This window comes from Vitis riparia, chromosome 7 (genome assembly GCF_004353265.1).
Source record: "Vitis riparia cultivar Riparia Gloire de Montpellier isolate 1030 chromosome 7, EGFV_Vit.rip_1.0, whole genome shotgun sequence".
In the NCBI taxonomy this organism is placed as follows: domain Eukaryota; kingdom Viridiplantae; phylum Streptophyta; class Magnoliopsida; order Vitales; family Vitaceae; genus Vitis; species Vitis riparia.
In genome coordinates this window covers 12711879-12783967 of record NC_048437.1, presented here as the reverse complement: position 1 = coordinate 12783967, position 72089 = coordinate 12711879, and the positions used below count along the sequence as shown (strand labels likewise).

At 32.7% G+C, this 72089-nt stretch overlaps 4 protein-coding genes across 5 annotated transcripts; 1 reads left to right on the top strand and 3 right to left on the bottom strand.

Annotated features, from left to right (window-relative positions):
- Positions 1-5081: 5081 nt before the first annotated feature.
- LOC117918652 (nuclear transport factor 2-like) lies at positions 5082-10541 on the bottom strand. 2 transcript variants are annotated; one of them, XM_034835451.1, is made up of 10 exons: positions 10410-10541; positions 10206-10276; positions 9969-10106; positions 9260-9548; positions 8952-9172; positions 8594-8756; positions 8360-8508; positions 8219-8281; positions 6580-6649; positions 5082-6035 (listed from the first exon to the last, which is right to left on the bottom strand). In XM_034835451.1, exons 2-10 carry the CDS (start codon positions 10248-10250, stop codon positions 5746-5748), a joined length of 1428 nt encoding a protein of 475 aa, XP_034691342.1. In that variant the 5' UTR covers positions 10251-10276; positions 10410-10541; the 3' UTR covers positions 5082-5745. The 2 variants fall into 2 exon arrangements, with proteins under 2 accessions (XP_034691342.1, XP_034691343.1); XM_034835452.1 differs by having other exon boundaries at positions 8360-8481; positions 10410-10540.
- A 27051-nt stretch (positions 10542-37592) lies between these two features.
- LOC117917568 (ER lumen protein-retaining receptor erd-2.2-like) lies at positions 37593-43446 on the top strand. Its single transcript, XM_034833883.1, has 6 exons — positions 37593-38075; positions 41025-41227; positions 41762-41902; positions 42007-42087; positions 42999-43126; positions 43224-43446. The coding sequence occupies exons 1-6, from the start codon at positions 37850-37852 to the stop codon at positions 43267-43269; spliced, it is 825 nt and encodes a 274-aa protein (XP_034689774.1). The 5' UTR covers positions 37593-37849; the 3' UTR covers positions 43270-43446.
- A 12233-nt stretch (positions 43447-55679) lies between these two features.
- LOC117917555 (ninja-family protein AFP1) lies at positions 55680-57344 on the bottom strand. The gene is made up of 2 exons (XM_034833870.1): positions 56679-57344; positions 55680-56343 (listed from the first exon to the last, which is right to left on the bottom strand). Exons 1-2 carry the CDS (start codon positions 57280-57282, stop codon positions 55814-55816), a joined length of 1134 nt encoding a protein of 377 aa, XP_034689761.1. The 5' UTR covers positions 57283-57344; the 3' UTR covers positions 55680-55813.
- A 5942-nt stretch (positions 57345-63286) lies between these two features.
- On the bottom strand, positions 63287-64211 carry LOC117918046 (arginine decarboxylase-like). Its single transcript, XM_034834577.1, has 2 exons — positions 64118-64211; positions 63287-63562 (listed from the first exon to the last, which is right to left on the bottom strand). The coding sequence occupies exons 1-2, from the start codon at positions 64121-64123 to the stop codon at positions 63287-63289; spliced, it is 282 nt and encodes a 93-aa protein (XP_034690468.1). The 5' UTR covers positions 64124-64211.
- Between the last annotated feature and the right edge of the window lie 7878 nt (positions 64212-72089).

Below are 72089 nucleotides of genomic sequence, written 5' to 3'. Positions count from 1 at the left end.
CTAGTCAAACCTCCAACTGAATTGATTAACTAACTGTTGATTATTTAGTGTAATTGCATATGATCATTAGGTCACAAACTAAACCAATTGAGTATCTGGTTCAACTTGTTGCTCGATTGATCGAGCTTTAAGCCTTAATCAATAAACACTTAAAATAGAAGAAAAAAAAAAAGGCCTAATTTCAACACTATGTCAACCAAATACACCATTCCTTGAACAATTCATGACTTTTGCAAGTTTTGGACCAATTTATGAATGGGGAACAATGGTTATGCTTCCAACACATTTACTAAACCTTTTTGAAATTAATTTTGGGAAGTTTTGAACTCGAGTTTCATTTAAAACCAAGTTTATCCATTTTCTAAAGAAGTGAATTCAATTTTAAGGATGAGTTTTGAAAATCTTTTACATGAATTAAATACAATGACCCAATTATACCACGAAACAATCTTACTTACAATTCCTAAGGGCTTTCAACTGAAACATTAAGCTTAAAACCATTACTACTTTAACCTTATTTTGTTATAATTAAATATGATTAAAGAAAAACTTGAGCTAACAATCTCCAGATATATATGTATAATCCAAAGTAAATATAAAGCATGTTTTTGATAGTATTGGTTCAAAAACATGATCAATATCAATAATCCAAAGTATAAAACATCCAAAATTTCCAAAGATAAATTTTGCAAAAACAACTAGAAATAACCATGAATAATTGGAAATGCAAAAATAGCTAAAGATAACCATAAATTACTAGAAATGAAAAAATCCAAGCTTTAAATGTCTACAAATATATCTCTCCTTTTTACAACATTAAGAGAAACTATAAGGCTCGAGGTTGAAAGGGTGAGCTCCTCATGCTAGGGTTGAAGGTATGTTGAGATGTCCTTCTAAATATCATGTTGCATATAGAGACATGTTGAAATATTTTCCTAAAATTGATCAAACCATGTTTCTAAGGAAGAGAAGATCTTATTAATGGTCAATGCAATGTCCTTAAGGTGAGTACCAAGGGAGCTAATTTGAGCATAAAAAGAGAGTCCTTATGTTGCTAATCTAATTCAAATGGAAAGGCATAATACTCAAGATACTCGATAGGAGTTGCCTCAAAATATGTCTCATATATCAAAGTAGTCTTCTCTAGATATTGAGAGGTAGGAATGGTCTTATTATGCTTAATGCTAGTTTTTATGTCGATATGAGCCTCAGTCTAGATGTGTTCCTAACTAAACTTGACTTCCATCATCTGAATCTGTTCTTCCTTTTCTACACTTTCTACATTAACTATGGGTCACTTTACTTTTCTACCCGAAGAACTGTCTACCTTTTGTTTGAATTCCATTCAATCCAAGGTCTTAAAATTATAAGTGTAAAAAATGGTTAGGGACTAAATATTTGTCTCCATCTGAATTAATCTTTCATCAACCAAGATGACATCAATTTTAAAACCCTCATAATATAAGACATCTCTATGACCACCCTAAGGGATTAATATGAAGCTAATCATGTGGTGGAGCAAAATTAAGGATAGTCAATGCATGAGCATTGGGCTTAGTAGTCACAGTGTCATATGGGAGATCATGCAACCTTTGAACTGCTCTCTTAAGCCAATCATAGAGTGTCATCTATTAGACTCAAAGAGTCCCAGACCTTGATGAGAACTCAAATTATACAATGGGATAACTCTAAAAAAGCCTATTTTAATGTATGTGAAGCACTTATTACAAGCCTAGCCTGAGTTTGATGTTAATCCCTTCGGAAAATTCATTTGAAGTGCTCTATGAGATTTTTGTAATATTAAGGTAGGTTGGGTGCACTTCTAACACTTCATGGAGAAAAGAGCACCCAAGTGGGGATACACTATCACTAATAGTACACTTCAACCTAAGTAGGGTCCCCAATAGCATACTAGGTAGAACCTAATATAAAGTATGCACCCTAGGAGCTAGGAACTTTAATCCAAATTATGCACTTAGAGAAGCGCACCCTAGGAGTTAGGAGCGTCAATCAAAATTGTGTACTTAAAGAAGCGTACTCAAGATTACGCATCTTTAAGTGGTAGTTTGGATTGCACACTAAGGGGCCTAATCTACATTGTGCACTTCATATTGCACACTAAAGGCACTCAGCTCAGATTACACAATTCCCTTATGTGCTTCAACAACTATGTGCTTTCTAAGTGCACTAAGAAAGAGGGGCTCCTCACCTCCTTACCCTACATAGTGCTCATAGAACCAACTCCATAAGTGCACTATTAAGCAATACGTCAAATGCACAACAACAACCCTCGATGCAACAATTTTGATAAATAAAACAATGTACCATCCTAGTCATAAAGTGGGCTCTCTCTTCTAATTATGAAGCACACCCTAAATAACTTTTGTCTCAGAGTATTGCCTTGATCACCTTGCACATATGCCATATCTTCCAATCTTTGCACACTCATCAGGGTTACACAGCAAATAACACCCTTGTAGATTGGATTGATCTATTTACACCACCATTTTGTCATGCTAAAATGATAAGCCAGCTACTCCACACTAACATTTTTTTTATTGATGGTTGTGTCGCTAGATCAATAACATGGATAGGAGGTGAAGTTAACTAGAGATAACTTCAAACTAGTAAGAAATGAGGGAGATTTTCAACCTATAAATACGAGAATTGTAAATAAATGAGAGAGAGAGAGAGAGGGAGAGAGAGAGAGAGAGAGAAGGGATAGTTTTTCCTTTATGTAATATTTTCTTTGTAGTTTTTAATGAATATTTCCTTCTTTTCAATTTTCTATTTTTGTGTTGTGTGTTTTTCTTTGTGTGTCTTTCTTTCTTATAGGGTATCTATATCTTAGTTTAGTTCATCATTAGTCTAATTATTGCTGCTTGAAAAGGACCTTCCTTGGGCTAGTGGTTATGAGGACCAAAAGGAGTTTCCACCGACCTAGGCCAGAGGCTATGAGGATCGAAAGGAATAATCCGTTGTGGACACATGACCACAAACATACAAGCTATAAAAAATGAGTGATTATCATCAATTATATTGAAAATTCTGAACCAAGAAAGTTATTCTATAAAAAGAAAATGACAAAGACTATATTAATAAGAAAATAAGAAAAAAAAAAAAAAAACAAATGCTTACCATGAAAGAAGTTGTATTTGGAGATGCACCACTTCAAAAATGGTAAAGGCTCAATGAAAAAATTTATGTAAGGAAGAGGGGTGAGGTATTTATATGCTCAATATCCTAATTGTACTCCTATTCGACTCCCTCAATTCCTATTTTGGATATGATTTCCAACTCATGTTGCCATGTTATACAAAATTTGTAACTTGGACCAATAAACAATTTGGAAATATACTTAAAAATATATACATATGAAGTACCCAAAAAAAAAAAAAAAAAAAAACCCAATCAAATTGATTGCTTTCAAATATTTGAGACACTAAAATTTTAAAAATATCTAACTAAATTTTTTGGTTTAAATTTTTTATCAATAAAATTTTATACTTCAAATTCTTTTGACATTAGGATTTCTAATTGCCAATTAAAATTCGAAATCAGTCTCAAAATAAAATAAAATAAAGTTTCTAAAATTTATTCATTGGCTTAAAATTTTGGCCTGTTAAACTTCTTATTTCAAATTATTTTGGTATTGGTATTTCTAATTGCCAATAAAAAAAAATCAAACCAAACAATAAAATAAAGTAAAGCAAAGATTCAAAAAATAGTTCACCCCTTAACACTCTTATATTGTGTATGTGAACAAATTTGAATCAAAACTCAAAATTTAAAATAAAATAAAAAACAAACAAACAAACAAAGGTGCAAAATCTTGTTCATCGGCTTAAAATTTTTAGCGGATAAAGTTCCTTATTTCAAATCCTTTTAGTATTAGGATTTCTAATTGTCAATAAAAAAAAAAAAATCAAAACAAAACAAATAAACCTCAACACTTTCAAATTCTCTACTCAAACAAATTTTGTAAGGAGACATTTTTAGAGAAACAAATTTTGTCCATTATGACGTGTTAATTGACTAATAATGTATTGACATGTGAGATAAAATAATAATCTCTAGAAAACTTAATTGTGATAATTATCCTAGACAATTAAATATAATAATTAAATTAAATTAAATTATTATTATTATCTTAATAAATAAAATAAAATCAAGACACTGATACCAAGAGATAAAATCAAAACAAGTTTTTCCAATCCATAAATGATTCTCATTTCAAAGCACCACAAGAAAGGCTCTTGAAAAAATTCTTTGAAGACTCCAGATTTTTTGAAGATTTCAAAAAAAATGGAAAATTTCTTAAAATTTTGAATTTGTTTGAAGATTTACTGAAAAATAAAACTTAAAAATTTCTTTTCATTAGAAGACTTCTTATTTGTTGATGAGACCCCCTTTCATAAAAGAATTAAGTATTAAATTGCTTTAAAAAGTGCTTATTCTTTGTAAGAAGAATCAGTGCTGAAGGTCATTCCCTTAAATTATCAAATTTACAATTCTTTTCTTTATTTTGAGAAATTTTGTTTATATACACATGAAAGTGAGTGACGGCGACAAGGAGAGTTGGAAGTCTTGGTGAAATGGGCCACCAATGACAACTGCTACAACCCCCCTCACACTCATTGTCATACCCGTCATTTTCTGAGACAAAAGAAAGATCTCAAATCCATATTTCCTTTCGCTTTATTTCTGACCACACAACTTATACAAAAAAAGGGATTGAAGAGACAAACCCAACTCAATTTAGCGGTGACTGCCCCTCTTCTTCATTCAACTATTCCAGACCCAGCATTTTCCCATGGCATCCATTTGCTGAGAAGGGCATAGATAGATGTTGACATTTAAATGGCTTTTGCTCAAGCAGGAGCATCTGCACCTGCATTCCATGCCATGCTTAGTTCAAACCAAACAAAGTATTATACAGACAATCTATTTTCTCCATCACAAGCCTCTCCACTTAAGGCCTTGTGCAAACCAAAGGCAATCACAGGATTAGACTAACAAAAACTCCTTTTAGCCTCCAACCTCCATATCCTACCACTCAAACACATTTGAATCCAATGGTGCATCCCATGTAAAATGCATCTCTATAAATTATTTACCAAATAAATATTCAAGACACCACTAATGGTGTCTCAACAACACAGGTTTCCACAATGTAAAATCAAACAAAAAACTCAACTTCCATCAGATGTTTCCAGAAAATAAAGACACCAAATGACCTACAGCTGCAACCAAAAGATGGGCTCAGACTTTCTCATTTTCTAGCAGCTTCCCAAGAAAAACAAAAAAGCTAAAAAAAAAAAATATTGAGGCAGAAGATGATTAAAACATCTATTAAGCTGTTTCTGCAAAACCAAGAACAAAAATGACCTATATCCAGAACCATATCGTCATTTCACAACGATCAACAGCCCTAAAAAAATTTAACTAACAAAGGCCCTCACAACAGGGCTAAGAATACAACCTAACCACAAATGACAAACGACAACCCCCTCCACCCCCACCCCCTCTGAGGGAACTACAGATGGCATTAGTATACTAGACAACAAACTAATTAAATTATCCAACATCCAACTATAACCACCCAAAATAGAGAGCAAAAATTGGACAAAAGGTTAGAGAAAATTGTAAAGAAACTTTCGAACGCCTCATCCACAAAAAGGATCAGCAGGTGCTGAAACCTAATTTCCTTTAAGAACTCACCAACCTCCTTTTCAACCAACTTCTTCAGGCAGAGGCAGATACCCTAGGTGCTGTAGTTTTGGCTGCAGCATTAACAGTCAAGCCACTAGCACGGTTCACACGGCCACCATTGCTCCCCACATGATCGGTCCTCTGATATCCATCACCTCCACGATTTGGAAATCCTCCCCGACTGCCCCTGTTTCCAAAATCGCTCCTGTTATTGAAATCACCTCGGTTATATCCTCTGTTAACTCCATAGTTTCCGCGTCCTCTACCTCCCTCATTCCTGAATACAACTCCCCTTCCGTTTGAAAAGCGTGTTCTGTTGTTCACTGCAAGACAAAAAAAATAGCTACTTCTTTATTTAAAAGCAATCAAGAAAGATTGGGTGAAGCCTAAATTTGGATCATGATGCGAAAAATGGGGGGAAAAAGAGCTATTTTTAAAAAATTTAAAAGCACAGTTGATAAATTGGATTATGCTGAATGTAAAATTTCCTTCCAATATGGAGCTGCAACCAAATTTTCACTGAATAAAACCAATTCCCATCCACCATTTGAAAATGTATGATCTGCATCAAGAAGACCAATTCTAGAGAGAATGTTTGAAATAGTTCCCTTTCCACAATTTGTTGCTTTGATAAAATAGGTTTCAAAGGCATCATTTTGACAAATACCCATGCTCCGGTGTTCCCCCACCCCTAACCCCCCGCTGCACCAAGCACAAGAAAAGATATCGTGTCTTTCCTTTATCTTGACAAGGACAGACCTCAATCCAGCAAAAGATGTTATCCATTCGCTATGCAACTCATAGACATTTCATTTTTAGAGACATTCCTTCTTTTAAATGAATAACTCAACATAAAATCCAACTTGCCTCTAGAACTGTTTGTAGACCTCTTTTCCTCAACAAAAGCTTGACGCCCACCAATTGTAATGGGTGAAGCCTGAAACATTGAAGAAACAGAGTTCTTACAAAAATCAGGAAAATATCAAATAATTAGACAGAGTAAGCCAATGACAACATGAAGCAAAAGAGAAACAGCTAATGAAACAATATCACACTAAAAACCTTGATGTAAAATAATTCAACCAAATCAGACTCAATAATGTGATTCAAAATGGTTTACAAAGAAAATAAATACTGCTTTATCATCAGAAATGTCAATAAGGAGGGTAACAAAATAAATAAATAAGCAACTATTGATCTCAAGGCATAAATGTATTTCCAATTCACAGTTCATTTAGTTAACAGAAAATTGGCAAGAGGGCAATTGAGCCTGAACCACTGGACTCCTTTTATGGGGAGAATTAGCATCCAATATGTTACAGACACTGAGACAACATTAGGCCTAATTAACAATTATTGAGGCCTTAACATTTCTAAGAATCCATACAAAATGAAACAAATATATATATATATTGAATGCATTTGGGGAAATTTATTTCTTTCTTTTTTCCTCTTCAAAGAATAAGCGAGTCATTGCAATTTATCTTCCTCTATTCCTATGTCTCACTACGGCCTTGGCTTGCAGCTCATTTTGGCATCTATTCATGTCACTCAACCTAATGCAACCAATAAATGGGTATAATCCATCTCTTTCCGGAAACATGCATATTTAATGCTACAAAGTCATAAAAATAAAAAAAAACACTGCTTTATAGCCAACAAATGAACAAAAAATTCCCATCTCTCATAGTCAAAATTTTTATTCTTGAACAAGAAATTGAGGAAAACAAAAGCATGATTCATGGATGTAATCATGCACACATACACTATCAGTTAACATTCTAGTTGATATTTATGCTGGCAGTAGGTGATTTTTTATAAAGGTATATAAAAACTTGTAGCTGCCTTTTTTACTATGCTTGGAAGAAGCGGAATAGAACTTTTTTAGCATGGTGTGCTTATTCCTGTGAATTTCATTTTTATATGTACAAATTCTGAATTTCAAGTAAGTAACTACTCTGCTTTTCTTTGGGATAGGATGGAATGCTATAGGGTTGGGCTTCTTCCTTTGCCTTTCCACAGATTCCCCAGCCTTTTTCCTTTCTTCTTTATTCTTTCTTTTTTCTTGCACAAAGCAATAAATTTTCCTTCACAAAAAAGGTTTCCCTTGCAATGTAAGTAAACATAAACCCCAAAACATGTGTCTGTATTTGCACACATCTGCATCAAGAGGGACTAACAATTGCAATCAAATTGATCAATGAAGAGAAAATCAATGGTATAGAGCATTTCCAACTGATATCTAGCAAGACCAAAATGAAAGAATAAACAATGGAAAATGCCACATATTCCATGAAAACACATAAGAAAATATAACCAGCAAGAACCAATTAACATTGGAATAATAGCATAAACCACATGAAGAAATATTCAGCATTCAAACCATTCAAGTGTCACTGGGTGACCAAATTGGAGCAATTTAAACAAATGAACTTGATAAATAGCCATTAAACAGACATGAAGTCGGACAAGAAAACAGTTTCTGCAGCAAAAAACTTAAGCATACCTCCATTGCACTTTGAACGGCACTTGCCACCTCGAACTCCACAAAGCCAAAGCAAAATCCTTGCTGCCAAATTATGAGGATTAGAATAATTAATGCTAGAAAATTCCAAAGAAAAAGACATGAACATAAAGTTAGTCATACCTTGTTGCTTCTAACTTGAACACCACCACTCTTAATAGGTCCAAACTTCTTGAATTCGTCCTCAAGTAAAGCAGGTGTGGCATTTGAAGGCAAACCCCTTATGTAGATAGAATGACCATCCGCTGTGCAAAATAAACAAATAAATAAAACTACCAAATGAAATCATCATCATAAGTTACTAAACAAAATCATGGTTTAGGAACTAGAAGTGAACTAGAATGAGAGGACATTTACCTTCTCCATCTTGGTTATTCCCATTTTCAATAGCATTTGCCTCAGCTCCTGGTGTTGGCAATGGTGCAACTGTCACTTGCTGCTCTTGAATCTTTGGTACAGGCCTCGGAGGGGTAGGGGTAGGACTTGAGAAAGGCACAGAGCTTTCCTTCATTACCTTCACCTGAAACAACAATATCAAGATGTTTCACTACTTAAAACTTCAACAGACATATGGCCAACAACAAATTGACTTAGTAATGGGGATTATCAGTGCCCAAAATTTCTGAATCTACCAATTCATGCCAACACCACTCTACAAGAATTCAGAGTTTCTGAACAGTTTGAAGGCTTAGCAATATGAATAATAACTACTTACAATGGAAGCATATGACTTCTTTGGCACTTCTAAGATTTTGGAATCAGATATGGTCACCATCTGATCATCCTGGATTTCATCAACAACCTCAGCCACTGGTGCTTCCTCTTCCTCAACTGAAGCCTCCCCATTCTCACTAGGGTTATAGACTTCCTCATTAACCTCCTCTGGCACTTCTGGTGTTGGTTCCAAAATATGATTCTCTTGCACCGGAGAAGGATCTGCAGATACCCAAAAAAATCCAATCTTCAAATAATACAAACCACCAAAATCCACTGATTCAAGCTACAGAGTGAGTTTCCCATCACCTTGTTCAGGAGTAAGAGGAGCTTCCACCTCACTCACCAGACCTGGATTTCCATCCTGGTATTTGACATCTTCAATGTATCTGAATAAGTCATTCAAGACAAAGTAGCCTTTGTCTTGAGGTGCAAGAAAGAAGGACTGAGTAAAATCTCGGCTCCTATTGTCTTTCCCTGTCAAATACCCAGTTACAAGGACAAGGACTCCCCCTCCAAAAGATTCTTGGGCATCCACAGACTTAATCTCGGCAATCAAGTCCCCGTAGTTAAGTGAGAGTATCTTCTCATTGATTGCCTGCACAATGAGAAAAAATCAAACCATTACAGAAGCAGTACATATCTAATTCTCTCAAATGCTAACTATAACGTCTAATATTTTAAATTCATATACCAATATAAGGAATCTTGGAGGCATGCCAGCACCCTGGATAGTCCTAAAGACGAATACTCCTAATTTTCAAATCTTATACCCTCAAATCCTACGTTTGGTTGGAAAAAAAAAAATGGGAAAAGGAAAATAAAATAAATTCTCATTACTTGGGTTTTGAGAAAGCCAAAACCCCTAATCAACTGGAGCAAGATATAATCATTTAGCTAATTTGAGTTGTTTATTCCTCCATATCGCCCTAAACAAAACTAAGAAAAGTTTGCATAAATCAGAAAAAGATACAAAAACACCAAGAAAAGATAAAAATAAATCACAAAGATATCTTACTTCCATTGTTGTGGTAACACCCATGATCCCATTTTCCTCGAGACGACCAAGCTTACTAATATCCTGATAAAACCGGAAAACAAGCTCTGGGGACTGATGCAGGATATGGTAGTATTGGTGCACAAAAGCGTTCCCAACCTGAAAATTTGCCAGAATTTCATTCACACCAGTTAACAACAACCTCAACCAAAAGGAAAATACAATTTCAGGCTCGGTCAATAGTATTAGTATACATACAACTTGGGCCGCATGGGTTGATCCAGCTGGGGCTTGCTGCGCCATTTCTGATCGATGGATCTCCTTAAAACCTGATATCACACCCAACAAAACAATATAGAGACTACAACAACCCCTTGTAATTCATTCCTCTTTTCACAGATGATAATCAACTATGGTTTGTACTTTGTAGAAGCAAAGAGGGGGGAGGAGAGGAGTGGGTACCTGAGGCCTTGGCTGGGTTGTTGTGGTGGAGGAGTGAGGTGACAGAAACCTTGCTTCTCACTCCTCCCTTTTCCGAGCGCTAGGGTTTGGACTGGGCGCTGCTGTCGTGGATCTGCGAGTGGGAACATGAGGGTTTTTTTTGGATATTTATATAAGACACAGACCTTCCCCACAACCATTCCAATCGGTTATTTTATTATTTTATTCTTGGTCCAACCCGCTGGGCTTTGATCGGCCCAACACCAAAATTTTGTAGCCCAAGAAGATGTTACTTGTATCATTAGAAAACGATTATTAAAATAAAATAATGTATTTATTGTGATCATGTATATTTTATTATTAAATCAATATTAATCATCACCATTCATGTTAGAAGATAATAATAAGAATGGTCATATATCATTAATGTTTTATATCATGTTTAATCTATCCTCTCTTATCCTATCAATAATTTTTCTAATTATTTCACCTATTAAAATATAGAATTAATTGGTTAAAATGGATTCAATAATCCTTAAATTTGCAAATCTAATCTCTCTCATGTGTTTTAATTGAAAAGTAATTCATTTTTTTGCATAAATGCCCTTCATCATTTTGATTATATATATCTCAAATAAATCATTTATTTCTTATTTTATTGAAACAATAGAATTTACACAAAATGTACAATGAGTTAGAGAAGGAATTAGGAGAAAGTTGGGACCTCGTTTAGTAACTGTTTTTGAAAATAATTCTTAAAAACAGTTTTTTAGAACAATTTTTTAAAATTGTTGTATGATATTTTGTATAACAAAAGCACATTTGAAAATCTAAAATATTTTTAATATGTTTATAATATTTTTAAATATGTTTTAAAAATAATTTTTATATTTAGTATTTTATTTTTAATCATTCTACATATTTGTATAATTATTTTTTTAAAATAACCCTTAAAAAATAAGTGAAAATGGCATAAAACAATTGAAAGATGTTCTTTGAATTTTTATTTTTTTTATGCTCTTAAAAATATAAAATAGTTTTTGTTATCAAATATATTTTCTTGGGTTTTTTTTTAGAATATAAAATTATTCTAAAAAACTATTGTCCAATAGGCTTTTGGCTTTTTCTATTATATTTTTTCAACTTCTTTCTTTCTTTCTTTCACTATTTCCTTTTTATATACAAAGCTAGTTATGTAAAAATAAAATAAGGTATAGTAGACTAGGATAGTACGTTTCATAGGTTTTTTTTATACGGGAAAGGTAAGTGGTAATGGTAAACTAATACATTTATGTAAATAGTTAATGTATTCATATACAAAATATGCGCATAGTCTAAATATTTATATGCATAGTGATTTTTGTTTTTGTTTTTTTTTTCCTTCTTTTCATCTTGTCTTTTCTTCTTTCCATCTTTATTTTTTCCTTCATGCTATCATGTATTTTTTATGATATGACTGTCTTTTGATAAGATTAATTTAATGTATATTTTCCCTTTTGCTTTAGATTTTGCAGTTGAGTTTATTGTCATCACTTTAGGGTCATCATTGTTGACGTTTTCTATGTTGCCGATTTTTATTTTTATTTTTTATTTGTTTATCATGTTTCCATTGCATTCTAAAGGTTCTAATAGCTTTCATCATTGGGATTGTTCTAAAAGCATGCATCATCTCTAAGATAAGTGTTATGGAAAAAAAAAACACTTTCTTCTTCGTTGTCTCTATTCCTCTTCTTAAATTTTGCTTTCTCAATGAAACATGAAAATATAGAGAATTATGAATTTAAATAGAATTAAAAGTTAAAAAAGAGTTGACCTGATTTGGTGAGGCATGTGGTAGCACATTGTCCTAAAGCTACTATCGCCTCCCTACGTGTGGTGTTAACGAATAATAGTTACTCCAAGATACAACTCTAATCGTTAGTTCATAGCAGTGTCTCCTCTATAGGCACGTCAATAGGAAGACTATGGAGAACCTATCCACAATATTGTTGCTTAGAAAAATAAAAAAATAAAAACTCAAGAAAGAAGAAACAATTTCTTTGTGATATACTTTTCTATAAAAATAAAAGGCCATTTTTAAAGAATAAAAGATGATTATTATCTGAATCTTATTTATTTCAGAATGATCAACTCTATAAAATCTTGTAAATATCAATGAACTCACACAACCATTGGAAAAGTAAAAGTCATTTATTGCCTTTTACTTTCACAATAATAAAGGTATAAAACCAAGATTGTAACATATTTCCTATTTGTAAAAGGAAGTTTTAAACTTTATATTTTTAAAATAAAATCTTACATTCCCCCACAAGGTTTAAAACTTCAAAATAATAATAATAATAATAATAATAATAAATAGAGAAAGTAATGGGCAACTTTATACTATGTAATGGGTATAGGTGTCTTCCGAACTTGAATCTATACTTAGTGTTGACAATTTTCATTTGAGGATCCTTAGTGAACCATGTCTTGAACTAGGTCCTTGAGCCAAACTTTAACATGTCGCACACATAGTATTGATGTGGGACTTGATTCTCATGAGAGTTACCAGGGAATAGCCTTACTCCCATAGTTGCGACCTCACAACAAATCTCATTTAGTTGAGTCCTCCAAGGGTACATATGACCTGGACCTCATAGAATTTCTTGCCATGGGCTCATTCAAGGAAACACTCTTCCTAACATCACATCAAAAGAGATTCTCTCCTAAAGATTAGTGGTATTAAGTCACACAATGTGGATTGTTTCTACCCATTGAACCTTATTCATGGGATCTTTAATCATAAAGGTCGGGTTACTTCTTGAGGTGACTCCTTTAAGGGCTTAAGCCTCATCTCCCTCAGTGATTTCGAGACAGCATTCCTAGAAAAACCCTTGGTCAATTGATCAGCAACATTCTTTTCAAATCTTAAAAGTTCAAGGATATCATATTTTTACTAAAAAGGTTTATGTTAGGAATTTGAGGCTAATCCAAACTATGGTAATCACCCTAGAGGGGGGTAAATAGGGTGATGGTCTCTTTTTCACAAATTTAAACTATGTAAAAATAAGAGACAATTATATGCAAATATATAATAAACAAAATAAACACAATTGCATATAATTTAAAAGAGTTAGAGAAGAGAGAGTGCAAACACGAGAGTTTATAGTGGTTCGACACTTGCTTGCCTACGTCCACTCTCCTCAACCTCTTAACCGAGTGAGGGTTCCACTATCTTGAAGCTTCAACCAAGCTTCCAATCTCTTTACAATTGGATTATGGTTCCAATTCACCTCTTGGACTTTTGGCTCCAAGCACCCTTTACACTTCTTCAAGAGATATCCCTCTCTTAAACAACCTCTCAAGTGATACCCCTCACTTGAGAAAATTCCTCATAAAGATATATAAATAATGATCTCTCAAAATCCTAGTAAGAGAACTTTAGATTCAAAGATACAAGAAAAACTAGGATTGAATGGTGCACTAAAGATATGCAAGTTATGAAACAACGGTGCACTCAAAAACACTCTTCCAAGGCTCAAATATAATCAAGAATGATTTGGGAAGGTTTTGCTTATGAAACAATGAAGTTTGGAGCCTTTTTATAGAAGAAAAAAGTCATACTAGCCGTTGGGGTTCGACCGGTCGAGCTAGGGATCGACCGGTTGACTAGCCGTTAGGAAAAGTGACTGTTGGGCCTCAACCGGACCTCAACCGGTTGAGGTTCAACCTTGATCGGGAAGAAGAGGCCATTGGGAGAGAGAGAAACTTTTTGGCTCCCTCAACCGGTCCTCGACCGGTTGAACCGGTTGACCTATTTTTTTGGCTCAACACTCAACCTTTTTCAACTTAAAACCTTTTAACACAAGTTTGAAAATCATTTAATACAAGGTTTTAGTTGAAAACATGAAGTCATCCAATTCTTAATATATTTAAAACAATATTACTCTTGGATGATTTTGGTGTGTAAATAAAGAATGAAATGCATGAAAGTCCTAGTGCACCAACAACCTTACAAAAAGATCCTAAGAAGCTTTGGTCTTGAAAAACTCTTCTCTTTGAGGTGGTCTTCTTCTTCATGATTTCTCCTTGGCTTGATTTGTCTTTGGATTGGCACTTTGGAAGTTGTCTTGCCTAATCACACTTGAAATATGATCATTAGTTTTAAACCTTGTTTTGTTATCATCAAAATCAAGATTAACCAAACCTTGGTTTCACAATCTCCCTTTTTTTTATGATGACAAAACCAAGGTTGCTAAAAAGCTCCCCCTCAATATATGCTCCTTTGAATTTAGAAAATATTCAAGTTTAGAAACTTTCAAGGAGTATATTAAGGATGCTCAAAATGATATAATTAAACATAAATAACATAAAGAGCAATTTAGCAATTTGGCAAGACATTATTATTAAATATGATGCATACAAATATAACCAAAAAAGCACATAGCATCAATATGAATAGGATTGCTAAAACAATATTGAAATATCTTCCCAAGTTAGCAACCTACCATTACTTCTCCCCCTTTTTGTCATCAACAAAAAGTTTCAATAAAGTATATAAGGGGAATCACATGTTATCAAAAAAATATAATTTCTCATAAAAATGAATCTCCCCTTTTTTCATTTGAGAATAGTTTCCAAATAAAATATTGCTCATCCTTAGAGCATTCCCAATTTAAAGCATGATTTGGAAAAATATATATGGGAGAACGTATGTATCATGCATTGAATAACACTTTTAGGGCATACAAGCATATGATCATTTAATTTTACCTAGGTATATAAAAAAAATCTTCTTTTTAAAACCAAAACCTTGGTTTAACAAATATACCAATTTTATCAAAGTGATACCAAATGTTATATTATAAAAAAAATATACCAAGTGTTAGCAAAATGATATTGCAAATTAGGCTTTAGAAGGGATACAATTACCAATACCATCAATACATTCTTTTCAAGGTAAGCATATCCTCTTTTTTGCATAGATCCCTACAAAACAAATTAAGTAACCTTTGGTACCCATATCTTTTTGGGTCCTAGAGGGTTAGTCTTTCTTTTCTTTGGAATCCAAAATAATTTAGAGTTTTGAAGAACATGAGGGGATTTTCAAATATCACCAAAGTGACTTCTTCTTTCACAAAAAAACACAAATAGTTAAAGGCGAAAAACTAGAGGTTTCCTTTTAAAAAAATTGATTTTTGAAAGGCTTGTAGGCTAATCTCTTTTTTTATCAAAAATGCAATTTTTGATTTGCCAAAATCATATCAAAAGTTTTTTGGCCATTTGAGAATTTTTAGCTCCTCATTTTCCTTTTCAAAAGGGATTTTTGTCTTCTCAATATTTTTAAAATTTTCATTATCCTCATTGAGCTCATTTAGAAGACAAGAAATCTTTTTCTTGAGAAGGATATTTTTGGAACCAAGTTTTTCAAGATTAAAATATAATTTTTGAAGCTCATCTTGAAAATCAAAATGGTTAGAGTTGGAGTTTACCTCATCACTTTCACTTTCACTTTCTTCCTCTTTATCATCATTTGTTATAGCCATAAAGGCTATACTTTTCTCATTTTCTTCAACTCTTTGATGATTATACAACTCTATCTCATAAGTCATGAGTGACCCAATGAGTTCTTCAAGTGAGAGCTTGGTAAGATCCTTCGCTTCTTGAATAGCCGTCACTTTTGTTTCCCATTTCTTTGGTAGAGACCTTAAGATCTTCATGACTTTCTCTACTTCGGTGTAAGTCTTTCCCAAGGCTTCAAGTTCATTCACAATCACAAGAAACCTAGAAAACATCTCAACAATAGATTCAAAATCCTTTATAGAAAATAATTCATAATCATGCATAAGGATATTGATTTTAGACTCTTTAACTTGGTCATTTCCCTCATAAGTGACTTCTAATAGTTTCCAAATTTCTTTAGCCGACTTACAATGCCAAATACGATTAAATTCATTTATATCAATAGCACAATGTAAGATAAAAACAGCTTTGGCATTTAATTGAACTTTCTTTCTATCAAGTTCATCCCATTCATGCTTAAGTTTTGGAACCATCACTCCATTTTCTAATTTTGAAAGAATGTGGGGACCATCTTCAATGACATCCCATAAATCAAGATTAGTAGATTGGATAAACCAAGTCATTTTGTTTTTCCAATAGGGATAATCGGTTCCCGTGAAAAGTGGAGGTCGGGTGGTTGAAAAACTTTCAACTTGGGATGAGGTTGATGGAATAGCCATTACTTCTTAGACGGTTAAGTCTTAACAAAAAGCCTTGCTCTGATACCAATTGTTAGGAATTTGAGGCTAATCCAAACTATGGTAATCACCCTAGAGGAGGGGTAAATAGGGTGATGGTCTCTTTTTCACAAATTTAAACTATGCAAAAATAAGAGACAATTATATGCAAATATATAATAAACAAAATAAACACAATTGCATATAATTTAAAAGAGTTAGAGAAGAAAGAGTGCAAACACGAGAGTTTATAGTGGTTCGGCACTTCTTTGCCTACGTCCACTCTCCTCAACCTCTTAACTGAGTGAGGGTTCCACTATCTTGAAGCTTCAACCAAGCTTCCAATCTCTTTACAATTGGATTATGGTTCCAATTCACCCTCTTGGACTTTTGGCTCCAAGCACCTTTTACACTTCTTCAAGAGATATCCCTCTCTTGAACAACCTCTCAAGTGATACCCCTCACTTGAGAAAATTCCTCACAAAGATATACAAATAATGATCTCTCAAAATCGTAGTAATAGAACTTTAGATTCAAATATACAAGAAAAACTAGGATTGAATGGTGCACTAAAGATATGCAAGTTATGAAATAATGGTGCACTCAAAAATACTCTTCCAAGGCTCAAATATAATCAAGAATGATTTGGGAAGATTTTGCTTATGAAACAATGAAGTTTGGAGCCTTTTTATAGAAGAAAAAAGTCATACTAGCCGTTAGGGGTTCAACCGGTCGAGTTAGGGGTCGACCGGTTGACTAGCCGTTAGGAAAAGTGACCGTTGGGCCTCAATCGGACCTCAACTGGACCTCGATCGGACCTCAACCGGTTGAGGTTCAACCTTGACCGGGAAGAGGAGGCCATTAGGAGAGAGAGAAACTTTTTGGCTCCCTCAACCAGTCCTCGACCGGTTGAACCGGTTGAGCCATTTTTTTTGTCTCAACACTCATCTTTTTTCAACTTAAAACCTTTTAACACAAGTTTGAAAATCATTTAACACAAGGTTTTAGTTGAAAACATGAAATCATCCAATTCTTAAGATATTTAAAACAATATTACTCTTAGATGATTTTGGTGTGTAAATAAAAAATGAAATGCATGAAAGTCTTAGTGCATCAACAACCTTACAAAGAGATCCTAAGAAGCTTTGGTCTTGAAAAACTCTTCTCTTTGAGGTGGTCTTCTTCTTCCTGATTTCTCCTTGACTTGATTTGTCTTTGGATTGGCACTTTGGAAGTTGTCTTGCCTAATCACACTTGAAATATGATTATTAGTTCTAAACCTTGTTTTGTTATCATCAAAATCAAGATTAACCAAACTTTGGTTTCACAGTTTCTTACTAACTTGTATTTCACTTGTAGGTGTTTATTCATCTTCTTGTTTATGTGAGACCGATTAACTAAATCTATTACATCTTTACTATCACAATACACAAATATTGCAAGTATGGACGTGCTCACTAGGAGGATATGTAAGAGTAAGTTTTTAATCCATTCAACCTCAATGCTCATTGTATTTAGTGCAATTAGCTCAAATTCCATTGTACTTCTTAATATTATAGTTTGTTTCTTAAATCCCTAAGAAATAGCAACACTTCTTAGAAGGAAAACATACTGTGAAACCAATGTTTGGTTAATCTCGGTTTTGATGATAACAAAACAAGGTCTAGAACTAATGATTATATTTCAAATGTGATTAGGCAAGACGATTTCCAAAGTGGCAATCACAAAGACAAATTAAGTCAATGAGAAATCATGAAAAAGAAGATTATCTCAAAGAGAAGTGTTTTTCAAGACTCAAACTTCATGAGATCTATTTGTAAGGTAGTTGGTGCACTAGGATTTTCATGCATTACATTCTTTACTTATGCACCAAAATCATCCAAGAGTTATTTTGTTTTAAATATTTTAAAATTGGATGATTTCATGTTTTCAACTAAAGTCTTGTGTCAGATGTTTTTCAAACTTGTTTAAAAGGTTTTAAGTTGAAAAAGTTAGTTGTTGAGTAAAAAATGGCTCAACCATTTGAACAGGATGAGGAACTAGTCGACCGCCAGCTCAACCGATCTACGAGCAAGTCGACCCTTAATTAAACCGGTCAATGGTATGAACAGTAACCTGTCGACCGCCAGCTCAACCGGTCGAGGGGTGTAAAAAACTTTCTCTCTCTTCTAGAATGGTTGTTCAACCGGATAAGGAACTGGTCGACCCACACCTCAACCGATTGAAGTCCGATTAAGGTCCGGCGAGGTCCAACGATCACCTGTCAAGCATTAAATGCTAACGACTAGTCAACCGATTGAACCCCCAACGACTAGTTTAGCTTTTTTTTCCTCTATAAAAAGGCTTCAAATCTTCATTGTTTAAGAACTCAACCTTCCCAAACCTTTCTTGAATATATTTGAGCCTTGGAAGAGTGTTTTGAGTGCACCATTATTCTAAAACTTGCATATCATTAGCGTATCTTTCAATCCTAGTTTTCTTGTATCATTTGAGCTTAAAGTTTTTATACTAGGATTTTGTGAGATCATTTATTTATAAATCTTTGAGATGAAGTTTCTCAAGTGTGGGGTATCGCTTGAGAGGTTGTTCAAGAGTGGGATATCTCTTGAGAATTATAAAGGGTGTTTGAAGCCAAAAGTCCAAGAGAGTGGATTGGAACCATAATCTAATTTATTGCTTGAAGGCTTGGTTTGGAAGCCTTGAATTAGTGGAACCTCAAGTTTGGGATTGAAGCTAGAGGAGAGTGGATGTAGGACGAGTTGCGTTGAACCATTATAAAATCTTATGTTTGCATTCTCTCTTCCCTACTATTTTACTTTATATGCATTTGTCTTTATATTGTTTTATTATATACTTGCATATGCTTGTCTCTTACATTCACATAGTTTAAATTTGCAAAAAGAGACCATCACCCTATTCACCACCCCTCGAGGGTGATTACCATAGGTTGGATTAGCCTAATTTTTCTAACACATACCATATAGTGAATTTTATATCTAGATTGCTAGTTATCCAATTTGCATCACTATATCATTCCACTACATTAAAGAATCCTTTGTAACATAAAGAATAATCTAAAGTTCCTTTAAGATACTTAAATACTCTCTCTAAAGCAATCCAATGTTCCTTACTAGGATTATGAGTATACCTAATTAGTCTCCCAACTGCATATTCTATGTCAGGTCTAGTTTTATTTGTAATGTACAATAAAGACCTTGTTATTTGAGAATAATTTAATTGTGATATTGGCTTTCCAACATTTTTCTTCAAATGCATATTGGAATCAAAGTTATACCTTCACTTGTTCTTGAAAGTCTCATTCTTAATATTATATGTGCTTATCCTAAATCCTTCATCTCAAAATTTGTAGACAAATAATCCTTTATGTAATTCACTATTTCCATATTACTTCCAAAAATGAGAATATCATCAAAGAAAAAGTATGATGCATTCTTTTAGGTCCATTTTATAGTACACACATTTATCATGATCATTGGCCTTAAAACCATAATCTAAGATGACTTTATCAAACTTTTCATGCCACTGATTTGGAGCTTGTTTAAGACTTTAAAATGACTTTGCTAGTTTACATACCTTATGCTCCTGTCCTTTTATCTTAAAACATTTAGGTTGTTCCATGTATATTTCTTCCACTAACTCACCATTCGAAAATGTGGTTTTAACATCCATTTAATGTATTACTAAATTATGAATTGATGCTAGGGTTATCAAACTTCTAATAATTGTAATCCTAGAGACTAGAGAATACGTATCAAAATAGTCAATTCCTTTCTTTTGAGTAGGACCCTTAACTACTAGCCTAGCTTTATAATTATGTATTCTACCATTAGATTTTAGTTTCTTTTTAAATACTTACTTGTACCTAATAGCTTTACTCTTAGGGATTCCATAAAATTGAAGGCCCTTTTTAAAGAATAAAATATGACCATTGTCTGGATCTTATTTATTTCAGAATAGTCAACTCCATAGAACCTCATAAATATCAATAAATATACACAACCATTGGAAAAGTAAAAGTCACTTATTGTTTACTTTCACAATAATAAAGGTAAAAAACCAAGATTTTAACCTCTTCCTTATTTGTAAAAGAAAGTTTTAAAATTTATATTTTTAAATAAAATAGTATAATAAGAAGATAGTTTTGATAATTTTATGGTCAACATGATTATAAAGTTTTCCTTAATGATTGTAATAGGTTTTTAAAATATTATATGTTTTAAAGGTTTATTTCTCCAAATAGACATGATTTTTCTTCATTAATAAGATAAAATAATTTTTTATTGATTGGTCTAAGATCATATATTTGAAAGACTCTATTGTCATATTCAAGAAATTCATTGAGACGAGTCATTTCCTATTCTAGTTTTTTTTTTTAGGAATTAATGGTTCTTTATTTTACTTTATATATACATGGTGGTAGTTTGGTATTATTGACCTATTAGTTTGAAAAAAAAAAGGTAATATGGTTTCAAAAGATATATCAATTCATTTTTCAGTTCTAAAAAGATAGGTTAAAATGTCTTTTAGTTTTTCAAGGAAATTGTCAAGGATTTGAGTTATATGGTTTATGAAAATATTTTTCAAAATTCCTTGGTCCATGAGCTAAGGTAAGAGGTAAGAAAATTCTTTATGTACAATAGACACATTTATATAAGCAAAATATATAACAAAAAAAGATTCAAGGTTGTGATATTCTACTTGACCTATTTTTATTCTACCTTTTTTGGTTCTTATTTGTTTGTATAAAAACATTTGATTTTTAAATACACTATCATACTAGATTTGCAAAAAGAAAGTTTGAACTACAGAATAGTTATCAGCTTTAATTATATTTTTTACAACAAGTTTTTCATACTATTCTAAGAGCTTACTTGCTAATTAGACTAAACAATTCAATTTTACTGACTAGACTAGTTTGATTAGTTCATGTTGGGTTGGTTTTTAAATCATTTATCAATTTTTCCTAATTTTCTTGGATTTTAAAGTTTTGGAATTCTTGGTTTTCTAAAGCAATAAGTTGATTTTAAAGAAATTAAGGTAAGGCTAAAACAATATTTTTCATAAAAATATTCTAGATTTTGGTTAGGAAAATTTTATAGTTTTAAAGACCAAAGATATCTTTAATAACTTTATTTTCTTCAAAAATGTTTTAAGAATATAAAGAGTTAAATCTCAAGTTTGGATTTAATACTTCATTCAAATATATAGTTCCATACTGAAAGGTTCTGGCTTTAATTGGTTTCCCTTACGTCATATTCCTATAATCAAAACAAGAAGATAGTCATTAATCATTAATAATTATTTACCCACTTAACCAATCTGCTAATACATTACCTTTTCCTTTGATATGCTAAAATTTAGGTTTAAAACCAATTAAATAGTTATGAAATTTTATCTATCTTTTTGTGGATAGTTTTGAAAAAAAATTTGTTTTCAAAGAATTTCTTAAGATTTTTTTACAATCAATTCTTAAGATAAATTGTTCTTGAAAAAAAAATAATTGAAGTTTTTCTAAAACTAAAATTATTGTTTCTATTTCTAGATCTATAAAACTAAAGTTCTTTAGGTAGTCATTAAAGTTTCTACTACAATATCTATAAAGTTTTAATTCTTCCTTATTGTTAGTTAATGCTAAAAGTATAACTCTCAATCAAACATTTTCAAGAATACTAAGCAAAGAAAGACCAAGGTTGGGAAAAGAAAGAATAAGAGAAAGGGCAAGTGTTTCTTTTGTGGTAAGAAACGTTAATGGAAAAAGGAATATCTAAAGTTCCTAAAGAGGTCAAAAAGTACATTTCATTCACTTTTAGTTGAATCTTGTTTAGTGATGGATTTCATCAACTCATGGTGGATAGATTCCTAGGTCATTGACCATATATGTGATTCTTTAAAGGGATTTCAACTAAGAAGAAAGTTAAATGAAGGAAAAATGTATCTTACTGTTAGGAATATGAGGCTAATCCAACTTATGGTAATCACCCTAGAGGGGGGGGGGGGGGGGGGTGAATAAGGTGATGGTCTCTTTTTGCAAATTTAAACAAGTGAATGCAAGAGACAATTATATGCAAGTATATAATAATCAATATGTAGACAATTGCATATAAATTAAAGAGTAGGGAAGAGAGAATGCAAACACAAGAGTTTATAGTGGTTCGGCGCAACTCGGCCTACATCTACTCTCCTCTAGCTTCAATCCCGAGCTTGAAGTTCCACTAATCCAAGACTTCCAAACCAAGCTTTCAAGCAATACAATTGGATTATGGTTCCAATTCACCCTATTGGACTTTTGGCTCCAAGCACCCTTTACACTTCTTCAAGAGATATCCCACTCTTAAACAACCCCTCAAGTGATACCCCACACTTGAGAAACTTCATCTCAAAGATTTACAAATGAATGATCTCTCAAAAATCCTAGCACAAGAACTTTAAGCTCAAATGATACAAGAAAAACTAGGATTGAATGGTGCACTGAAGATATGCAAGTTTTGAAATAGTGGTGCACTAAAAAATACTCTTCCAAGGCTCAAATATAATCAAGAAATATTTGGAAAGGTTAAGCTTTTGAAACAATGAAGATTGGAGACTTTTTATAGAATAAAAAAGCCAAACTAGCCGTTGGGGGACCTCGATCGGACCTCAACCGGTTGAGGTTCAACCTTGACTAGGAAGAGGAGGCCATTGGGAGAGAGAGAAACTTTTTGGCTCCCTCAACCAATCCTCGACCGGTTGAACCGGTTGAGCCATTTTTTTGGCTCAACACTCAACCTTTTTTAACTTAAAACCTTTTAACACAAGTTTGAAAATCATTTAACACAAGGTTTTAGTTGAAAACATGAAATCATCCAATTCTTAAGATATTTAAAACAATATTACTCTTGAATGATTTTGGTGCATAAATAAAGAATGAAATGCATGGAAGTCCTAGTGCACCAACAACCTTACAAAGAGATCTTATGAAGCTTTGGTCTTGAAAAACTCTTCTCTTTGAGGTGGTCTTCTTCTTCATGATTTCTCCTTTGCTTGATTTGTCTTTGTGATTGCCACTTTGGAAATCGTCTTGCCTAATCACACTTGAAATATGATCATTAGTTCTAAACCTTGTTTTGTTATCATCAAAATCAAGATTAACCAAACCTTGGTTTCACACTTACTTTAGCATTTACAGTGAGGATACTTGTGTAAGTCGTGGGAGATGTTATACTAATACTAAAGAATAGTAGTCATCTAAAACTCAAGGATTATTTTTATGTGTTTGAGTTTAGAAAGAATCTTATTTCAATTTCTAGCTTTAGTAAATCAAATAATTCAGTTTATTTTAATAAAAGTGTTTTTATTAGAAAGAATAATTCACTTATTTGCTCAACTCATTGGTTGACAATATATTTCCTACCACTCATTTTTCTCTTTTACCTACTATTGAAAGTCATCATATCTCATTAAAGAGGAAAATGCCTAACACTAATCAAACATACTTGTGCTATCTATGCCTAGGTCATATAAATCTAAACAGGATCCAAAGACCAATTAAGTATGAAACATTACACTCATTAGTTCTAAAAGACCTTCAACTCTATGAATCATGTATAGAAGAAAAAAAGACTAAGAGGCTCTTTATTGGTAAAGGGATTAAGCTAAAGAATGTTTGGAGTTAGTGCATACTAATATGTCTAGACATTTTTGTTAGGAACCCTAGATAGTATAGGTGCATGAAAAACTACCTTAGGCCTCTAGATCCTATGCAAAAGAAGCAAAAAACATATTTTTAACATTTTAGGATTAAAAGGAAAAACATTAGAAAACTTTATCTTTGATTTGGATGTTCCCAAATCAATTCCACTCAGTGAAGATGAAGCTTGAAGAGTCTAAAGGCCTTGTACACCCAAGATCTTTCGTCCGGTGACTCGAACCATGATCTTGGCACTCCAAAGTGTGGGCTTTGGAATGGAGGATTCCTAGGTCCTCTTTTTTTTTTTTTTTTTTGGAAGTGGAAGACAATCGTGTCTCAAAAAGTGATGAAAACCCTAACCCCTAAGGACGTATTTATAGGGTTCATCTACTAGGCTTAAGTGACTTGAATCCACCAAGACTTGGGTCACCTAACATAGCCCAAAAATAGGTCTTAAATTATTAATTACCCTAATAGGGTCATCTAATTAATCAATTAGTTCATTCCAAAGAACTTATTCATTATTCCCTATGCAACCTTGCATAATTACCAAAATACCTTTATACACAAAAGTGAGCCTATAATCAATCCAACCCTTGTAAACTATGACATATTATGGTATATGAGCTTAGAGCGAGGACTACTAGGATCCATAGGAGTATTAACTCCCTCATAATCTAATTTTAAAGTTGATTCAACATTCCATTAAAGAAAATCAATTACACTCTAGTACCCTATGTAAATAACAATGAGACGAAGCTTGGTTTTGTGACTTACTATCCACTGCATGCAGACTTCCCACAAATTAATGTTTGTAATCTAACAAGGTAGTGTTATCACTTATCAAGATTATCCTTTCAATCCTTGAGTTACATATCTCACTTATTATGTGATCAATTGACGTACTCTAATTCCAAAAAGCATATGTCAAATTTTCACTAAAAGAAATGTTATGACCATAGTCTTTTGGATCACATATCCTTTAGATCACCCAAGTGGAATCACTGTCTCAATCTCATAAAATATCATGATACCTTTATTGAGAATACCTATTGCCACTAGCCTCCATCAACATTGACCTAATCCGTAGAGATATATGACCACCTTAAGGTCTCACCCATAAGTCAAAACCTTTCATTAATTTTGACACAAACTCAATATCCTCTTAAGATTGAGAGTCCATGTAGTATAATAACTTGGTGAATTATGAAAATTGATAACTTCATGTGATGATTCACCATAGATTATGTCTAGTGTGCATCACATGCACTAGTGCACTCACCATGGGAAAACCTTCCCGACGGCCAAGACAAGTCATTCCTCCAATTAGGAGGTAGTACACTATAGTCTCAAATGGATTGCCCAAATATACAAATCAATTGTGGACAACTCATCACTCTACAAGGAACCTATGACTTTGATCTTCTATGTAACTCTTGATGCACCCAAGTTATGTATAATGCAAGTGATGTGGGACGTGTATGCTCAAATAACCAATTAATGCAAAAGATATAATAGGAAACCAAAAAACATAAATAAATAATTTTTTAAAGGAATCTCGATTTGTTACATCATGTCATGTTTTCTAAGTCCCAATCTCAACACTTTCAATATCCACAAATTATACATCATCCCTCGTCATAGTGGGAGGATTATTACTTAACCAGACTGGTTCATATATTTAGGAAATTCTTTTTAGACCATTTTAGAGGAACATGAGATTTATTCCACAAATTATAATGAAGTAATGAGTGGTGGATGCACATCTTTCACAAAAAGCTATGAAAGTAGAGTTAGAATCTATCTATTCTAACCAAGTTTGGGAGCATGTAGAATCACCTAAAAGGATAAAAGTTATGAGACTTATAAGGCTAAACTTATAGCAAAGGGTTGTAGTTAGAAATCTAGTTTTGACTATGAGAAAACCTTCTTGTTGATAGTTATGCTCAAGTCCATTAGGATACTCCTATCTATTGCAGCACATCTCAATTATGAGATATGGAAAATGAATGTCAAGACTGTATTCTTGAATGAGAATCTTGATGAGAGAATCTATACGATGCAACTAGATGGATTCATAGCAAAGGGTCAAGAGTATATGTTATGCAAGTTACATAAATTTTTTTATGGATTAAAGTAATCATCTTGTTCATGGAACAAACTTTTTTATTAGACAATCAAAACTTTTGACTTTGATCAAAATGAGAATGAACCTTTAGTATATAGAAAGGTGTAGAAAAGCATGGTGGTTTTTATTTTCTTGTATGTCAATAACATTCTACTCATTGGTAATAATGTAGAGCTATTGTCATAAATTAAGATATGGTTGTCTACTCAATTTCATATGAAAGATCTTGGTGGAAGCACAATATATTCTTAAGATTAAGGTCCTACGTGATTGTAAGAATAAAATATTAGCGTTATTTCAAGCCACCTATATTGACAAGCTTTTGGTCAAGTATGTGATGTAGGATTCTAGGAAAAGGTTCCTACCCTTAAGGTATGAAATTTCTTTTTCACCAAATCAATGTCCTAAGACACCTAAGGAGAAAGAGTGCATACAAACAATACTTTATGCATGAGTAATGGTAACCTTATGTTTGTAATGTTATGTACTAGACTACATATTTGCTTGTAGTAGATATGGTGCATAAATATTAGTCAAATCAAGGCCTAGAACATTGGATAGTTGTCAAGTATATATTCAAGTATCTTAGGAGAATGACGATCTATATGCTTGTGTTCTAGAGTACGAGTTAGTGCCTACAGGGTACACAAATTAAGACTTCCAGTCTGATAAGGATTCTCATCAATCTACCTTTTGTTTTGTATTTACCTTTGGTGGTGTAATTGTTAGTTAGATGAGTGTGAAACAATCTTGTATTGCTTACTCCACTTTGGAAGTTGAATACATTCTAGCTTCTGAAGCAACAAAGGAAACCATTTAGCTTAAGAATTCATTTTTATTAAATAAGTTAGTCTTTTTTCTTTAAAAACTGGAAAATGAGATTGTTTTTTTCTATTTTTAGATAAGTGAGAATCACAATTTTTTTTTTTTTTTAAATTGAAATTGATACATTCATGCTTTAACAAAATCAATTTTTTTTTTTTAATAAATTGAAATTTTGTTTCTATTAGTAAATTGATTTTTTTTTTTATAAATTTGAATTAGTATTATTCAAACTTTTTTTATATAATGATAGAAAGATCAAACTTTTTTTGGGGGGAAATTGTGAAATTTATTTATGTTTAATAAACAATCTTTTTTTGAATAAAAAATGATTGAAATATCTCTTTTAAATAATTGTAAAAAAAATAATTTTCATGTTAAAAAGCTTTTTGATAGGAATTCTTTTGTAAATTAAATAGAAAAAGTATTTTTTTTTAAAATAAAAGATAAGTAAATTTGTAGACCTTTTTTTTTTTTTTTATAAAAAAAACCAAATGCTATCAATTTTATTTATTGCTTTTATAGCATTTGAAGGTTTTCCTTTCTTACCACCTGGAGGAGCAGGCAACACCTTGGACGAGTGGTGGACCCCTTCCTACCTAGAACCAACTGCATGGGCATGTGGCAAGGAGCATGGCTCGCCATGGTGGTGGTTGAAGATGGAGATTGCTGAGCAGTGCACAGTGAAGTGGGTAGTGGCTTGTGGGGGAAGATAGAAACATGGGTGTTTTTTAGAGAGATTTTTAACGAGAGAGAGAGATAGAAGGGCAAGGAAGAGGAGATTTTGAGTGTGTTCTTTTAGCTCAAATGGGAAAGCCAGAGGTGTGCTGGGGAGGAGCGGATGCTGTACTTACAAAGATGAGATTTTATTTAACTTGGGAGGAAGGAAACTAAGTGGGGGAGGAACAACTCAGCATTTTTGAGAGAACTCAGATGAAGAAAGTGGTGGTCTTTGGTGTCAAAGCAGTTCTTTCTCAGTAGTGCGGATAAAGAAAGTGGCAAAGAGATCCAAAGTGCAGCTGGGAGCCAACCTACTTTTGGCTTGAAATGAGCATTCCGGGTATGGTTTTTAAGGGTTTCTTATTTCTCATTTTCAGTTATTCTTTTGGGTATTTGGTTCATTGATTGGTAAGGATATTATGGACCACTTGTTTGTTTGTTTTCTAGAACTCAGGGTGTGCATGCTTTGTTTTAAGTTCATAGTGGGTTTCTTTTCTTTTTTACTTCTCTTGAAAATACCTGATGCCCTGTTCCTTCCCGTAACTTGATGTATCAAAACCATGCTCTCATTTCCTCTGGATTTCACCTGCCCATAGCTCTTTGGCAGCCCATGGCATAGAGCTAAGCGTATACTCTGTTTTTAGTACATTTTCATTTCCCCCTGGTTTTCGTTCTGTTTCTGGTTGAGGGTGGAATGACGTCTTCAGTAACCAAGCTGTTGGGATTCATTGAGTGTGGTCATGAGGGAAAATGAACTCAATGAAGGATTTCTATGTTTGTGACTCTGTTTCAATCCACTGGTTCAAAATGGTGACCACGGTATTGCACCGGAGCTTTACGCTCGGATTTGCTTTGATATCTGGGTTCGATAAGATATGAATGGGTAGTGAATATGCGAATGAGGATTTGAGACAACTCATTTTTTTCCTAAAAGTCTTAGTGACTGCAAGAACGGGTATTGTGTTCCCCTGAGAATGGCAGATGAAGGGTGAAGGGAGGGGGAACTCTCTTTTTTGCATTATTTTCACTCTTCAGTCTCCAGAAATGCAAAGAATGATGAGGGCGTGATTGTGCAAGGTTCCCATTCTAGTTGTATTGCCTGCAGAATTGGGTGTTGATGTTATGACAGTGTCACAACATTTTTCGTCAACTAGAATAAAAAAGGTTATCCATGCAAGCCGATTAAATGCTTAACTCCAGGAATTTCTGCAACTTAGAGAAATGTGAGAGATGATAGGTGTACTGAACCTCACAGGCAAGAAATGAATGTTGATGGAGCTACCACCTTCCCTTTTTTTTACATGGCCATGCATGGCCCACAAGACTTTTTTTTGCAATTAAAAAAAAAAACCCACCTTGCATACCCATATCTTCCTATTCTCTTGCACGCCTCTCATACCTATTTTTTTCTCACTAAGCCACTCATTTCATATCCCCATCCCTTATGCCCACACCGTACTCACCTTCACTAGTCCAACCCATTTTGCGTACCCTAACACACCCATCACCTTTCAAACCTTCATCTTCTACACATTCACACCCACTTCTCTCCAAGAACACCCACCAAACCCATTTCTTTAACATATTTCCCATACCCATTCCATCAACCATTCCCTATACCCACTTCTCTCTCTACCCTTCCACCCATACCCATTAAACCCATCGCTCCCTATATCCCTCTCGTTCACTTTCATACATCCCTTCGCATTCCTATTTTCATTCCCTTCCTAGATGCATGGAGAGGCCATGTATGGTTCTGAGTAACTGTTTTATCCTAAAACGTAGCAATATTGAGCTCATCCAACGCCGCGGCGACCTCCTTATGCTGAGTTTTTCTCTCCACTGGGCGCACGACGCCGGTAGGAGATTTTCCGTTGCCTTCCTAGCTCCTCCGGAGGATTTGGAAGACTAGTTCTTGTGGGCTATAATTCTCACTAGCAGCAATGTGATCAGAGTATAGCCTTCCATGGCATTCAAGCCAACGGACGGCTCCATGATGGCGGAACCCCACAGGTTGAGTCGATACCCGTCCACGGAATAAAAGGACTTCACCTTGAAGCTTTCCGGCGTCTTCTCTTTGAAGCTTTTTCCGACGCTTTCACTCGCCTTGAATGCGACCTTGATTTCTAGAGTCGTATATGAAGGTGAGAATAAGAAGGAAGAACAGATCAGAGCGTTAATGGCGGACGCCTTGAAAAAATCAGCGCGTGTTAGCATGAACAGCCCCTCTCCGCTGTCGTCGTCAACGCCATCGTCTATGGCCGTCACAACACAGAGATTAAAGATAACGGTGAAAGAGTTATCAACCTCGACCACGGGAATCCGACAACGTATGAGAGGTTTTGTCAACAAATGGAGGACGTAACAACCAACGTGATCTCCGGGTGGTAGTCCGCGAGTCATTTTTTTCAAATGTGAAGAACCTAGGCTTTTTTTTTGGAGTCTAAGTTTGCCAAGTAGGTCATTAGGTTATACAAGGTTATGGGGAATATAGTTTGAAAATCTCTTGGTTACTAAGTAAGCTGCTGCAAAAGGGGTTCAGGTTTGAAGGTGTGTGAAATGGCTATATGGTAAGTGGCTATGATGATATTACAGTGAGTTCAGGACGCGAAAATGCCACGAGAAAATAGATCTCCAAGCCATGGGTTTAGGGTTCTGAGACAAAGAACACCACAGTTCTCACTGATATTAGTGTTTCATTGACATTTGAAGACATGACTTGTGCAACTAAGAACTTCAACGTCAGCAACAGCATTTGGAATGGAGGTTTTGGCGCCACTTATAAAGTTGTAATTTCCCCAGGAGCCCTTGTGATTATGAAGTGACCTGCTCGTTTACACCCCGGACTCATTACCTCTCTCTAGCACACCATGCATGCCCTTTGGTGGGTCCCCCCCAGAACCCTTAGCCCCTTTCCCCAACGACTGCTTCCCTTTTAGTTTTATATTCACTTATTCGTTTATTTATTTGTTTATTTTACACAAATTCTTCATATTTGAAACCAAAGTTTAATTTTCTGCTTTCTTTTTAACTTTCGAATTTAACTTTCAAAATCTTCATTCTCAAAATTTAATTTCTCAAAATTCTTTTCTTAAATCTAATTTTCTAGGTTTCCGTTTTCGAATAATTTTCAAATTCTCAATTTCCAAGAGTTAACTTTGAAAAATCCAATTTTTACATTCATCCATTAAATCTTTATTACTTCTGTCGTTATTATTTTATTTATTTATTTATCTATTTATTTTCCAATTTCCATCTTCAAACAATTTTTCAAAATTTCGATTTCCAAATTTAATTTCCGATTTCCAAAATTTTCACGTTTACTTATTTTATCACTATTATTTTCGTTATTATTATTATTTTATTTATTTATTTATTTATTCATTCATTTATTTTTAAAATTTCATCTTTAAATAATTCGTCAACATTCTGATTTCGAATTTCATAAATTCCAATTTTCACATTTATTTATTTAATCATTATTATTTTCGTTACTATCATTATTCTGTTATTTATTTTTTTTCAAAAAAACTCCATCTTTAAATAATTTTAAAAATTCTAATTTATTTCAAAACTTAATTTCCAAAATTCCAATTCTTAAATTTAATTTCAAGACCCCAATTTTCAAATAATTTTCGAGACTTCAATTTTCAAATAAATTCCAAAACTCCAGTTTTCTTTCAAATAGTTTTAATTCCACTCCATTTTTCAAATATTTTTTTAATTCACAAATTTTCTTCGATTTTCAAACAATCTTTTCGTATTCCTTGATTTTTTTTTTTTTATAAGCATGAATAAATCTTTCGTAATTCCAAAAATAATGGAATTTGTGATATTAATTCATGTGAAATAAATTGGGCTTTGGTGGGGGCCCAACATATGTGATTTTATGATTGATTGATTGATTGGTTGGTTGATTGCTATATTTGTTTGAATTATTCCACTCCGTGACATACCTGCGATTATTCTATGTTTGTTTACTAACATATATTTTCTTTGAAGTAAACTGGATCATCACTTAGGTACATTCTCCGTCTTTCCTGTTCATTCAGTTATTTTGTTATGAGTGATTTCTTTGGTATCCATTGATTTCCTTATCAATTGTCACACTTGCTTCATTTTATCAGTAGAGACCCGTTTTTAGGGACTTAGAGGGGTGTTACGATCTTTACTGTACCTTCCTGATAAGTAACCTGATTCCCGAACCCGATCCGGTTTTTCACAGACCACATTTTCAAAAAATAAGGAGTCGCACTTAGGGTTTTCTTTCTTATTTTGTTTGCCCTTTAAAAATAAAACAAAAATAAGTGGCGACTCCAAGTCATTTTCTTAAATGAATAAAATCATTTTCAACTAAAATTGAGCTTGCCATCGAGTGGAAAATGCATGAGCCGAAATGCAGGGTGTACAAAATCTTTTTTAGATAAATCTAAAAAAAAAAATCTTTAAAAGGCAAAATTCTTTAATTTTAAAAAAATTTATTTTGAAATAACATTTGGATTGAATATGTTGTAAAGAAATTTGTAGAAAATCTTTTTTTTTTAAAAAAAAAAAAAGTTGCAAGAATTTTTTTCTTTAAAATAATCTAGAGTGAAATGCCTGTTAGTAAGTAAAATTATATAAAATCTTATTTTAATAAAAGATAAGCAAAATTCTTTTTCAAATAAAGTTATAAAAACAAATTTTAAGGCATTTTTTCAGTGAAGCCATAATTTTTTTTAAAAAAATATTTTTCTTAAATAAAAGTTAAGCAAACTCCAGTTTTTTTGGATAAAATAAAATTTTAAGGTAAAACATTTTTCTCATAGTTATGTATTCTTATAATATGATTTTATTATCATGACTGTTGAGATATTAGGAATGTTTGGATATTAGGAAAGTTGAGATATTAGGAATGTTGAGATATTAGGATATTAGTTGTTCTTTTCTTATATCATTCTTTCCTTGTATCATTCTTTCCCATTCTTAAAATGGTGATTACCCTCTATATATACTTTGTACATGAACAAATGAAAGAAAGAATGAAAAAACTACCATTTATCAATTTGAAGATGGTATTAGAGCAATGAAACTGAAATCCTGGATATTTTGTCGCTATGGTAGTCCGACAGCGATCAACCCAAAATTGGCAAGACCAATCCAAGACCAACCATCCTAAGACAAGCCCTAATATTAATAAGTCAGCCTTCAAATGCACTCACTGCAATAAGATTGGTCATACCAAGAGTCATTGCTTTGAAATTGTGGGATATCTAGACTGATGGGATCATAATCGTGATCAACGAAAGAAGGATTCCGAGAAAGCCTCTGCATTGATAGCCACTATAGATTATGGTGGTAAGTTTTTAAATACTTCTACACCTATTATTAATAATGCATGGATAATTGATTCTGGTGCTACAGATCATATGACTTTTGATTCTAGACAGGTTTCACCCCTTAGACCTTCCTCACAAAAAATTGTTTCCACAGCCAATGGTAACACAACCCCAATCATTAGGGAAGGATCCTTAACTCTTACTGATACTTTGAATTTGGATTCTGTTTTAGTTGCTCCATCTTTAGATTACAATCTTTTGTCAGATTCTCAAATCACTACAGCCTTATCTTATATTGTCATTTTTTTGCCTAAATTTTGTGTTATTAAGGACATCCAAACAAGACAAACGATTGGTTGTGGTATTAAGCGGGGAAAACTCTATTACTTGGGCTTGCAGTCAAAGGATTCAAATAAGTTGTAACAAGCCTTGATGGTAGATGGATCTGAGGGGGAGAAGAAAAAGTCTGAAATTTGGTTGTGGCATCGACGTCTGGGACATGCTTCCTTTGGTTATTTAAAAAAATTGTTTCCTAGTTTGTTTGCAAAGAGTGATATTTCTGGTTTCCGTTGTGATATTTGTGAATTGGCTAAAAGCCATCGTGCTTCATTTCCGTTAATTTTGAATAAAAGTCCGCTTCCTTTTATGGTTATACATTCTAATGTTTGGGGCCCATCCAAAGTCCCAACTTTGAGTGGCTCACGTTGGTTTGTTACTTTTATTGATGATTGTACCATAATGACTTGGTTATGCTTGATGAAGACCAAAGATGAAGTGAACTTGTTGTTTCAAAATTTTCATAAAATGATTAAAACTCAGTACAATGCAAAGTTTCGAGTTCTGCGTAGCGATAATGGTGGAGAATATCAGAGTTCTGATCTTCAAATTTATTTGGAAGGACATGGCATCATTCATCAGACTACTTGTTCCAATACACCCCAACAAAATGGAGTTGCTGAACAGAAAAATCGGCACTTGTTAGAGGTTGTTCGTGCTTCCTTGATAGTAGCAAAAATAACGATATCTTATTGGGGAGAAGCAATCACATCTGTCGTATACTTGATCAATCGGGTACCTTCTAGCTCAATTGACTTCCAAACACCTCTCCAAGCTCTTACTAATGTCGTAGGTGCTCCAACTGTCCCAAATCTACCTCCTCGTGTTTTTGGTTGCGTGGCATTTGTGCATTTACACAAACACCAACGCACCAAGTTAACTTCCCGTGCATTGCAATGTGTGTTTGTTGGATATGCATTGCACAAAAAAGGATATCGGTGTTACCATCCTCCAACTCGACAAATGTTTATTACAATGGATGTGGTGTTTCATGAAGATTCGATGTATTTTTCATATGAGTTTGAACTTCAAGAGGAGTACCAGAAGGAAATTCAGACTCTCAATTATGATTATCATATCTCTGAGGAGGGTGAATATGGACAATCTGAACTAGTGAACCAAGAAACGGGTGAGTTAGATATAAGTGGTACAACTTTGGAACCAAGTAGTAATGATCACCCAGAAACTGAAGAAGTGATAGAAGAAGGAAGAGACAGTACAATTGAACCATCACCACCATCTGAACAATTTGGGTCCGAAGATGTCTGCACTGAAATACCAAACCAATCGTCGTCTGCTGAGGGTGTTCTTAATTTGGAACTTGATCCATTCATGAAACGGTTACCACACCGTCATAACAGAGGTATTCCTAAACCCACATATGAACCTGAATTGTCTACCAAAGTCAAATATCCCATGAGCAACTATGTGTCTAACCATCGTTTGTCTGAATCAAATAAATCATTTTTAAATCAATTATCTACTGTAGCTATTCCTAATAGTGTGCAGGAAGCCTTATTTGCAGCCATGAATGAAGATATGAAATCATTGCAGAAAAATGAAACATGGGAACTCGTAGAATGTCCACCAAGAGAGAATTAAGTTGATTGTCGTTGGATCTATATTGTGGAGTACAAGGCATATGGTAGAATTAAACGATTTAAAGTAAGACTGGTAACAAAATGGTTCACTCAAACTTATGGAATTGACTACATAGAGACATTTGCACCTGTAGCTAAGATCAACACAGTTCGAGTATTACTGTCTTTAGCTGCAAACCTGGATTGGCCATTACAACAGTTCGATGTAAAAAATGTCTCTCTGCATGGCGAGTTATCTGAAGAAGTATTTATGGATCTTCCACCAGGATGCATGGTGTCAGAAAAACAATGTCAGAAGGTGTGCAAATTGAAAAAGTCATTGTATGGGTTGAAGCAATCCCCGAGAGCATGGTTTGGAAGGTTCACAAAGTCAATGAGAGCTTTTGACTATCGTAAAATTAATTCAGATCACGCTTTGTTTATGAAAAAGCAACATGGTAAGATTACGACACTCATCGTATATGTGGATGACATGGTAGTTACAGGAAATGATCCTGAAGAAAGAAAAGCTCTGCAAAATTATCTATCTAGAGAATTCGAAATGAAAGATCTAGGTCCTCTGAAATACTTTCTTGGGATTGAAGTTTCTTGATCAAGTGAATGAATTTTTCTTTCTCAAAGAAAGTATGCCTTAGATCTTTTACAAGAGACTAGAATGTCGGGATGTCAACCTGTTGATATACCAATAGAAGAAGGTCTGAAATTGTGTGTTGAGCCTAATCAAGTATCAACCGATAAGGAAAGATACCAGAGACTTGTGGGGAGATTAATGTACTTAGCTCATACAAGACCAGATCTTGCTTATGCATTGAGTGTAGTGAGTCAATACATGCATAATCTTGGAGAACAACATATGAATGCAGTCATGCGTATTTTGAGGTATTTGAAGAATGCTCTTGGGAAGAGAATTTTGTTCACTAAAAATGTTGATCATCAAAGTATAGAAGTATATACTGATGCTGATTGGGCTGGTGCAGTGGATGATAGGCGATCTACATCTGGTTACTTTACCTTTGTAGGTGGTAATCTTGTGACATGGAAAAGTAAGAAGCAGAATGTTGTCGCTTGTTCAAGTGCAGAAGCGGAATTTAGGGGTATGGCTCTAGGACTTTGTGAGGCATTATGACTAAGACTCCTCTTACAGGATTTAGGTTACCTATCTAGGCAACCAATCTGATTGTTTTGTGACAATAAAGCCGCATGTGATATTGCTCATAATCCAGTACAACATGATCATACAAAGCATGTCGAGGTGGACAGATTCTCCATTAAGGAAAAGTTGGATGATAAGATTGTGGAATTGCCTAAGATTCGATCAGAAAATCAATTGGCCGATATCCTCACCAAAGCTGCAGTCTCAAATCGAGTGTTCTTAAAATTTTTAGACAAGTTGGGCATATGTGACATTTATGCACCAACTTGAGGGGGAGTGTTGAGATATTAGGAATGTTTAGATATTACGAAAGTTGAGATATTAGGAAAGTTGATATATTAGGATATTAGTTGTTCTTTTCTTATATCATTCGTTCCTTGTATCATTCTTTCCCATTCTTAGAATGATGATTACCCTCTATATATACTTTGTACATGAACGAATGAAAGCAAGAATGAAAAAACTACCATTTATCAATTTGAACACTTATTGTATTTTTTCTATGATTAATTAATCAATTATCATACCCTTTTTCACTTGTTTAGTAGAAACATTTTTTAGGACTTAAAGACATGTTATCCCATGATATATTCTCAATAAGTAATCTGATCTTGAATTTGAATTTGATTTTCGTAGATATGTCATTTGCTTCCAAAGAGAGTTATATATTTATTTCTTATTTTATTTTCTCTTTTAAAAATATACAAAAATAAATAGCAACTCTTAGAAAAAAAAACTCATAATAAATCTTATTATAAGCAGGGACAAACATCAAAATACACCACAAAGAAATATTATAATTCAAGATAATAAAATACAACATGATAAAATATTTGATATGAGTGAAACCAATCGTAATTTAATAATTTAAGAAAAAATATTTTATAATATAATATTTATTTAACATATACAATACTAAATATTAAATATTTTTATTGCTAATATTAATAACAAATAAAAATAATTATTAGTAATCTTTTAATACTGAATATTTATCTTGAATGTAAAATAGGTATTTAAAAAATAATTTGGAAATTTTTATTTGTATTCTATATATAAAAAAAAAAACCTTGAATGTAGCATTGATTATGGTATATTTGAAGGATAAAAGACAAACTTAAAATTATAATAAATAATAAAAAGAATAAAAAGGGAAAATATAAAAATGAAGAAGGAAAGTGAAATGTTGGGACAGTCAGCCTTACCAAATTGAAGAAAGTCAAGACGTGATCTTTCCTAAGTCCCAACTAAGGCTTCGGTGACCAAGACTGTCCTGCAACCATTTCCTCACCATCCCACCTGTCTTCCTCTTTAATTCTGTAAACGTGGCAGTAGCAGTATCTGATTGGGATTTGGGTAGATGCAGAAAGAGTTAAATACAACCTGATCACAATTCACAATTCATACCTACTGCGTGCGCCTTGTGCTTGTCCCTGCTAAACGGCTCTGGAAGAAGTGGTGCATAGACGGAGAGAGGGATGGGGAGGAGGAGGAATTCGTCTGTGAATGTCCTGTTTGGATGGGTGAGGAGGCAGTCCATGAAAGTGAAGGCCTTCCTGGCGGTCACGTCAGTGTTGTCCTCTCTGTTGGCTCTCAAGTTTCTCGTCAAAGATCGCAACCACTTCTTTGTTGCCTCTGAAGCCATTCATGTTGTTGGGATTATGGTCTTGATTTACAAGCTGACCACTCAGAAGACCTGTTCTGGTAATTCTTTTCTCTTTTTTTGGGGGGTTTTTCTCCTTAAAATTAGTATTTGTTATGCTTTGTTCTTCCTTTTTGCAATTCGTTTTTAATTTTGTTTGGTTTTTCGTTGATTGATTATGGGGTTTTTGGTTTATGAGCATGGAGATAGAAAGGGCAATTTGGATTTTCTCTTCTTGTATATGGCCTTGTTTGTTTCCTGGGGAAATTTGTTTATGTGAGAATTTTCAATGGAAGAAAATTCTTTAACCATAATTTATATTCCAATGTATATTGTATCTTCAATTAGCTTTCGGGTGTTTGTTTGCTGGAAAGTCAGGGAAACAAATATTTTCCAGAATGTTTAAGATTTTCCAGGTGTTTGTTTCGAGGAGAACCCATTTGCTCGAGCTTTTTCTTCTTGCCTTCTGTTTTTTCTTGTTGGACGATTTATACGCTTCTTTATGCCTTGTTTCGAGAGGCAACAAGAAAACTAAAAATAATGAGGTTGGTATAGTATGTTAGGTCAACCTCCCAACCAGATTGAACCCACTTGATATGATTTGATGAGGACATGTCCTCTTGGCCTTTCTTGATTGTTTCTTATGCTCCAGAGCTGTTAAAATATTTTGGTTTTCAAGTTTTAAAACAATAATTATGAATTCTTTTTACTAATCATCAATGGAGAAGGATAAATTCATATCAGAAATCCTCTTGTTCTAATTTGGTCCTCTCTCCAGTTGGGAAATAAAACAATTGAGTTTGAATGAGATTTCAAAACCCAACTCCTGCTGGGTGCAGGATTGATCTGGTAGGTTTTGTACCCAGTTCATCTGTCTCAAAGGTTTTCTCCTTTGCCATCTTGAGCCCTAATCAAATCCTTGTTTCTGCGTTTCCATGGTAGATGAGGGTGGTAAAATTGAAGGTTCTTCCTGTTCTCTAGCATTGCTACAATAGTTAGTACACTCCAATTAACACTCAGACAATTGAAAGATATCATTAATCATTCAAGTCCTTATATGAAGGACGATTCCCATTTGTTGAAGAATTATTCTCATGTTCATTTGCTCAATGTGACTTCAGGCTAAATTTATGTTCTTAACTCCTTTTTCACTTATTTGAATCCATAAGATTATCAACCTATTAGTTCTTTTTCTAAGGTAGTTTTTTTGGGGTTCGGTATACTTTGGGCACATATCCCCTCTTATACAAGGGCTCAATGCTCTTTAGTAAAAATCACATGATTGTTTATATTTGGTATATGATGCATAATTTATTTTATTCTTTAGCAAAAGGACAAGAAATCACAATAATTGTTTTTATTTCATCATAATTGTTTTTACTTTTTTAAGCAAAAGAACAAGCAGTGCACATGGCTATCGATATGTAGTATGTGGTGCATAATATTTTATTTTATTAAATGGAAAGACTCCCTGCTGTAGGCCTGTAGCTTATTTTGAAAAGTTGTGACTGTGGATCACAGCAAACTTATAGGCTTCATAGGATAAGTGTTTGGTTTTTTTTTTTCTAATTCTTTGTGTAGACCCAAAAGTTGTGATAATGGATATGTATAATGCAATAAAATTGACATCAATGTTGCTGGTATGTTACAAAGTTTTAAGGAGCTAAAGCTGCTTGTGAAGCAAATTTTCTTTCTTGTTAATTGAGACAGTAGATTTCCATAGAAGCTCAGTTAAAGCAGTGTGCTTTCACTTTATAAGCAGTATCAGTAGTTTCCAAGTATTGGATTTAAACTTGAAGATATCTTAGGTACTTCAAAAGAACAAATATGGCACCTACCAGGTGGTAATAAAGATCTGTACAGGAATGCGCCTAAATCAGTGATTATGATGGTAACATAGCAAGTGTGTAAATAAATAATGGTTATGTAATGGTGCAATAGTATGTGTTAAGCTATCAATTAACTAAAAGCTTAAGATGTTAGGTAACTTAATTGAGTTTAAAGCTTTGAGACCTTGCTTCACAGGCAAACTTCTTTTTGGACTTGTATGTGCATGGTTTAAAGTCGTGGTATCAGTTGCTAACATGGTAGGTATAAGGCAGATTGGTCTCAGCATCTGATGGTATTGCACACAAAATGCTAGTTAAAAATGAAAGGTCTAAAAATAATTACAATTTGATGGAATGAACAGATTAATTAAAAAAATAAATAAATCTATGGCACTTGACATTATCTAAATAGGGCACTCGTTGGAATTGGTTTATGATAGTTTTAAGAATTGAAGATTCTTGAAACATTACCTTATCCATTTTTACACCCAATAGGACCAATGATAATTTTTTATAATTGTTGTATCTTTGAAAATGAAAAAAATGAAAACAATAAAAAGAATTAGCAGCAAGTTAATAATTATATGAAAATAAATCAGTTTGAATTTCTTATTCCTAATCATGTATTGGGCACTTCTTTCTTGATTGATGAAGGGAATCTTCGAGAAAGAGATTATCTATTTTTTTTTTACCTTCCATTTTCATCAAATCCAAGTCATAGTGTTTGTCATTCCGAGTAGTTTCACAAGTTGACATAGAAAGAAACACACTTAGAAAGAACCAATCTAACTACTCTCAAAGGGAATTGAAGAGAGAGATATAAAAAGTTAAGAAAGATTTCTGGTAGATGAATTTGTGCTTGTTTCTTATGTACTTATCTCAAGAGATCAAAGCCTCATAGTCGTTTGCATGGATTAATTACATAACTGCTACAGAATTGTCATATTAACTGCAACAAGTTAGTTATGTCATAAAACTAATTGATCGCTTCGTTGACAAGTGTCAAGCATATGTGGGAGAAAAGAATTGACGTGTAATTGGATGTTCTACTGCTTTGTGACTGTATGATCAAGACAGTCTTTGCATATCTATACTTTCAACATTCTTGAATGAGTAAAAGGTTTAGTCATATTACTGGGTCCCATTTGTGCCAATAATCTGACTTGCTATTCTCTTGTTTAGGCCTTTCATTGAAGACTCAAGAGCTAACAGCTATGTTCTTAGCTGTAAGATTATACTGTAGTTTTGTCATGGAGGGTGACATTCACACAATCCTTGATCTTGCTACACTTATATCGACTTTATGGGTTATCTACATGATAAGGTTCAAGTTGAAGTCAACCTACATCAAGGAGCTGGACAACTTTCCCATATATTATTACGTGGTAGATACCTTCTTCATTGTTTGTCTTTGGTTATGCTTTATCTCAGTAGAACACATATGTGGTACATGTTTAAGTATTTCTGAATTCCATTCAACATATTCAACTCATGAAACTTCTAAATCCTGTATTTCAACATTCTGGATTTTTTACAAAATATTATCTTATAGCCCAAAATGATATTGGAGCAGGAAAGACTTGGCTGATTCATTATTTCCCGTAAGACCGAGCTGGGGTGATACATATTTAGTTTGCATTTATATTATAGATATAATACAAGGAAAAGTGATGTTAACCATCCCAATCTCCTATCCAATGGGTTTATTCTATTGCTATTCTCTATTGCCCTTTTTTCTATTATATCCAAGTTTCTAGGACAATATGAGTTATAACATACAATGTGGTGGTTGTTCTTGAATGAATTTATTTCTGCTTGAAACATTCTAGCTATTGCCATTTAATATATAGAGGAACTTATGAAAATATTATAATATTCTTTCATCTTTTCAATGGCATTTTCTCCCATCTGTATTGCAGGTGCTGCCTTCTGCCATCCTTGCCATACTTGTTCATCCTTATACACAACATTCAATGATAAGTCGAATTTGTTGGGCATTTTGTGTCTATTTGGAATCTGTTTCTGTGCTGCCTCAACTTCGGCTGATGCAGAATGCCAAGGTTTAGGTCTCATGAAGCTCTTTTTGCTTTTAAATTTGCATTTTACTAATTTATGAGAAGCAGGTTTTTTTATTTTATTTTTCTCTAATTAAATGTGTTTTCAGATGGTTGAACCATTTACAGCCCATTATGTATTTGCATTGGGTGTTGCAAGATTCTTGGGATGCGCTCATTGGTTCATTCAGGTTAGTTTTGGTGTAGTGGGTTCTTCTTCTATCTTTATCTGTTTGATGTGAAGTGTGGATTTCATCTGCCAAATTCCTAATACATTTTAAGAATACAATGGACTCTGTAGAAACCCCTTACTACAGGATGAAAATTCGTGGCTTAGCCCTGGGATCAGGAACTGACCTTGCTCTAGTCTTTGAGAACTAGTACCTTGTTTGAACATGGATTTTTTGTGTGCGGTACATGGCAAATCATAAAATTTGACTCCTGTGTATGAAAGAATCTTGTTAATTGAGAAGAAATTGGTAACTCTATAATAGGTTCCATAACAGAGAGGCATAATCATTTTTCTTCTGCCTTTTCTTTTCCTCTGAAGTAAATAAAAGTCTCTTTCCTGAGTAGCTGATAATCATTGTTATTATCTTGCTGTGGTTTTCAATTCTGTCTTCCACTGGGTAGTAGAAAAGAAAATATCTGATATCAGCATCTCAGATATCTGGATTTGTTTGGATTAGTCTAGCATTTGAACCATGAAATCCATGAGATAATGATCGAAACAGACACCATACGTTAAATAATATCCCTAAGGTCAGTCAAACATGATTATTAAGTTTTCAGAAATCAAGAAGACAATCGACGTGTTGACGCCCCAAGAACATAAAATTCTTACATAAACAAACTTAGATCAAGTTATACAAACTTTTTTCTCTTTCGTTTTTCTAATTTGTTCAGCTTTATCAACTAAATTGTATGTATTGTGCAATGTGGAATTGTGAATCATATACAAAGAAATGAAAACAGCATGGTGGGCATTGAACTACCATCTCATTGATGAAATCTGGTGTCGATTCCAGTTTCTCTCGATCATTCCAAGATGGTCTGAGATCTCAAATCCATAACCTGCCATTTTGCTGCCATTCACATGCAGGTTTATGAGATTGGTGGGAAGTATCTATACCTGATAGGAAGCGGATTCTTGTGGCTACCAATGATTCTACTTGCAGAAGTAGTTCAAACATTCATCTTGGCCGATTTCTGCTACTATTACATCAAGAGGTGAGGCCTCGTTGCTTTATATTTTCACACCCCAGCTGTTACCACATTTTTACATCATGTAGGTGACAAATCTCTGCTCATATATTCTGATTTGCAGTGTCATGGACGGCCAACTTGTAATGACTCTGTCTTCTCCAGTCTAGAATTATGGCTCCAAGCTTGGAAGGTGTAACCATACACATCTTGTTTTACATATAAAAGATATATTTACTTCTAATTTTAAGAATTTGGTGGTTTCAAGTCTTACTTGTCCCCATAATTTTATAGTTAATGAGAAAATTAACTCTGCAATTGGATCAATGACGTTCATTATTGCTATTTCCGGTTGAGTTGCTGCATGTGGTGTTTTTGGAGGAAAAATCTAATGGCCTGTTAATAAAAAAGCTTTTTTGTTCTTACAAATTAAAAAAATATCTTTTTTTTAATTAACTTAGAAAACATGATAAACTTTTAATAAAAAATATTTTTTTTATATAGAAAAATAACTTTGAAGTGTTTTAAATTGTTTTTTTTTATAAAGCATTCCTAGTAATAGAGAATATTTTGAAAATTGTCGTATTGTGCATAAATGTATGCTAACTTTAGGCCTATTTGATAATTGTTTTCGAAAATAATTATCAAAAACAATTTTTGAGAATAGTTTTTGAAAACTATTCTATGATGTTGTATAGAACAAAAATCTATTCAAAAATTTAAAATGTTTTTAACTTGATTTTAATATTTTAAAATATGTATTAAAAATAATTTTTTATGTATATTGTTTTATCTTTAATTATTCTATATATTTGAATAATTATTTTTTTAAATGACTTTTAAAAAATAAGTGAAAATAGTAGAAAATAATAAAAAGAAAATTTGGAAACATCTTGTTTTTGAGAATAAAAAATAGAAAATAGTTTTTTATTATTAAACATGTTTTCTTGATTATTTTGTTCTAGAGAATATAAATTTATTCTTGAAAACAGTTGTCAAATAGGCATGATCTTCATGGAGATTTAGGTGAATTTTATTTTTGAAAATAAATGAGAATATTGTTTAAGAAGTGTTCTCAAAAACTATTTTTTTTAATTATTATTTCTACTGACGTTATCAAACACATATTAATACTTTTGTTGAATTGTTCTTCTATTTGAATTTCAGAAACAGCCAAGGAAAAGCGAGGCCAGAAAAGAGCTTAATGGCTCTTTCATAAAAACCACCTTTTATTTTACAATGTTGTGACTAAAAAGCATTTTTAGTAATTTTTAGAAGAAAAGGGTAAGGAAAAGAGTATTTATATTTTTGGAAGTGATTTTAGTTAAAAGCACCTTTTAACTTATTATAGCAACTTTGTTACACATAATTTCTCTAAGGAAGCGTATTCCAAGCATGAGAAAGCACTTTTAACCATTAGGAATCATTTCCAAACACTAAAAATTGTTTTCAAGGATTAGAATATGCTTTTAAGTTTTAACACTCTTAAATTATTTTGAAAAGGACTCTTGATAAAATGATAAATTACTACCCATTATTTATTTCAGAAGTTGTATACATATGTGTTAGTATATTTTATTTAGTTGACAATTTTATTCCTTTCTTATTAATTAGATGCGACTTGACAACTTTGAACTTTATCAAATTCAATTATTTGAAGTCGTAAAATTTAAAGTATATATATATATGGATGCTAAATCTTTTTAAATGACGAATAGAATAAATTAAGAAGAGAATGTTATATATTTCCTGATTTGGTTTCTATTATATTTTTAATTCCAAAAATTATTTTTGGTAAGTTTTAAAATTGTGTGTATCTCTAAATTGGTGTTTGATTCTAAGAATAATTTTTGGAATGTTTTTTTGGTAAGTTTTAAAAAATTGTATTTGTTTGTAAATTGCTATTTAATTCTAAAAAGAGTTTTTGGAATTTTTTAAAATTAGAAAACTCTTAGTATTTCCTAAAAGGGTTTCATAATATAAATATAAATAGAAATATTTTTATTGAAAATAAGGTAGACTTTTATGAACCCTAAGAGAGCATAACCATTTATCAAAGCTTGATCCTTCAACTCTCAAACTTTCAATATCTTTCTTAAGTGTAATTTTTCGACTTAACAAAGATCAAAGATCTTATTGTGAAACTTTGATAAGGGCTTCAAGGAATCCATTAATGAGCACAAGAGAGTGCAACGTCAAGAATGTGGAAAAAGTGTAGTTGTTGACGGTATAAGCTACTAAGGAGTAGGTGCATTCAATTGAGAAATATATGTATTATTTTCTCATAATTAGTTAATTATTTAGGGGTCGAGAGATTGTTAGGTGATTTTTCCATGTTATACCTTGTATATAAATCTATTTTATTCATGTGTGTTTGGGATTTTTGTTCTCACTAAAGAATTAATATAAAGAGATAAACTTAAAGTAGGTAATAAAAATATTGATTGGGAGATTAATTTAGGGACCACCTATTCACCCCTTCTAAGTAGTTTCATTATATCAAGACTAGACTTTGAGTTTCTTTCAAGCACAAATCAAGTGGAAAAAAATTATTTTCAAATTTTTTATCAATTCTTGCTAGTCTTGATAAATGGAACCAAACTTCTATAAATTATCCACCATTCTTTATTGGGAGTAATTACTCCCATTGGAAAATCTAAATAGAATTTTTTTTCTTAAAATGCTAGGTAAAAGACAGTGGAATATGGGTGGTTGCCTCGAGTCTTAGATGACAAGAATGGTAGTCCAAGTAGTGCATTAAAACCAAAACAAGAGTGGAATAGATTAGACAATGAAATGAGTGGGATAAATGTCAAAGCCTTTTATTGTATTTTCAATGAGTTCAATCTTGATCTCGATGAAATCGTAGATATATTGGCATTTATTGGCTCTTTTGCCAATTTTCGGGAAATTTCTAGATTTTTTTGGTTAGTCAATAAACTGACGCGATCAACACCGCCCTCCCGCCCACCCCTTCAAGGCTTAGGTTCAAGCTTGGTTGCCACTGAGCCAAGTTTCCCCTTGTTAATATATGATGAAAATAAATATGTTAAATTCATTATTAAAAAAAATAAAAATAAATTTCAATTGTTTTATTTTAAATTTTATTTAATTAATTAATAAATGTATAAAAACTATCATTATAATTTTCTTAACAAATATTTTTTTAATATCATTTATATGATAATTAAATATTAAAAAGTCGTATATGCATCATAATTTATTTTACATTATTGAATGCATTTAAATTAAATAAATTATAGTTTTACTATTAAATGTATCATCATTTATCTCATTAATCCTAATCTAAAAAATCACTATCACTTCACTTTTAAATTTTTTATATTTATCCTTTTAATTTTATTGAATTTTGAATGTTTCTATTTTAAAATATTAAAAATATAAATTTATTCAAAAAAATACTAATATATATATATATATATATATATATATATATATATATATATATATATATATATATATATATATATATATATATATATATTAAGTTCTAATATTTTATAAATTAAAATTAATTTGATTAGATAAATAATAAATTATTCATATCGACATATCCTTGCTTACCGATATTTTTCTTTTTAACCACACCTATATCAATTACATTTAAAAAATAAATTTAACATGTATATTTTTATTTATTTTATCATTTTTTGGAGTTTCTCCAAATATTTCATGAATTTTGAATAATTTTTGCCTTATTAATATTTTTGTCTAAATATCCACCGATATTTTCAATAAATCCGTAAAATCCAAATATCGATATATCCGTATTTACCAATATTTCAAACCTTGATCTTGATAAGTTTTGTTGGATTGCAACATGTAAATATGCTAAAGAGATATGAGACATTCTTTCAATAGCACATGAGGGAACTTCTCTTATGAAGTTGTCAAAATTGCAAAGTTTAAAGACATAAAGATGAAAGAGGATGAGACATTCTGATTATTATTTAGAGAGAACATATTTTAAATTATAATTCTCATAAATTTCACATCTTTTGAGTAATAACTATACCTAAAATATTCAATTGACATATTATTGCTCTTGCAATAATTATTGACTTTCTTTTGTGAGTTGTGAAATGATTTTAAGGTGTAAATGATGCATTTAATTTGATCATAGAAAAAATGAGATTGAAAAGTGATGAAAAATGAAGAATTAGAAATTTCGCACAATTGTGCGAATTAGAGCAAAGAAGGAAAATGTGTAGCAAGCTAAGTAATGTGTTTGCATGTTCATGCAAAATTTTGCATATAGTTGCAAAATGGTCCAAAAAAGCTTCAAACATGTTGTTACCATTCACCTTGGAATTTCACATGACCGTGTGAAAGGAGAAATGCTCGTGCAAAATTATTGGTGCTCATGCAAAATGGCCAGATCTCGTGCAAAAGTGTTGTTTTTGTGCTAAATTCCATATTTTTGAATTTGTAAGTTTCTAAAAGACCTTCAAGATGTTGTCAAGTGTCTACTTGACCTTGGAGAATGAATAGGAATTTGAATTTCTCATTAAGAACTTTTTGACACTTTTGGATTTTGGAATTTTCTAGAGACTCTCTCTCTCAATGGAATTCTCTATTTTATCTCATTTTCTTAGTATCCAAACATGCTTTGTGCAACCAAATCTCCAAGCATGAGTGGTTAAATCTTGTTTTTTATGAGAAAGGAGGATCTAGAGAAAAGATCTATGGTAAATTAGAGAAATGAAACTTGATTTGCCAAAGTTATTTAATCCAATTGGTTGATTAATTGAATTTCGAGTATTTTTTTCTTCAAATTATCTTAAATGACTACTATAATGCAAACTAAATTGGTTCATTAAATTCTTAAAGTTAGATTTAATGAAATTGATAGTTGTATTGCTTGAATTATTAGAAGATAATTTAAGATGAATTGAATGAATGATTTGAATTAATCTTTTAGATAAAATCACTCGAAGAAAAATTGTATCTAGACTTAAAGTTAAATAAAACAATGGTTTAAATGAGAATTTAGATTTTCAATTTAACTTGATGAAAATTAGATCTCAACACCTATTCACCAAATAAATTGTTTCTCTAGAAAATCCTAACTCTAAAAGTTTCTTTTTCTTATTAAATTTCTTTCAAATTTTGATTATTTTACATTGAATTATTCTTCCCAAAATTGAAATCATTTTTATTTTCATTTTTATTATGAAGAATTGTCAAACCATTGTTACTTTATCGCATTCATTTCTTTTTTTTCCATTTAAGCCTTAATTGCCAAAAATAATTCATCATAGTGGATGACACCTAAAACCGTTATACTACTATAACTTTTGTTAAAATACCATTTTTTATTGGCTAAAAGTTACCTTAGCATGGTTGAATTTGGTTATAAATTTTATTTTTATACAATAAATGACAAAAATACATCGATCACATTCTTTGAATTCTATACTGAACTTAGTGATATTCTTAATTCTTATTTCAATTTAGGAGAAGAATACCTAACTCTAAAGTGGTTAGAAAAATATGAGGATCTCTCCCTAAGAGATTCGGTGCTAAAGTGATCACAATAGAGGAACGTAAAAATATGGACTTAATGAAAGTAGATGAACTTGTAAGTTCTCTTTAGACTTATGAGATGACACTACCCTCCCCTAAAAGACATAAAGGGATAACATTAAAGGCCTCTTTAGAAGAGCAAGTGTGTCAATGAGAGTGAGCAAGTTCTTACTCAATATAAAATTTTGGTATTCTTGACTTTAGGAAGGAATATAGTAAGGCCTCTTAGGGTCAAAGTTTGCTAAAAAAATTAAAATTTTTATGAAAATGCAAAATAAAGGAACCTCTAAAGATGACTTAAAGAAAGGGAATAAATCTTTCTTTAAGAAAAATAAATAAAAAGGTCAATTAAAATCATCACAAGTTGCATGTTTCAACTGTGGAAGGAATGAACAATTTTCTTCTGATTGCCCTACACCTAACAAGAACAAGAAAGTTATGCAAGTGACTTGGAGTGATTATAAGTCGAATAATAATAATTACACAAGCTTAAATAAAAGTGAAAATAACAATAATTTTATTGCCTTCACTGCCTCTCTTCATCTTCTAAAATTGAAAGTCCTATTGAATTAAGTGATGATGAAGAAGGGGAGTTTGACACTCTTCAAGACTCATATAATGACTTATATCATGAGAGTTATGAGTTAAAGGTTGAGAATATGAAATTAAAGAAAACCTTGAATAAAAAAACATTCATTGAATGCCTTGAATTTGAGAAAAAATGATTTCAATGAAAAATTAATTTTTTATGGATCTTAGAAAACTAACATGGATTGTAAAATCAAGGAATTTATAATTGAAAAGGAAAATCTAATTGAAAAAAAAAATAAGTTTCTTGAATTTGAATACCGTGATATGGTGGTTAAAAATGATTCACTTACTTTGCAACTACATCAACTTAGAAAGTCAACATGAAGTATTTCATCATAGTTCTAAAATCTTGAATGGAATGATTGAGAAAGAGAAGGTCCAGGGAGACAAGAGAGGTTTAGGTTACTTAAGCAAATTTGAAAGTCCCATGAATGGGAAGACTACTTTTGTGAAACCTAAGAAAGCTCTTTTTTTTATAAATCATTCTTTAGGCAAACCCCTAAGTGCATTACTTACAATAAATTTGACCATGATACTAAAAAAGCGCTTTAGTAAACTATTTGAAAATTTCCAATGATAAATATGCCAGTGAGTGAGTCTAAGTACCTTCAAAATAAGATTTTGAATATCAAGAAAGATAATAGGTCTCACACTATACCTAAGAAAGTGAAGAATTGATTTAACACTATTCCTAAAAGAAAAAAAAAAAAAAAAAAAACCTAGTTACACTTCAAGGTACAAACCTAATGAGTTTCAAATCCTCTCTTTTAGATTTTCCTAAGAAATCTTTAGGAGTTTTCTCTTTTAATTAGCATATATTTGTTCCATAACCTATGGTCTAGTTTAGTGTTTTGTTCTTTATCCCTAGTGCTATATCTTTTTAGGAGTCCTTAACTTTATTTATTTATTTTTTATCTTTTTTATTTAGGACTTATTTGTTAATTAGTGCTAATGATAAAGATTTAGGGAAAACTAATATTTTCCAGAGTCTAGGATCTCATATTTAGGAGGAGTTAGCTTCTTATTGGAGTATGATCCTAGGATAAGGTTGTATTTCCTCTAGATTTCAATATATTCATATCCAGCTTTTATAAATTTCATAAGACTTTAAAATTTTTGTAAGGTTAATCCAGGATTAGGAATATTTAAAAGTCAAATTCATTGCTTGGAAAAGTGAAAAAATCTCCAAAGTTTATTTCAAAAATAAAATAAAATAAAAAATTTTAAATTTTTAGGAACTTTAAAGTCACATGATATATATGAATATGATATAGGTCATCTATGGTAGGCACTAGGTACAATGTGAAGCTCATTTGGGAAAGTCACGGACGTGCCATGATCACAGAACGTGAAGGAATTAATATATTAACCACCAAATTATTATCAGATCTTGTACATTGTAATAATGTTATTATTCTTACAAATATTATCCAAGGCTCTACATATCATACTACGATGGTGTTTGTTTTTTTTACTTTTTGCTGAAAGCAATTTGTTTTCGGAATTTAGGTTGTTTGTTTTTCTGTTTTTTCATGACTTATTATAAACTTTTTACTAAATAGAAAAATCCAAAATATATAGCTTTTTCTAAATAGAAAAAATAACATATTGGTTTTTATTCATTTTTTAATTCTTAATATAAATTAAATATTACAATAACAAACAACCTAATATTTAATACTATTAAGCATTAAGGTTCTATTTAGAATTAAGTAAAAAAACAAACACCACCTACATCTTGTTATTCTTATTCCTAAACGTAAATCACAAAATTCCTCACATTTCATTTTATTCCATGAATTCCTTTTTTTTTTCTTCCCTAAAGCATCTTCCAATTTAGTCGTGTTTGATAACTATTTTCGAGAACAATTTTCTGTTTTTCAAAACAAAAAAACTAGAAAAATAAATTTGACAACCCAAAACTATTTTCTATTTTTTGTTCTTATAATGAAAAATAAAGTGTTCTCAAAGAACATCTCTTACTTGTTTTCTATTGTTGTCACTTTGTAGACCCTCATTTTGGCCTAAGTCTTTTTTTTATTATTTTTGGAGCACTTTGCTGGCAGCATGTCTTAGAGTGGGGGCCGGTTTCCTTTGGAGCCACATGCATGGGACGCATGGCCAAGCACACCACCACCTTGCCATGGTGGTGGTTGGGGGATAGAGACGTCTCTGAGCAAGCTGCAGAGGATGATGGCAGAAACAATGGGTTGGTGGTGACATTTTGGTTGAACCGAGAGCAATGAAGAGGAGATAGTTGGATAAGGGGGATCAAGGCGTTTTAGGAGATGGAGGAATGCTTGAAGATGTGCAAAGCTTGCTCGAGAGGAGTTTGACCAGGTATGTTTGATGTTTCTAATGATTTCTAGGTTGCTCATAGGCTAGCCATTACTGGTTTTTATTTTATCATTCATGCCAGATTCGGGTTGAGATTATTGAGGCTCTGTTATTGCTTGCTTTGGTTCATATTGTCTACATCTCGCTTTGAATCTGCTAGTGTTTTTTTTATTTTACTACCATTTCTTCAACCTTACCCTACTCATTTCATACACATCACACCCATGTTGTCACACCCACACCGTTATACTCTTCTCTCTCATCACCATCGTCCATCGCCCACCATCATCATCTCTACTGAATCATTTCATTATTCATGAGAACACTTTCCATAGCCATGGAAGCCCATGTGGTTGGACCGCACCAGCTTGCCAGTGAGGTGTATGGTGAACTAGGGGTGAGAGAAAATGATGGTCGGACAAGTAAGAACAGAGAGAGACGGGGAGTAGAAAGTTGGGCTAGGAAGATTTTTGAGTTAAAGGGAGAAGAGAACCAGAAAAGGGTAGCAAGAATAGAGTGGGTTCCAGGATGCGGGAATGGTGGCACCAGAGAAGGAGGCAGAGGTCATGTTTGACAGTGGGCGGAGTGTGGTGGCAGATGATGGGCTGCTTTTGGACTTTGAGCAGTCAGATGGGAGTCCGAAGAAGGAATCGCCGACAAAGGAGGTCTCGACGATGGTGGCAGCTCTTGTGTCATTTTTTGATAAACCTGGCGAAAGGCAATATGATTGCTCTTGGAAGTGAGTTTTTTGATCTGAATGACTGGTTTGTAGTACTTAGGGCAGTCATGATTTTCTTGGGTATACGAGCAACGCACTCAAAAATAGAGATGAGGAACTTCAATTGATTCAATCAAGACTTTCTAATTTATATGAATTATGGGAAATTGGGCCATGAAGAAAACAATGGGTTTAATAATCTCCACTCATTTCACTACCAAACCCATTCTTTGTTTTTTTTTTTTTTCTCTCTCACTATTTCCTCCACTTAAACTTCTTCCAACCCACTTTCATGCACATGCACCCACATTTACATTTTAATTCTTCATTTTTTTTTGTATTAAAGTTTAATTTTCCAAAATAAGTTTTCATCTTCAAATAATTCTTCAAAATTCGAATTTTCCGAAATTCCATTCTCAAAATAATTTTTCCAAACTTCCAATTTTCGAATTTTAATTTTCCAAAATTCTATTCTCAATTTTACTTTTTAAAATAAATGCTCAAAATTCCAATTTTCCAAGATTTCAATTTTTTTTAGTTTAATTTTTTGAAATTACATTCTCAAATAATTTTCCAAAATTCAAATTCTTAAATTTAATTGTCAAATTTCTATTTTTCGAATAATTTTCCAAAACAATCATTCTTAAAATTTTTCAAAAATTCCAAAATTCCAAAAATTCAAAATTAATATTTAAAATACCATTTTTCAAATTTTCCAAAAATTCCAAATTCCAAATTTAATTTTTAAAATGTCATCTTCAAATAAATTTTCCAAAATTCCAATTTCCCAATTTAATTTTTAAAATGTCATCTTCAAATAAAATTTCCAAAAATTTCAAATTTCAAATTTAATTTTTAATTTTTAAAATTTCATCTTCAAATAAATTTTCCAAAAATTCCAAAATTCCAAATTTAATTTTAAAATGCCATCTTCAAATAAATTTTCCAAAAAAATTGTAATTTTCAAATTTAATTTTTAAAATGTTATCTTCAAATAAATTTTTCAAAATTCCAAATTCCAAATTTATTTATTATTATTTATTTATTTTTAAATGTCATCTTCAAATTTAATTTTCAAAACTCCAATTCTTAAATTTAATTTTCAAAATTCATATTTCTTCAAATTTAATTTCAAAAATTCCAATTATTAAATTTATTTTTCAAAATTCCAATTCTCAAATAATTTTCAAAATGCATATTTCTTTCAACTTTAATTTCCAAAACTCCAATTCTTAAATTTAATTTTCAAAACTCCAATTCTCAAATAATTTTCAAAATTCCAATTTCTTTCAAATTTAATTTCCAAAATTCTAATTCTTAAAAAAACTCAAATTTTCAAATAAATTTCAAAACTCTAGGTTTCTTTCAAATAATTTTAATTTCACTCTAGTTTTCAAATATTTTTTTAATTCTATTGCTTTTCATCCTTTATTAGAGTTTTAAGTCACTAAAAATCATGTTTTTAAATAAACTTGCTACATTTCCTTTTAGGTAAGCACTTGCCCAAATTTTCTTTGATTTTAAAATAATTTTTCATTTTCCTTGATTTTTAAATAAGCATGAATTTGATTTTCATAATTCCAAAATAATGGAATTTGTGGGACTAATTCATGCAAGATAAATTGGGCTTTGGTGGGGGCCCTACATATGAGTTTTCTCTTTGATTGTCAATTGTTATCTTAATGAATATTACTTGATCTTTGTCTTGCTCTTTGATATGCATGTGATGATTTTATACTCGAGTTAACCTTGTTCCATGATAGTGCACTATTATTTGTTATTGAGGTACGATCTCACTCCCACTGCTTATTTTTTATATATGATTCATTTTATTATTTGATCATTTCAATGATATCCATTGATTTCCTTATCAATTGTCACACTTATTTCACCTTATTTAGTAGAAACCTTATTATAGGGCTTGGAGGGGTATTACGACTCACCACCGTATCTTCCCAATAGGTAACCTGACCCCCAAACCTGACTTTGGTTTTTCACAAACTTGTTTTTCTTTTATGAGTCACACTTAAGGTTTTTCTTTCTTATTTTGTTTTTCCCTTTAAAAATAAAACAAAAATAAGTGGCGACTCCAAGTCTTTTTCTAAAAAAAAATCATATTTTTCAATAAATAAAATGAAAAGCGAGTCACGCCATCGAGTGGGAACGCATTGAGCAAAAATACAGGGTCCACACACTTGTTTTTTCATGATTGTTTTAAAAAATAATTATATATACATGTAGAATGAAACACTAGATCTAAAAATTATTTTTAAAACATATTTAAAAATATTAAAAACAACCTAAAAATATTTTAATTTTTCAAATAAATTTATCTTTTATAAAATATAAAAAAATAGTTTTCAAAAATTATTTTTCAGAACTATTTCCAAAAACAAGTTTCAACCCGGCCCTAAATCGTTTTTATTTTTTTATTTTTTTGAGTCATGTCGAAAATATATGTTAAGTCCTTATAATATGATTTTCAGTGGAAAGTGGATAAAGAAATCTATGAAATAAACACATGAATAAATTACATATAGTCAAATATATCATTAAAAAACTCACACCAATATTTATGTATTTATCATGTAACTGTCTTCCCAATTTTATTAAAAAAAATCCAACAAACAAATCTAATAAATATTTGGATATAAAAAAGCATAAAATGATTTTTATAATTTATGCTATTTTTGTTAATATTAAATGTTTCTTAATAGAACTTGTTTAACTTATATATTAAGTCCAAATAATGTAAGTATAAAGACATGTTTGGTAATTATTTTTAAAAATAGTTTTTGTGAATATTTTTTAAAAACTATTTTATGACTTTTGAAGAATAAAAGTCTTCCTTGGAAACCTAATATTCTAAACCTATTTTTAATATTTTTAAATATATTTTAAAAACAAATTTTAAATATAATATTTTATTTTTAATTATTCTACTTATTTGTATAATTATTTCTTAAAATAACAAAAAATAACAAAAAATAACTAAAAAATATTTTTTGTGATTTTTGTTCAAAAGAACATAAAACTGATTTAACAGTTTCTAAACAGCCCTAAGATTTTAGAAAAATTTGTAATTTAACATAATATTAAAACTTGATTTGATTGGTGAAGTTCTCGGACTCAACTTCCCTCTCCGCAATTTACATTTTTAAGGTTTCCCTCTATGTAAATCTAAACCCAAGGTGAAGCAGATCGATTGAATATATATATATATATATATATATATATATATATATATAAATATTTTAAGGCTAGAAACTTTTTAGCAAAATTTGTGAGACTGTTACAAAGCTCTTCTTAAATTTGAGAGCAAATTAGGTGCATCTATCAAATAGCTCAAGATTAGACCATGCTTCATCAAAACATCCTATGTTAATGTGGTGGAAAGAAAAAGTTGCAGTAATCGACCACCTTTGCAGCTCCATACTGGCTGAAAATTAAGGAATCCAACTAACCAAAGAGCCAAACGGAAAGAAAGTTCACATTTTTTATTAACAGCTTCAGTTAGTTGATCATGCAAAGGCAGAAGGAATTACTGTAATGTGTCTCAAGGGGTGTGATACATCTATTCCTCCAGCATGTTCCACAAACCCAGCTGGTGAGAAGGAACTCCCATGGCAAACACACACTATGCTGATCTCTGCTTTCGTGTATCTGTACAAAAACCCAGTAATTGTTTTCCCATTTGGGCCGTTTCCGGTTGTTGAGACGCATGGCATTTGCTCGAGGGAAGGAGCAGAAGGATGGTGGTTTTGATTTCGAGGCCTGGGAGGTTCGCCCAAGTCACCGTTCCCATCCCTGGCTTTCTTCAGAGGACTAGGTGGGCTTTCACCAGTTGATGAGTTGCGCCTGGTTGTGGGATCTTTGACTGGGGTGGAGACCTTCTCACCAAAGCTTGTTGATTTGTCAGAACTGGTACCTTGGGAGGAGTCCTTTTGGTAGGAGGAAACACTGTGCTCAGATTGCCCCTGTGCTTCGCTGCGTTGAGGTGGTGCCGTTCGGGTATGACTTGAAAGGCTTCCAATATCACTGCTGCCACTATCTGCCAACACAAAACCCAAATCTAAGCAATTCAATTCCCCTCTGGAAGTTTGGATTTATCTGCTAAACATGCCAAAACAGATTCACCCATTTGCAGCTTTGCTCTTACCCATACACAAACAATAGTAAAGATGTCCTCAATTCTTTAAATTGATGAGCAGAGCAAAGCATTTTTTTTTTCCATGGCAAGTGCAAAATCATAAGCAAGCCAATGAAATTTGTGCAAGAAAAAAAAAAAAAAAGGAATAGACAGAAATTGCAGGTGCATGACAAGAGTATTGAATTGAATTTTGTTAATAAGCTTTTGACAAGAGTATTAGAGAAGAGTATCATTACCTTGGTGAGACACACTAGCAGAGGAATTAGTCCACCCATCCGACAATACCGACCGACCACCGCACCCTTGACGCACCGGAAGCGACTTCACGGGTTGAAGCCATGTAGCCGGAGCCCCACACGGCACCACACATGGAAATGCTAAAGGAACGTACTGCACCTTGGATGGATGTGCGTACTTTATCGGCACCATCATCTGAATCGGACCCTCAACTATACCATGATTCCGATGGTTGATATATGATTTATGGTGCGTTAAGTTGGCCTCATTATTCTCTCTCCTCTCTCGATCCTTTACCCTGTTCTGCAACCGCTGCGCCTCCAACCTCATCCTCTCATCTCCTACTCCTCCTCCATTCCTCATGCCTTTCTTCTTTTCTCTCTTCTTCTTCGCTTCTTGTCTCCGCAGAGCCTGAATCTCGCGCTTCGCCTTCGCGTCCTCAGATCTTGAGCAACTGCAGAGTTCCAACTTTGAATCGATTTTTGGCTTTGATGTCTCCAAGTTTCTGAAACTTCCTCCGACCGATAATTCTAAATCCACCTCCATCTCCTCTTCTTTCAATGAACTATTTTGAGCCGTTGAAGCTTCAAGTTGAATTACCATGAGCGAGAAACGTGTCAAAAACAATTTTCTAGGGCTTTCTGTGCTTTTGGATTCGGATTTTCTCCGTAGGGAAAGCGGGCAGAAATAGGAGCGGAGGAGGGGCCTGGGAGAATGCCACGTGTCATAGAAAAGTGACACGTAAGAGGTTCGGATAAATTTAGGGCCAATTAAAAGAGCGTCTTTGTTTTTTTATTTTCTTAAAGCAACCGCAGCTCGGATTAAGCGGCCACGTGGTGGATGCGGAGGAGTCGTCAGGTGAGGGCTGACATTATAACACGTGTCGTGAAAAAAGCTGTCCTTCCTGACATTATGGCGCTTAGCGACAGGGATACGGACACGTGGGTTGAGATCTTGTTGTCTGCCGGAATCTGCACCGTCATTTTCAGTGGGACCGCTGTAGGAGGCTATGATTAGCCACGTAGCGGTGCAGGTGGAGACCCATTTGTAGGACACGTGGGAGGGTCTATGTAGGACAGATGGGGGATAGGTGTCGTGTCGTAGCTTTTGGGAGGTGATGGAGACTCCTCGACGTGGATTTGAGGTGGACTGTCTGTGTTATATAGTCGCTGGGTTTGTCCATTCTCATTCTGATTTTGTACAGAAATACGAAAACTACATGACGTGGCAACTCTCCCATATCTAAATTCCAAAGTATCTAGAATACGGAAAGAAGCATCGAACTGTCATCCATAAATAATTATATAAATATAATGAATGATTAAAAATAAATTAATATATATATATATAAATTATTTTTAAAATATAAAAAGTTAAATTAAAAATATTTCAAGTTTTAAATAGATTTTTATGCTGCGAGATATTAGAAAATAATTTTTTTTAAATATTTTTTAAGATACTTTTTAAAAAGGACCTAAAAATAAAAAACTTTCAAGTACATGAAAGTATTTTCAAAAACAAAAAATTAGAAAGAAGAAAACATTCCTATCATTTTTAAATATATATATAAATAATTATAAAAATCTAGTTATTCCTTATGCTATTCTTAAGAGCTTTATTGTTTGTTTTTTTAATAACAAAATGTTGAAAAAATTAAACCATATAGGATTTCATGTGGACATTAAAGTATGCAGTAAAAATTGGGAATTATGAAATGCTTACCTTGATTAATCCCACGGAAAGTCATTCATGTGTTCTTCTGGTGTTCAAGGATAGGTTCAGTGCGTGATGATGTGAAAATCTGGTTCAATGAGCTTTTCCCTTTCCTACACCCAAATACAATCCTGTGTGTGCTCTGAAAAGTTCATACAGTACGTGCTGTTCTCAGCCCTTAAGAGAAAACAGAACATATTGGAACAGAAACCTGTCTTTTCCCTTATATGTATATATATAAATAAATAATTCATATATACCACATATTACCCACACACAATTTGGACCACTTGACTTAATGGGTCAGTCAAGTGAATTAAGACAAGCCCATAAAAATCAAGCAACAATGTGTCCAGCCCCATTATGGACCACAATGTAAAAATTAAAGTAATATTGATTTATGACATTATCACATTGATTATGTAAGTCCACACATAAAAATTCCAACAATTCTCCCACTTGGACTACATAATCAAACATCACAACATATACATAATCATAAATCAATGTCCCATAGAATCTCATCAAAACAAATAATCAAAAAGCAATCATACATGCTTCATTGTTTGATTCACAGGGAAATATATAATAATAGCAATCCTTCACATAATAGCATAATATTACAATATCCAAAAATAGCTCTCACTAACTTAATACAACCTAGGCTTCCAACAACCCCATTTGAGATACATGTTCCTGAAACACATATGGGTAAGCCTTTTGTTAGTGGATCCGCCAACATACTTTTTGTGGACATGTGTTCAATATCAATAAGAGACTTTATCACTTTCTCTTTAACAAAATAGAACTTTACATCAATATGTTTAGCGCGAGAAATACTCCTAGTGTTCTTAGAGAAAACAACAGTTGCGGAATTATCATAAAATAATTTCAGCGGTCTAGAAATGGAGTCAACAACTCCCAAAGCTGAAATAAAATTCCACATTCATATAGCATGACAAAACAAGCCTCATAACATGACACATACTCTGCCTCCATAGTTGAGGATGTTGTAAGCGTTTGCTTGACACTTTTCCAAGATACAACTCCTCCTACCATCACAAGAATATAGCCCGTAGTGGATTTTTTATCATCTATGCAGCTAACAAAATCAGCATCACAAAACCCAACTACATCAAGTATGTTGGTACGTTGAAAAAACTAAAATGAGATGAAATTACCTCAACCTGAATTGATTAAAGAGACAAACAATATAAACTCACCTGATTGTCCTGCCATGGTAATCTTCCTTTAATGAGAAATATTAATGTGTAAGCTAGTGACTTGAGATCATCCCTTCTACTTCTTGTTCGTACTAAATGTGCATGCACACTTGCATACTGTATTGTTTTCTTGCTAAAAGAGCTAATTGATATATTATAAAGGTCAAAGCATTTTTTTTATGAACATCCCGAAATCCACAAACATGAATATGTAAGGCCTTTGATCAATAATCAACATGTTGACTAGACATGGCAATAAATACTAACAATGGAAAGCATTTACTCTATAATGCTTAACATCAGAGGCAAAGAACAAAAATGTAACCATGCTTAAATACTACTGTGGACTCGCATTTTTCACGTGCCTCCCCACTCGATCGGCGAGACTCGCTTTTTATTTGTGAAAAAATAATTTAGTTTTGGAAAAGTTGGAGCCGCCACTCACTTTATTTTTATTTTAAAGGGAAAATAAAACAAGAAAGAAAAACCCTAAAATGTGACTCCATAATTTTTGAAAAAAACATGTCTTTGAAAAACCCGAGTCTAGGTCCGGGGATCAGGTTACTTATTGGGAAGGTACCTCTAGGAGGTAGCACCCCTCTAAGCCCTAAAGAGGTCTCTACTAACTAAATTGGGGCTAATGTGACATTTAATTGATTAATTGGGGATACCTAGATAGACTAAGGTGATTTCAAAAAATAACATGCCAAATAGGGTCAAATTGCCATAAAAGAGGGCTAGGGTGCATACCTGGACGGCTTCTCAAAGCGCTATCATAAAACATCAATGGTTAATTAAGAAATATGACACACGACATGCATTTTATCAAGGATGATCAAACAAGCATCAAGACAATCAAGTATGGTATCAAACAAAGGCAATGACATGCATATTCATGAAATTTTGGGGACGTACCTGGATAGCATTTATAACTCCTAATGCGCTTCCTCAGGACATGGGGGTTAGATAATAAATAATAAATAATGAATAACAAATCCTAGCATGCTTATCTAATTAATTAGCAAAAATTATCATAATTCGGAATAATTAATTATTATACATATCTTGCATACAATTCCCAAAAAGAAAAACGTAAATATGATTACAATAAATAGCAAGGTGGTAGCAAAAAATAAATTTTGAAAAAGATTTTCTTATGTAGGGGTTTCACCAATTCCCCAAATTAATATACACGAATTTAGCCTAAAATTGTCCCATTTATTTGGAACCACAAGCTTTGATTCGCGTTTTGTTTAAAACTAAAATTTTTGTTGAAAATTGAGAAGGATGCAAACCGATCGAAATATGGTTGCAAATTTTAAGAAAATGAGATTTTTTTTTTATTCTAAGAACTCTAAATGAATTTTTTTAAAATAGATTTTTAAAGGGATCTTTTAAGAAAAGTGTTGGATTTCAAAATAAAAGAAATTAATTTGAAAACGACAAGACATAAGGAACAAAATACCAAGCAAAACAAAAGTGATTGAAATCGCAAAGTAGAGTTTTTGACAACTGAGAAAATTGAAGTGGTGGGAATGGAGGTCAATCTTCACTATTTTCCGATGGCCTCCGAAAAGTAAATTTTACCATAGATTACCAAAGCAATAAACTATTCGAACTTAGATCATATAAGCTAACGATATACCCACCAAGAATTAAATGACTATTTTCGAGAAACACATCAATTAAAAATAACAATCAAGAATTAGCACATGATCAATCAAACACACAAACGCATCTAGACTGGTTAAAATTGACGAAATTAAGTCAAGGCAAATGTGAATTTTCAGTCATAAAATTAATTTTATTAATAAGCTAATATTATAGAAAATACCTAAACTAAATAGATGAGTGAAGCCAAATCAGAGTAAACTAAAAGCATGAACTTTCAAATATAGAATCAATTTTATTAATGAATTAAAACTATAAAAGTACCTAAACTAATCAAAATGAACCAAATTAAATTGAAGCAAGCTAAAAAAAAGTGAGCTTTTGAACATAGGATTAATTTTATTAATAAACTAAAATTATAAAATTACCTAAACTAATTAAAATGAACAAAATTAAATAAAAGAAAACTAAAAGTATGAACTTTCAAACATGGAATTAATTTTTTCAATGATCTAAAACTACAAAAGTATTTAAACTAAATAGATGAGTAAAATTTAAGCAAAGTAGACTAAAAGAAACATGATTTTTTTTTCACATAAAATTGATTAAACCAAAAAGTTAGAAACTCACAAACACATCTAAACTAAAAGAAAAATCAGCACTAATAAATTGAAATGAAAAAATAAGAACTTTATCATGTAGAATTAATTAAACTAATTATAAAAAAAAACATCTAAACTAACGAAATAAATTAAAATTAAACTAAAATAAAATTTAAAAAAAGAAAAAGAAACTTGCCTTCAAGAATGCATATTGCTGTTGTAGGAAGACCGCTCTTGGATGCGTGCCGTTCTTTGCGTGTTTCAGAAAATCATCTCTTAATGCGTGGCTTATGTGGCGGCCATCTTCCTCTTTCCATAAGATACAATTCCATAAGTACCCGAACCAAGTTCTTTTATGTATTCCAGGTCAGAATTTTATTTTATTTTTTATAATCTGCAGCACTCTAGTGGCTAGAAGAGAATAAAATATAGCCTGGTTGTGTAGTTGACAATGACGGAAATTGAAGGATTCATCGTTTTCAAAGATGCATGGATGGATGGGCTGCTGTCCAGATGGTTCCGTCAGTGAGTTCAAACAGCCGCCTCTTTGCTCTCAAATCTCCTTGCACTAATCCCTTCAAAACAGCCCCTCTCTAAACTCTCTCTTTTATATCCCTTGAAATAGCCTCTTGCGTGCTCTCAAAACTCTCTCTTCGGATCATCTCAAACAGCAACTCCTCACGCTCTGAAAATGCGGACTGATCTTTGTGCGAACAGCAGCCTATGATCCCTTCAAAATGCCTACTAATCTCCTCCCAAACGGCATCCTCAAAGGCTCTAAAAATCCCTCATCCGATCACTTCAAACAGCAGCCTCTCATGCTTCAAAACATAGGCTGATCCTTTCCAAACGGCAGCCTCTCACGCTTCAAAACGCAGGCTGATCCCTTCCAAACCGTAGCCTCCCTCAAAAGCCCCCTCTCCGTGTGGATCTCTCTGCTCCCAGAAAATAATATATTCTCTCCGTGTCCTCCCCTCCATTCTGCCCGTTCCTTCCCATATTTTATATGATAGCCCACCTTTGTAGGGAATATTTTGTTTCCTTTTTTTAATGCTCGTGGATATATGGAAAGTGCGTGCATGGTGACTCACTTGGAGATTCTACCGCCCCGTGTCCAGTTTGGTAAGTGTCCCAATCCTCCTCAATATTCTCCTCAAATAATATATGTCCATGTGTTGCTGGACATTATGTTTGACCGCCACCAGAAACTAACAACAATAGCCATATCATTATTATCCACTTGATGGAACCGACTTTCAAGAATGAACAGTGCGTCTTCTGCATGAAGAATGGCCTTCAGAGAGTGCTTCATTGAGTGTTCGGCTCTTGGCTGAATTGAAAAATCAGGTTTCCTCTAAAGCCACAGAATTATGGTTTGAGGCCTCTCCATATATAGGCATTGGATATAACAAGAGACTTGTAGAGGGGGCAATAAAACAACTTGCTTGCAGCCATCAATTATGCATAGAAGATTATGGCATGCATTGTAGTGAACACTTGATCTAGCTCTTCTTCTTGCTCAGGAATGATCACAGTATTCAAAGCAAGTTTCCTCGTAACCAGAGCAAACACAATGTAGTTGGCATCTTTGAAGCCATTATAGACCAGAAGAGCTTCAGGATTTCCTTTGCACAAACAGCTCATGGCCAGAAGGAGCTCCGATTTAGAACCGGCTTCGAGGCCGAAATGGAAAGCTGACCCGAACTTCATGACATCTTCCACATTGAACCTGTCCTGATTGCATTTCACACGGAAAACACCTTGGTAGTGAGATCCATAGCCACGAGATTGGATTGTGAAGTCAAACGCCGACTGCGGAGACTTTAGATGATTCTAAAGCACATCAGGCAACCGAACGATGAGAGAAAGTGTACGGACGAACAGAAATGTTGTCGGAGGTATTAACGGAGAAATACGATGCCCCCCCAAACGTCGATCCTATACAAATCCGTCGAGAGGAATGGGGATCAATGAGAATGTTCGTCAATGGGAAGAGCTGCAGCATCGTTTGTCGCCAGAGGAGCGTGAAGGAACGGAGAAGAAGAAGCCTTGAATAAGCTGAACTTGTGTTCAGCGCTAAGTAGATCGTCCCGCTCCGGCGTGACAGTCAGAGGATTAACAGTTATGGAGCCGTATTGGGGCGCTCTGATATTTATCTTCGCTTTCCTCCCATAAATGTATCATCTTCTCATAGCAGCCCATGCTAGACCAGGGTGTGAAGTGTTTTCGGGCTCAAGGAACTTGACGATTAGAATGAAGACAAGGATGAACTGAATTAGAACCCATTACCTCCATGCTTGACCGGCCGGCCGTGCTTTAGTAACGGAATCTTGAAATCTCAAGATCCTTTTTTCATGTGACGTCACCATGTGGAAGTGTCTTGATCCCCTGCTGGCGGTGATTGCTTTCCAAAGAGCCAATGCCTAGAGATAATTCATCCCACGATTCTCTTGTACTTCCCAAAAATAGTGTTCCTCATGCAAAACAAAATAAAAAAAAATTAGGAATTAAGAGCCAAGAGAATAAACTAATGAAAATTATGAGATTGGTAATAAAATATGATTTAAAAGAAAAACAAGAGAACAATGAGAGACTAGATTATATATCCATCATTCAATAAGGGGGCTATATGCACATTTTGGAGTCTAAACAATTCAAGCAATTTCCTATTAGATAAGTGAATAAATAGAATAAAAATAAAAATAAAAATTGTAATAGTAATAATAATGACAATGATAATAATAAACAAATAAAGAGTAAAAAATGAAAATGAATAAACAAAATAAATGTAATTATCGAATACATGCAATAATAATAATAAAAGTCATCTATATATATATATATATATATATATATATATATATATATATATATATAAAAGTTAAGCCCGATGAAGTGTTTAAACGGGCCTACATGGGTGCCTAATGAACTAAGTGTCCTAAAGTGATCGGGATATTGTCTAAGTGACCTAAACATGTTTAAGAACTATCCTAAAAAGGAATGGAAAGCTTAAGTCTAAATCAAAACTGTCAAGGGTCACAATAAAGGGGTTAGGCAATCTCTTAACCAGAGTCTCCAAGGTGGCTCAAGAAAGGTAAGTAGCGTGAGTAGATATGGGCCACCAAGGAGTTAATTGTAAAGTATCGAACAAGTATCTAATAGGACATATGCTAGGAGGACAAAATTGAGGGTCTACAACTACATCCAAGCTTGAATAAAGCATTCTTGAATTCAACATGACTCTAAGATGAAGAGCTTGAATACAAAATAACACAAACATGGCTAATTATCATACACACACAAAAAGTTCAAACAACTGACCACTTTGAACACTAAGGTTATGTTTAGGTTCTTGGAAAATACTAAAGAAAGAAAAAAATTAAGGAAAATGATTTTCTCATGTTTGATTACCCTATGAAAAATATCAAAGAAAATAAATTATAATTAAAACTTATTAAAAACTTATACATTTTCAAATGGTTTAATCTTTACATTGATGAGCTAAACAAGTGAAATGAGTTTGAAATAGTAAACAAGAAAAATTTATTGATTTTAAATATATTTTATTTTTTTCACTTCTTCTTTCCTTTTATTTTTCCTCTTTGTTTTTTTTTTTTTTCCCCTCAAATTTTTTGGAACCAAACATAACCTAAGAAACAAGTAGTTGGCATCAACAACAAAAAAGCTACCCAATATTTCAAAATTTGCAAAATTCAACCACCCAAATAACAAATGTAAATAAATGGCTACAACTACACATAATTAGGCAATATCAACAATTCTATGCATCATATTCTGTAAATAAAAAATGAGGTTTTAATTCCAGGGTACTAATGAAATCCAATAAAGAAATGTTCTAGTTATAGTAGAATCATCCTAAGAATCACAATGATATAATTCTTTGGTATACTAATAAAATCTAATAAAGAATTTTCCTAGTTGCAATAGAATCATTCTCAAAATTACAATTACCACAAAACGACCACAAAACGTTATTGACCATCCATCCTAATTGTAATAATGCAGAGGAGATGCTATATTATGAGTTTAGGAAATTGGGGATTAATTCAAATAATGCATTACAACATTCCCCCATTAGCATGATCAAACATCTAAGGTTTTATTTTGGTAGATGTCCTTACAAATAAATTTCTTAAAACAGAAAACAAGTTTAATAGATTTTGAACTGGAAATAGTAATAGTAGAATCTTTAATGAAAGCAAGTGATTTTGAAGGGCAAATTTTAAGTGTTTTTAAAGTCATTTTATATAATGTTCCAAAAAGCAATTCGAACACAGAAAGTAGGCTATGAACTTTTACTTTATGTATAAGTTGATAGTGTCTTCATAGATGTTTAAGTTTATAAATAGGATTTTATTTTTAAAAATAACTACCAACTGTTTTTAAGAATAGTTAAAAATTTTGATTTTTGAAAACTAACATAAAAAAATTGTTGGATATGCCTTAGGATTCATAATTTTTTTTTTCTTCTTTTGTTTTTGTTTTCCTTATCAAAAAGTATCCATCAAGGAAGCATAAGTGGCATAGCTGAAATATTATTTGCTAAAGATGGAACTTTAGTCTACCTTAGGCTAAATAATTTTAGTATCCCAATGCTTTTTCCTTTCTCTTTGGTTGTAAGATAAGGAATCATAGATGAATGAAACCTTTTCTTTTCCCAAATTTTCTTACCAACCAAATGGACATAAAAATAAATAAATAAATAATAATAATTGAATAGGAAGAGACTATAGGACAATTGGATCTCATGAAAGAGTAGAACTCACTAAGTGACCGAGTTTTGTGGTGGTAGTCAAGTGTGAGGAAATTAGTAGGGGCACGATCTTTATTGGCCAACAAGTGTAAAAAAAAATAGAGTAAAATCAAATCCGATTTCTCTAATTTCTTACTATGTTGCAGTAAGAAAAATTTCTCAAAACTTAATCATATTCTTAGGGCTAACAACAACAATCAAATCTAAAATCCATGAAAAGATTTCATCGAATATTTTCTGTTTCAAACCTTAAGGATTAAAATTACCAAATTGAAATTGGAACAAAGCAAAGACAATAAGATTTCATTGAATTGTAGGACATAAAATCATAACATACCTTAAGGATCGAATTAGCAAATCGAATCTCACAAAACCATTAAAATTAGTAGATCCTATTCAATCATAGGGCTTAGTTTTAGACCTGAAACATAGACAATAGGCGAAACAATCAACAAAATAAGGAAATGCAAAATGGAAAAAGGTGAATCGTAGTAAAAAAGAACAGGGTCTCACACTAAGGAGTTTGGCTACCGAGGGGTTTTGAGATGAGGTGTTTGGCTAACTTTTATATGGGATATATTGCATCAATTGAGCCCGTGTGGATTAAATACATGTAGCAGCGACCACTGTTCAATGCCACTATAGGGATGTGTATAATTGAGGTCAATACATCACTGCAGCTATATAGGTATATAAAATTATCCCTCTAAACACGGTGCCAAAAGTGAGCATTACTATAGATTTTCCCCAGAAAATTTCCCACTTGTACTTATACCTTTAGATGTGGGTAAAATATTTGTGCGCCTATTTATTATATTTAGTTGTGGACTTTTTTTACTCCCACTAAAACTCTATCACCCTATCTTTTGTTTCTTAGAGTGTAAGTGAACTTCTTGATGTTTAAACACAAGGAAATGGTTTTGACATCTTAGATCTAAGCAATGGAAGCAATACCAATTTTTTTTTAAAAATAATCTTTTAGGGTTAAAGTACTAATATTTAGATTTGGATGTTCCCAAACCTTAAATTCTAAGTGTTGAAGGCAACCTTGAAGTTGTTGGAAGTTTTGTAAACCCACGATCTTTTGCCCGATGACTCAACCTTATTCTTGGCACACTTTCGATGGGGAGGAAAGGAATGTGGAGGCTATGACTCTCTTTTTCTCTAAATGGTGGAAGACAAAATTTATAGCTAGAGACCGTAATCCCTAAGGGGTATTTATAAGGATCCTAATTGGGTTTAAGTGACTTGACCTTATATGGGTTTGGGTAACTTAATCTAGCCCAAAATAGGTCCTAATTGATTAATTAACCCAATAGGGTCTACTAATTAATCAATTAGCCCAATTTAAAGATCTTGTTCACTTACCCCTATGCAACCTTGCATAGTTACCAAAACACCCTAATGCACAAAAGTGAACCTAGAGTCAATTCGACCCTCATAATCCGTGCTAACAAGGTATATGAAATTAAAGCGGGAACCACTATGACCATAGAAGTACTAGCTCCTTTAGAATCCAATTCTAAAGTAGATTCCACATCCCACTACAGAAAATAAACTAAACTCTAGTATCCTATGTAAATAACAATGAGACACTAAGTGTTCGGGTCCATGACCTACTATCCACTACATGCAAACTCCCTATGGATTGGTGTTCGTAATCTAACAAGGTAGTGCTATCACCTATCAAGATTACCTCTCAAATCATTGAGTCACATATCCCACTTATTATTTGATCAAATCACATGCTCCAGCTCCAAGGAGTATATGTTAAATTATACTAAAGGAATTACTGTAGCCACAGATTTAATGATCACATGTCTTCTAAATCATCCAATGGGACATACTGTCTTAATCTCATGAGATATCATGGTGACTATATTGAGAATACCCGTTGCCACCAGCCTCCATCAATAGTAACCCAATCCATAGGGATATATGACTACTTTAGGATCTCACCCATATGTCAAAGCCTTTTTTTTATTTTGGCACAGACTCAATATCCCATCAAGGTTGAAAGTCCATGTAGTATAGTAACTTGGTGAATCATGACAATTGATAGCCTTGCATAATGATTCACCATAAGTCCTATCCAATGTGCATCACATACACTAGTACACTCACCATTGGAAACCCATCCCAACAGCCAAGATAAGTCATCTCTCCAATTATGAGGTGGTGTACTACAATTTCTACTAGATTGCCCAAATTCATAAATCAACTGTGGACAACTTATCTACTTACAGGGAACCCATGACTTGTATCTTCTATGCAACTCCTAATGTACCCAAGTCATGTACATTGTAAAAGATATGGACTGGATGTTCAAATCAATGTCAATACACCAAAGGGATAATTAGGGGATAGTTAAGTCTAACTTTGTTACATCATGTCTTGCTTTTAGGGGCTCAATCCCAACAATGGACTAGGCCCAATGGTTTACTAATTCCAAACCATTCCTAGGCTTTTATCATGTGTAGGGGAGATGCTCTCATGTGGGAAAAAACTTAGGGTTGACTTGCGAGTGATATAAAAAGAGAAATTTTGGGCCATTTTGGGGGTTTAGATCTTTTCCCATGGAAGAGGCTTCATCTACTACATTCACCAACAATATTAGGGAATTTAGATCTTGGAAAAGGCATCTTTGAACTCTTTATTGGTTTCTAGGTTTTACAATTTTTTTTTCTTTCTTGTTTCATTTTGCTTTTGAAAATTATTTTTCCTTGATTTTCATTCAAAGAATATTTGTATTATTCTCATTAAATTCCAGTTTATACTATTTAAGAATTGAGTTTAGCTTTCCAATGTTTAATTTCTTATTCTCTAGTTTATCATTTCCATCTAAAAACCATGAAAGGAAAGATTGGGTAGAAGACTCTTAAGTAGACAAGAACTACAATGACTACTGTAGTTTCGATATCTTTATTGAATGAGATTTTATAAGAACATCCAAATCACAAATTTAAGTTTCTATCTCTAGATGTAATATGTATTGTGGTTTTTAAAACCATTCTTTTCCATTGCCTTAGATCTAGAGAGTCTTAAGGATAGATAATATGCACCCTATGAGATCTAAGAGCAAAGAATAGAGTAATCCAAGATTCCCAACATGATACAGTTGGCCTTTTGATATGCCTTATACCATCTATGATAAACATCCCTCTCTTCCTGTGATAATTATTCATTAAGGGTTAATGAGAGCAAATTCTTGAGTTACCCATTTTAGCTCTTTTGATTTGAGAATTATGTCCAAATTTCTTTTCCAATACACATAATTAGGTCTGGTCCATTACTTAATTGTGAGAATGAGAGATGATAGGAATAATAGACATGATATCTATAATAATAATAATTAATATGCATTAATCATTAAGAATTCAAGGTAGGTGGTAAGTTGAGCAATAATGTAGTGCTCTTAAATTTCTACATTTATCTACACAAATATCATAGTATATAACAAAAAATCAAGTCTACTATAGGCAGGTTGTGATCTTATTACTACATAGAGACCCTCTCTAATTAATCTCTTTGTCTTGAAACTACAAACCACTTTAAATGATTTTATCACTTCATATCTAAGTTAAGCATACAACGAAGATTCTTAACATCAATGTTACTAAGTGAGAGTTTCATCTTTATAATTGACCACTCTTACTAACATATCTAGTCTTGTCCTTAAGAAAATCTGCAATCCTTGATTCCTTGGCCCAACCCACTATTTGGATGGTGATGACCAAAAATCAAGATGGGTCTTAAGATGATGATGAAAATCTAAATCCCTTAATTCACTAGGCCAACCCATCTTTAGTGTGGTGATAGACCAAAATCGAGATAGGCTTGATCTTGTAGATAGGCTTGCCAAAGGCCCTCTCATGCTTATTATTTTGAACAAAAATAGTTTTACTAATATTTTGGTAATTTTCTTAAAAAATAAATTCTCCCTCATGAAATTTCCAAAAATATTTAAAAATAAATACTTCATCCATATATAAGGAAATAAAAATCATATATGCAAATAAATCAAAATCTTTTCCATGTCCAAGGATCCTATAGTTAATAAATAAAGAATGTTCTAGGTGTAGGAGAGATCGGAGTAGTAGGGAACACCAAGACGACATTTTTCTTTCTAGGCTATAATAAGTAGATCAAAAGTTGTCCTTCCCCTTGTCTTGGAAGATGAGTAATATATTCTCTTAAAATGTTGTTCCAATCTGACTTAATTGTTGAGTCATCCTAGTTCACAAAAGAAAATAAGACAAGAAGCAAGTGTACCTTTGTTTGCTTCTTCTCTACCAAGGATGGAAGTTTAAGGATAACTGTAGGTTGGTGGCTACCTAAGGAAACTCCAATTCGATCCACCCCTTGATTAGGAGGCATCTACCTCATCCCTATCACAAAGAAAGGTTCACCATGATGGGGCTATTTTTTTTTTATTTTTTTTCCTTTTTGGAAAGAATGAAATGCATAAGAGACCATCCTTTTGTAAGGGTGTAACTTGGATGGGTTGGCCCAACTCGATATTTGAGTGAGTTTGGACAAACATTTTCATTACTCGGGTTGAGCTTGGGTTAAATTTTCTCAACCTAAGCTCAATTTGGGTTGGGTTCGGACCATGGTTTAGACAACCAAAGCCTCACTTGAGCCCAATTTAATGCTTCTATAATATTTATTATTTTATATGATAATATTCATTTTCATTTTTTTATTTTAAAGAAAAAAATATCAAATTATAATTATATCATATACTTTCATTTTTTTAAAAAAATTTATAAGTTTAATTTTCTTTTTTCATATATATATTTTTTATTTTTCAAAAAAGATATATAAGTTTATTTTTACTTTTTATTATTATATTGAAAATTTTGTATTATTTATTATTTAAATTTTTGTAGAAATATATAAAGTTTTTAAAAAACCAATATAGATGGATTTTGAATTATACAACCCAATCAATCCAAGTCTAACCTGCTCAACTTGAATTTAACCTGATCAACTCGAATTTAACTCAACCATCCAGAGTTCAAACCAATATATATACATATATATATATATATATATAAAGTTTTTAAAAAACTAGTATATATGGATTTTGAATTATACAACCCAATCAATCCAAGTCTAACCCGATCAACCTGAATTTAACCTGATCAACTCGAGTTTAACTCAACCAACCAAAGTTCAACCCGAGTTTAGAAAAATGAGGTTAGGTTGGGCTTGGGTTGAGTTCCTAGGATTGGAGGTCAGGTTGGGTTGAGATTGAGTTTATTGTTTCTTAATTTGGGTTGGACTCGAGTTAAACATCAACCCAGCCACCTGCTCGAGTTGCAGCCCTATCCTTTTGTTGTGACACGCTCCTCATATTTTTAGATACGTAGGGAGCTTCAAATTTTTAGTTGATTGAAAATGACAAAAGGCTTACGAAATTAAGTAGAACCTTTATAATAATTTAGTTGGTTAATATAAGTGTTGGACATGGTTTTGGGTGCC

Bases quoted from the DNA above. Each gene is read 5' to 3' on its own strand.
- LOC117918652 (XM_034835451.1), bottom strand. From the start codon at position 10,250: ATGGCGCAGCAAGCCCCAGCTGGATCAACCCATGCGGCCCAAGTT. The intron at 10,107-10,205 runs GTATGTATACTA...GCAAATTTTCAG, and splicing joins CAACCCATGCGGCCCAAGTT to GTTGGGAACGCTTTTGTGCA. The intron at 6,650-8,218 runs GTATGCTTAAGT...TCAATGTTTCAG, and splicing joins CCGTTCAAAGTGCAATGGAG to GCTTCACCCATTACAATTGG.
- LOC117917568 (XM_034833883.1), top strand. From the start codon at position 37,850: ATGGGGAGGAGGAGGAATTCGTCTGTGAATGTCCTGTTTGGATGGGTG. The intron at 38,076-41,024 runs GTAATTCTTTTC...TCTCTTGTTTAG, and splicing joins CACTCAGAAGACCTGTTCTG to GCCTTTCATTGAAGACTCAA. The intron at 42,088-42,998 runs GTTAGTTTTGGT...ATTCACATGCAG, and splicing joins GCGCTCATTGGTTCATTCAG to GTTTATGAGATTGGTGGGAA.
- LOC117917555 (XM_034833870.1), bottom strand. From the start codon at position 57,282: ATGGTAATTCAACTTGAAGCTTCAACGGCTCAAAATAGTTCATTGAAA. The intron at 56,344-56,678 runs GTAATGATACTC...TTGTGTTGGCAG, and splicing joins TGCTAGTGTGTCTCACCAAG to ATAGTGGCAGCAGTGATATT.